This window comes from Mesoplodon densirostris, chromosome 7 (genome assembly GCF_025265405.1).
Source record: "Mesoplodon densirostris isolate mMesDen1 chromosome 7, mMesDen1 primary haplotype, whole genome shotgun sequence".
Classification (NCBI taxonomy): domain Eukaryota; kingdom Metazoa; phylum Chordata; class Mammalia; order Artiodactyla; family Ziphiidae; genus Mesoplodon; species Mesoplodon densirostris.
Genome location: NC_082667.1, coordinates 58,424,061 through 58,496,149, shown reverse-complemented (window position 1 = coordinate 58,496,149; position 72,089 = coordinate 58,424,061). Strand labels below are relative to the sequence as shown.

The 72,089-nt window shown below is 41.3% G+C and overlaps 1 protein-coding gene across 1 annotated transcript; it reads left to right on the top strand.

Annotated features, from left to right (window-relative positions):
• Positions 1–31,038: 31,038 nt before the first annotated feature.
• Positions 31,039–70,887, top strand: POLD3 (DNA polymerase delta 3, accessory subunit). Its single transcript, XM_060105016.1, has 12 exons — positions 31,039–31,215; positions 32,585–32,640; positions 40,903–41,005; positions 45,173–45,212; positions 46,743–46,875; positions 51,694–51,958; positions 53,272–53,344; positions 56,209–56,374; positions 58,693–58,805; positions 64,515–64,627; positions 65,748–65,826; positions 70,132–70,887. The coding sequence occupies exons 1-12, from the start codon at positions 31,156–31,158 to the stop codon at positions 70,332–70,334; spliced, it is 1,404 nt and encodes a 467-aa protein (XP_059960999.1). The 5' UTR covers positions 31,039–31,155; the 3' UTR covers positions 70,335–70,887.
• The last annotated feature ends 1,202 nt before the right edge of the window (positions 70,888–72,089 follow it).

The window sequence follows — 72,089 nt, the reverse complement described above, 5'->3', positions numbered from 1 at the left end:
TCTCATCAATGCCCTGGGGCATAAACTGCCCTGAAGCCTAATTTAACATTAGAGATACGCTGCCTCAGATCTCACTTCAAGGAGAATTTGTGTTTTTTTTGTTTTTTAAAAAAATATTTTTATTTACTTATTTATTTGGTTGCACTGGGTCTTAGTGGTGGCAGGCAGGATCCTTGGTTGTAGCACGTGAACTCTTAGTTGTGGCATGCATGTGGGATCTAGTTCCCTGACCAGGGATTGAACCTGGGCCCCCTGCACTGGGAGTGCAGTCTTATCCACTGTACCACCAGGGAAGTCCCCAAGGAGAATTTGTTGCCCCCATTGCTAGGAGTGCTGCTCCAAGACAACCTCCAGCTGTCAGTTCATTCAGGATTTGCCTCAGCTATCTAGAGACCTACCTTACGCAAGGTCTTGTCCTTCCCGGGGCAGCCCATGCTAGGTGATGGAGTGAGGCAGGGATATAAAGGCTTGGCCGTTTTGGCCCACCATGGGACAACTCTGATGGGTTATAAATGTTTCAGAGACCTCATGGGTTGGCTGAAGCTTTGTCAGACCTGCATGGCATTTGGGCTTTTCCCTCTGCCCAGTTTTGTTTTGTTTTCCTTTCCCTCCTTTGCACAGATATGGATCCCTGATAAATATTCTGCAGGCTGAACTCCTACAGTTATCAGCGTCTGCATCTGGAGAATGCAACCTGTGGAAATTTGTGCCAGGAGAGGTCCAAAAAAGCAGTTGGTAAGATGAGATTTTTTTTTTTTTTTTTTTTTTTGCTGTACGCGGGCCTCTCACTGCTGTGGCTTCTCCCGTTGCGGAGCACAGGCTCCGGACACACAGGCTCCGCGGCCATGGCTTGCGGGCCCAGCCGCTCTGCGACATGTGGGATCTTCCGGGATCGGGGCATGAACCCGTGTCCCCTGCATCGGCAGGCGGACTCTCAACCACTGCGCCACCAGGGAAGCCCTGGTAAGATGAGATTTTAAAGCTAGATCACTAACCACCTGGTTGGCAATGAGGAGCTCATCACTGGTAATAGGTAGAGCTTAAAAGGTTGTGATCCAGTTCTCACTGGTAATGAATTAGGGTGGTATGTCCGTGGAGAGGAATGCACTAGCTGGTGTGATGTACTAAGCATTTGAGAAATATAGGAGAAATGGTAACTATAAGGGTAATAGACTTGAGTGATGATTGCAAAGTCCATGGATATTCTAGAAAAAGATAATAACAAGCTGCAGGCCATTAACAGGCAATGAAAGCCAAGTGAGAAAGCTTACAAAGAGGTTCTCATCTCCTGCAGCAGGAGGGCAGAGAAAGCTGAAGACCTGGACTGGGACTTAATAAAGTAGTCAAGTTCCAGAGATGGTAAATGACTAACCAAGGCAGGTCTGATATACCAAGGTTAATGGGACTCTGACACTTAGGATGGGGATGTCTGTGTATATTTTGAACTCCCAGACTCCTCTAAATCCTCTGAGCATGCAGAAGTACCCCTCTTCTCCTTTTAAGAGTTAGCACACCCTGCTTGTTTGAAGGCAATGCAGAGAACTCAGACCCTTAAGACAAAGTATGCCTCCCTCAGGAACTGCCCCCACCTATACCCCTGGCCACTAGGCCTACACTTAGGGTTAAGTCATGGCATAATCCAGCCGGGGATGTGCTGGGCCTATTAAAGGAAGAAAAGGACTATTCACCAAAGGAGCTGCAAAGGAACGACAAGGCCCAGCCATCATTTACTAGCATGAGCCAGGGTGTACACATGAGACTGGACTCTGAGGAGGCTTGGTCAAGGGAACCAGAACATAAGACTGGATAGAGGAGAGTCTGATTTAGTAGACAGACAAACTTGCTATTAGGATGGCTCCTGGAAGCATGGGAAAAGTGATGGCTCACACTAAGTGAAGTTAAAATGTCACAAGGGTCAGTGCAGCTGGTGGAGGAAAGGATTAAAAGGTTCAGGGAAGTGGATACACTATGTAAGGCCAGAAGACTCACCAGATAACTATGCTCCAAAGGAACTTTACTCCATTTACCAAAGCTACAAGCAATGTGCTGCTAAGAGGGGCCCCAGCATTACTGAAAAATTCAGCGGTGGCTCTCCTGCATACACCAGCGCTGGTCGTAGGAGAAACTGTTATAGAACTAGGCACACTAAGCAGCAATGAGGATGGTAGAACCGCAAAATGATAGAAGCCAGGTGGCAGTGCTTAACCACTGGATTACAGAGGTAACTAGCAACCAGGTAGATACAATTATGCTAATGAGCCATTGAAAGTTATGGCCCCAATTAAAATTTGATGATCCTGAGCCACTTCTCAGACCAGAACCCACTGAATGAAGAAGAGGCTAGGTCCCCAGAAGGAAAAACTCTATGACATTCTAGCAAGTATACACGGTAATGATTTCCCTCTCAGTCCTCCCACTACCGTGGAAATGAGAATACCAAAATATTTTGGGGAGTGTTGATTATAGGGTCCTGACTTCCAAAATACATTCCTAGCATGCAGCACATAGCACTACAAGTACAGAGTTGGGATGGGACGGTTAATCTACCCTTTCCGTCTGATCATCCATCTCCAAGCACTATTTGTTACATTACATAAGTACCTAATAAAACTCTACCCAGAATTTCTATTTGGTAGGTCAGTGTTAATTTTCTTATTTTTCTTCACTGCCTCTACCACATTTAATGTCTTTTTGAGCCAATTATCAAGTTTCCTTGCCCTATTAGTAGCCAGCGGGTTTTCCCCCCGCCTCTTTTAAAATAAATGAGGTATATATGGAATTCAAGAGAACTCAGCTCGTTTCCTTTGAGAAGCCTCCTTACCCTTGTACCACCAACCAACAAACCAGTACAGTGCAACCAGTCAATTTCACTTCAGAACAAAAAGTTGGTACGTTACTCAAGTATTGAACCCTTGCTTTCTCATCTTATTAGTTAATTATTCTTACAGTTACGGCTTCCTCAGGAGTTGAAGTGGTATTTTATCTTTCTTCTGGATCTCCATTGTAGAACTTGGCCCATAATGGGCCCTTAATAAATCTTAATTGACGTTTGATAACTCGATTGATCCAAAATATCAAACTCTTTAATGCCAAGGTGCAGTTTTAACCTAAATGTAATAATAATAAACCCCAAACTTAGCCTCAGAGTCATCAAAAATCTAACATTTTTGAAAACCCATTTTTAGTTTATTAATCTTAAAAAAAAATAAAAAATAGAGCCATGACTCATTTTGTTCATAGCTAGGCAAAATTATAGAATGCTGGAATTGTGAGGAATTTTAGGGATGATGTAGCCTAAAATTCTTGTTTTATACCAGAGGAAACTGAGGACCCAAAGACATAAAATGACCTGCTGGTGATCTGACCTAGAGTAAGGGGCAGGCAGCTGCTCCAGTTTATAAGACTCCAGAGGTGGAGGTGCCCAAACATCTCTGGGTACCAAAACACTGCAGGAAATTTAACAAGGTAGGAAAATTTGTGTATGTCTATGAGAGCCCTTCTGGGGCAGTGAACTCCAGTTGTTGTAAGAGAGACTTTGATTAGTAATTTAAGGTGAGAATGAATAACAATGAACTCTCACTCAACAGCTTCCTAAGGAGTCTGGAATGGACAAACAAAGGGCTTTTGTTTCGTGGAATGGAGTAAGCAAATTTGGCTCACAGCTGGATTGCCCTGGAAAATAAAGGTGCGGATTAGCCTACCACCTCTGGTCCTCCCTTCCACCCTTCCTCTATCTAACTGTAGAACAAAAGTTAAAGAAACATGGTTTGAAGGAAGTGTGCTAGTAGCTCTTAGCCTCCAACCTACCCTTCCAAACCCTGAGCTGGGTGGGGCTCTGCAAACCACATTTCTCCTTTGCCTGCCTGGTCCTCTGTTAAGCTCTCCCTGCAAAGGGCACTGGAGGAAGACTGGAACACTGCAGGAGGCAGATGGGACTTGGTTCTTTCGCTCTATTTCCTGTTCCTGTCAGTGTCACCCTAGCAAAGGCCACTGACCTTGACAGCAGCAGTTGGTGCCAGTTTCCAGATTTGGGGGTGGTGGGGAGGTGCCCTCTCAGAACAAGCCTGAACTCCAAACTTCTAGATTTTGATAACCCCATCCTCTTCCCTCTCTATTCCCCCAGGCCTGGGGGAGGTCGCCACTAATGCAATTATTCTCTCTTCTCTGCTTTTTCTCTTCTTTCAGTCCTCTAACGCCCATTTAACTAAGTCTCTATATTAAAATTCTACTAACATGACTAGTGTGAATTTTGTTTTCCTGAAGGGATAAAACTGCTGAAAGCTGCCAGAGCATTAACCTGCTCAGAGTTCCTATAAGTCAATCCAATCTTGAGTGGGGCTAATTATAGCTACAGTTTATTAAAATACCTGCTATGGGGACTTCCCTGGTGTTCCAGTGGGTAAGACTCCATGCTCCCAGTGCAGGGGGCCCAAGTTTGATCCCTGGTTGGGGAACTAATGCCCACATGCATGCCACAACTAAGAGTTCGCATGCCACAACTAAGAAGCCCGCATGCCGCAGCTATGAGCCTACATGCCACAACTAAAGATCTCTCGTGCCGCAACTAAGACCTGGCACAGCCTAAATAAATAAATAAATATTTAAAATGACTGCTATGTACTCAGCACTTAAATACATGATCTCCTTTAATTCTCACAACTCTAGGGGCTGGGTATCATGCCCATCTTAACAGATAAGAAGACAGAGGCTCAGAGAGGTTTGAGTAAGTTGTTCATGGTTACCCAGCTAGTGAAAGATAGAATTTGGATTCAAACTTAGGTTTTTTGAACTGCCAAACCTATGCTTTTACTCTCTTTTCTTTTAATTTTTTTTAAAGATTTTTTTGATGTAGACCATTTTCAAAGCCTTTGTGGAATTTGTTACAATATTGCTTCTGTTTTATGTTTTGATTTTTTTAGCTACAAGGCACATGGGATCTTAGCTCCCCAACCAGGGATCAAACCCACACCTCCTGCACCCGAAGGAGAAGTTTCAACCACTGGACCTCCAGGGAAGTCCCTCTTTTCTTTTTTTTTTTTTTTTTTTTTTTTTTTTTTTTTTTTTTTTTTTGCTGTACGCGGGCCTCTCACTGCTGTGGCCTCTCCCGTTGCGGAGCACAGGCTCCGGACACACAGGCCCCGCGGCCATGGCTCGCGGGCCCAGCCGCTCCGCGGCATGTGGGATCCTCCGGGATCGGGGCACGAACCCGTGTCCCCTGCATCGGCAGGCGGACTCTCAACCACTGCGCCACCAGGGAGGCCCCCTCTTTTCTTCTAATTTTTAAACATGCTTTTTTTAAAAATTAGAGTAATTCATATACTTTATAGTAGGTCAAACAGTGGAAAAATTAACATATAAAAGCACATGTTAATAATTTCCCATTTCTTCCCTCTAATGCCTTCACCACTCCCTTACCACCATCCTCCACCCCACCTCAATCAACCAACATTAACACTGTGTTGTGTAACTTCCCATGACTTTCTTTTTGCTGGTACAAATATATAAACATAAAAAGTGGGTGCTTTTCTCCTTTTTTTTCCTTAACAAAAATAGGGACATGCAACACACATTACTGTGCAACTTGCTTTTTCACTTAACAATATTTCATACTCATTCCTCCTGGTTGGTACAGATAGATTTAACTCATGTTTTTAATAGCTAGATCATATTCCATAATATAACGTAAATGCATAAAAATGTATTCAGTTATTTCTCTCCTGTTGGACATTCAGGTTACTTCCAGTTTTCTTTTTTTTTCTTTTTTTGCCACTATAAGCAATGTACCCACAAATATTCTTTTTTTTTTTTTTTGCGGTACGCGGGCCTCTCACTGTTGTGGCCTCTCCCGTTGCGGAGCACAGGCTCTGGACGCGCAGGCTTAGCGGCCAGGGCTCACGGGCTCAGTCGCTCCGCGGCATGTGGGATCTTCCCGGACCGGGGCACGAACCCGTGTCCCCTGCATCGGCAGGCGGACTCTCAACCACTGCGCCACCAGGGAAGCCCCCCACAAATATTCTTGCACATATATCATTAGGTACTGATACTTTTACTCTAATAGCATAGAGCCTTACAAGAGATTTCTGGACCAAAGGGTATCTACATTTTAAATTTTAATAGATTCTTCCAGAATATTTTCCAAACAGATTATGGTACAGTGTTATACCTCTACCAACAATGTGAAATGTGTCCGTTTCCTTACTCTTTAACAGGGGCTGGATGTTCTCCATCTTTTATTTTTTTGTTAGACATATTGTTGAAAAGCTATATTCTGTTTTTTTATATGTGCACTTCCCTGACAAATAGTAGGTTTGAGTATCCTTTCATATGTTTATTGTCCATTTCATTTCCTCTTCTATTAATTGCCTGTTCATATTATAATCATTTGTCTGTTCTTCTCTGTGGATTGTCTTGTATACATTCCCCACGTGCAACTTAAGTGGTCAGTGAAAGAATCAGGACTACAGTCCAATCTCTCAGCTTCCAGTCTGGGAATTTCTCCACTTGGGCCACTTCCTGAAGCATTATGTGTTTGTGTTGCTATGCTGTGTATTTGTTTTACTGTATTTATGCCTCTTCCTTTATAAGTGTAACTAGTTTGTTGAACAAACTGGACTCATACTGCTGCAGTTAGAATACCTTATTTTTTCCCACCAGTTTCCCTAAAATTCAGTTTACTATATAGGTCTTTCCTTGCTGCTTGATGAAATTCATAGGTAGTTTTTGGTCCTTGGGTAATGAAATTTCTCCAATTCCTTTTAATTATTGACATTAGAAAGAAGATGAAGTCAGAGGGATGTACTCTGTCTGGTCTGGAAAGCAAACATCCGTGTCGTGATCTGCGTTGGGTGGGGGTGGGGAGGCATGTATTAGTCAGCTCAGGCTGCCTTAACAAAATACCACAGAATGAGTGGCTTAAACAACAGATTTATTTCCTCATAGATCTGAAGGCTGGAAGTCTGAGATCAGGGTGTCAGCATGGTCAGTTTCTGGTGAGAGCTTTCTTCATGGCTCGTAGATGGCCGCTTTCTCTATAGGTGCTCACATGGCACACAGAGCCTGCTCCTATGTCTCTTCTTGAAAGGACACTAATCCTGTCGGATACCTCACTTAACCTTAATTTTAACTTCCAAAGGTCCCATTTCCAAATACCATTCACACTGGGGTTTAGGGCTTCAACGTACGAATTTGGGGAAGAGGGAACACAAACTTCTCAGTTCATAACCAGGGGCCACATGGCAAAGTATTGGGAGTGGACTATAGGAGCTGACAGTGATCCCCAGCTGATAGCCAGTAGGGAAATAGGGATCTCAGTCCTACAACCGTAAGGAACTGAATTCTGCCAATAACCAGTGAGCTTCAAAGAGGACCCTGAGCCCCAGACCCGACCAATACCTTGTTCAGCCTGGTGAGACCCTGAGCAGAGAATTGATTCATACATGCATGCTATGCCCAGACTTCCAGCGTATAGAAGGGAGATAATAAATTTATGTTGCTTTAAGTTGCTAAGTTTGTGGTAGTGTGTTACACATCAACAGAAAACTAATACACTCTTGAAGAGAAAGAATAAACATTATAAATATAAAGTTTATGGGCCTAAGGGGGCCCATGCACGTGAGAGGCCCTGAAATATAAGCTTTGTTAGTTTCAAAGAACATCATCTCTGCCTCCAAGGAAGAGAGAATTTGAGGAACACAGGGCACCAATTGCAATATGATGCTGCTGTCTGGAGAGGGTCAGATGTCCAAAACCAATTTTTTCTCTTTAGAAGGCTTTAGAAGTTCCTTTGGACATCCTACCCTGGAGCTCCACCTGCACTTCCCTTGATAAGGCAAGACCTCTCCTCCAGGTTAGCTCCTGGGCTCCTAGCAGTCCATCCTCTTTGTTGGGGTCACAGTGCCCTCCATGCAATTGTTTTGAGGGCAAGTCATTTTTAAGAAGATCCAGGTAATCTCCCCTCTTCTAGGTCCACATCAGTCCCCAGGACACACCTCTCTTTGCCCCATGGCCAATGAGAGGACCGTCGCTGTCAGCATAACCACCTCTCTCCTTGTCCTACAAGTTCATCAGTCTCTCATCTTTAGGTTTTTCAAGCCTGTGTCAAACTCTGTGTCTTATGATCACTGAACTTTAGGGTTACATCAAGCTCTCTGAGCAGTTTTCTTGAAATCCCCTGTCTTCCTCAACGTAGAGAAGGAGGAGAAAACCCCTCCCCTCCTCTATGCACTAATTGTCACCCAGTAGAAAGAACGTTGGTCTGGGATTCAGGAATTCTGAGCTCTAGTCTGGGTTCTGATACTAACTCACTGTGTGTCCTTGGGAAACTTTCTTTTCCATTCTGGGCCTTGCTTCTCTGGGTCAGTTAAAGAAAGATGTTGGACTAGATTCACTCATTTATGCAGGAAATGCCAGCTGAACCCCTATTGTGTGCCAGGAACTGTCTGGGTACTGGGAGTCAGCAGAGAACAGACTAGATGACCTCTGGAGGCCCTTTCAGCCGTCACATTCTCTGATGATCCCCCCAGCCCAGTTTCCATACACCCCCAACCCCCACTGTAGGCAGTCAGCCCTGGCCTTTCCCATGACCACGTTTTCTACCCCAGCAGTGCATAGCCCCCTCTTGCTGGGACCTTTGATGGAACTAGGAGTGAGTTTCCTCTGCAGGCAGCATTGCTGTCTCCCTCTGTAATTGCCCATCAACCTGATCTGTCTGGCCTGGAAGTACTGCCTGGCCAACCACAACGGAAAGGTTTATTTGTAGAGGTCAGGAAGTCCCCCGCGACCCCTCTCCATCCACCTCTGGGACAGGAAGCCCCAGGAGGAAAAAACAAAAGATGAAACGCTGGCTGACTTCCCAGCTTCCAAGTGTTCAACAACACTTTGGTCTGGAGGATCCCTTCTGCCCAAAGGACAGTGACCTCCCTCAGCTACTCCTTCCTTGTCGTTGGGCCCCAGGACCTCAGTTCCTTTCCAGGGGGTCCAGAAGGACTTAGGTGACGTAAAAGAGGTAAAAGAAATGAAGATTGACTCCCTGGGAAAGGATGCATGTTGTCTTATCCTAAGCTAAGCCTCCGTGTCTGGGAGGGAAGGAGGCCGAATTCACAGAGTGGGAAAAACATTCCCAGTGGTTAAGAAAGCAAGTGACTCACGTGCTCTGACCTTCATCTATGCCTTCCCATGGCCAGGGTGGCTTCAGGGAGGGGGTGGGGATGGAAGAGATCTCCTAGCCTCAATTTTTGCTTCCTGAGTTACTTGGGGACCCTTACTTATGACATCCCCTTCCATCCATCACTCTTCTCCCAACATCTTAGCTAACCTGCCTGGAAGAAAGTTAATATCAAGAGGATATGACTGTGTAGATGCCTAGGGCCCTGTGCTTAGAAGGACCTTGTGCTTGGTTTAATGCTCTGTTCTTGCCATCTTGAAATTCTTGGTAATTTCTGAATAAGAACCCCACATTTTCTTTTTACCCTAGGACCTGCAAATTACACAGCTTGGACTGATTTAGATGTCCCATGTATTTCGTTCTAAGCCAGGTACCTGAGTACTCCTTCCATTCCAGTCTCTATGCTGAGTTAGGGACTGTTAGCTCCTTGTCACCACTGATGAAATTCAGGCTTAGGTAAATAACTTGCTAAGGTCACATAGCAATTACAGGGTGGAGCCAGGATTCAAGCCCAAGTCTAACTCCAGCATTAGTGCTCATTCCTGTCCACAATGCTGTCTCATGAAGAGAAATGCTTTTACTTCCCACTTTATAGGAGAGCTGAGTCTGGAAAAGCAATTCAGGAGAGTCAGGCAGGGGTGGGTGAAGGGCTTTCACCAGATCTGGAAGTTCATGCAAGCCCCGAGTATATCTTTTTTGAGAATGATCTGCATGCACACTCACACACTCACACTCAAACATTCATGCACACACACTTGCACACATTCACATCCACCCACACACACCACCTAGCCCAGAACCTTCCTTCAGAAGCAATTCACCTGGGGAAAAGCAAGATTCAAGTGTACATTCCCTAGCAGTGGTTCAATAACTAATTTTAAAACTGGATCCAGGGCTTCCCTGGTGGTGCAGTGGTTGCGAGTCCGCCTGCCGATGCAGGGGACACGGGTTCGTGCCCCGGTCCGGGAGGATCCCATATGCCGTGGAACAGCTGGGCCCGTGAGCCATGGCCGCTGAGCCTGCGCGTCCGGAGCCTGTGCTCCTCAACGGGAGAGGTCACAACAGTGAGAGGCCCGCGTACCGCAAAAAAAAAAAAAAAAAAAAAAAAAAAAAAAAAAAAAAACTGGATCCAGCCCAAAGTTTATCTTTTCTAAATTCTTTCCTTGATATATATATTTTTTCATTTCTAGCATTTATAATTTTATTAGATTGAGCTGTTTTTTTCATATCTGCCTATTTTTTTTCCATAATCCCCTATGTTTTGTAATTGAAACATTTTCTTCTTTTATCAGTTTGAAGATATTAAAATGCTTATTAAAAAAAAAAAAGCAGTTCAATTACGTGAACCATTATAGTATCCTAAAGTGTCAACACCACAGGGACCCTATAGGGAAGCACCTAATCTGATCATCAGATTCCTTTGTTTGACGGATGAGAAAACCTAGTCTCCAAGAGAAAAGAGAGTCGTCTAGGGCACACACTTTACTAGCGGCAGAGCTAGGGGCCACATGCCAGCCTCCGGACTCTCAGTTCAACAGTACAGAATGAGGGTGAATTGACAAGAGGTAAGATGGGGCCACTACAGGTGTATCTGAACAGAAAGGAAGCTTGATCTAGAGGTTAACCAGACTTTCTTTCTCTCCTGACCACCCTTCCTCTGCACCCTGAGCAAAACTTACCCATCAGCATCTGAGAAATGCTTTGCTTCTGACACTGTCTGGGCACAGAATCCCTTTACCTCTGTATACATATTTATAGTAATGCTGTAGCTCAAGACCCCGAACACCTGCTTTAAGGGGTTAAGCAGTTTGGATTAGGAAGGTTGAATTGTTCTTTCATTCATAAGCAAAACAAAAGACAAAGGCAGAATATAAACAGGATGAGGCATGAGGGTTTAATTACCCTACAGAAACAGGAGAATTTCTATGAAGTAAAAAACAAAACAAAGTACCATGATCTGCCAGGAACTGCCCTAGGGGAGCAGATAACCTGTGGCTGGGCCCAGTTTATGACCTTCTCTAAACAGTTTCCCAGCACCAGCCCCTGGGGCCAAACTGGGCTAGAGTCATATGGTTAAAAATGCAGGGCTTTGATACCTTCCACCTTTCATTCTAAAAAGGCTTCTCCTTTTATATTTCCTCTTTGATAGCTCTGGGTTCAAGTTTTGACTCTGTCACTTAAGAAATGTGATTTTAGGCATGTTGCATAATCTCTCTAAGCCTCAGTTTTCTCATCTGTAAAATGGGCATGATCCTCAAACCTATGTTCAGATCTCAGGGGATTCCCAGAATGTGTGACTTTCAGGGGAGTCCTGGCGAACTGGAAAGGTTGTTCACCTTAGTCTGTTAGGAAGTTCATTTTAGTAAAGCACTCATCATGGTGGCTGGCACACAGTACTAGCTTTAAAAAAAATAATAATTTTTTCTTCTTACTTCAGATATTTAAAAAGCACCTCTGCCTGCCACACTGTGTGCTTGGCCCTGTTAGAGTAAATTACAAACATTTGTAGAGCTCACTTTATAATTTACAAAGTATTTTTGTACCTATTATTTCATTTAATCTTTACAATAGCCCTATGAAGGAGGTAAAACTCAACATCCCCATTTTACAGGTAAGATAGCTGGAATTCAGAAAGATGAATGACTTGTTCAAAGTCACTCAGTGAATAGGTTGCTAGGACTAAATGGCCACCGCCAGCCATTCATATGTTGAAGTCCTAATCCCAATTGTGATGATATTTGGAGGTGGGGCCTTTGGGAAGTAATTCAGTTTAGAGGAGAGCGTAAAGGTGGAGCCCCTTATAAAGGACTGGTGCCCCTATAAGAAGAAGAGACCAGAGCAACTCTCTCTCTCTGCCATGTGAGGATACCGCAAGAGGGTGACACTGCAAACCAGGAAGAGGGCTCTCACCAGGAGCTGAATCGGCTGGCACTTGATTTTGGACTTCTCAGCCTTTAGAACCATAAGGAGTAGATTTCTGCTGTTTAACCCACCTAGTCCATGGTATTTTATTATAGCGACCTGAGCCAACTAGACATAGGTGAAGGGCTAGGATATGAACATGAGTCTCTTTGCTCCAGAGCTTAATAACTTTCACATCATACTGCGCTCTCTCTCTCTTGCTACCCTTCTCCCTTCTAGTCCACTAAAGCTGCTGGTAGCTCCTGTTCCATTTCCCCTTTATCAAGCAAGAGTCCTTGCTGCAAGCAGGGAACATATTTGGCTTATATAAGCAGAAAAGCAATTATTGAAAGGATATTAGGTAGCTCACAGAATCTCCTGGAGGGTGGAGAGCTGGGCTTGGACCTTTCCCCCAGGATCAACTCCCAAGTTCACCATGTAGAACTGGCCCAGTGAACACAATGACATTCACTGTTCTGGGGATTGGGACTACTCAGGCACGATCAACATGACCACTCCAAGATCCTGCAGTCTGCCACTACAGCTGCTGCCTCTGCTGCCAGCCATGGCTCACACTGACTCTGTACACCCCTGCTTCTTTGCCTCACTAGCTTCCAATTCAAAGTCTGTCTAAGGCAGGTGTATCTGATTGGCAGGGCCTACCTAGGTCATGTGCCTTGTCTTAGTTGCAGGGGATGCTGGGAAAGTGAGGTGGCATTCTCAGTTTCTGTAATGGGAAGCCAGCTCTGCCCGTCTCATAAGATGAGGAACTCTCCAAACACGAAAAGGTCCTAAAGCTTGGCAGCCCCAAGTAATTACAGTTGACATAGGTTTGAACTTTGTGAGTTCACTTATATGCAGAAATTTTTCAATAGTAAATACTACAGGACAACACCATCCGTGGTTGGGTGAATCCGTGGATGTGAAACTGTGGATAGCAAAGAACCCTGGATAAGAAAGAACTGTGGGTATTGAAGGCCAACTGTAAAGTTATACTTGGATTTTTGACTGTGCAGGGTTGGCATCCCTAATTGTTGCATTGTCCAAGGGTCAAATGTACAACTATTTGCTCTCTCCTACCTTCTCCACTCTCTCTACACCTCTAGGTCATCTACCTCCAAACTTCAGATTTTATTTTGTCTGATTGTATTAGGTTGGCCAAAAAGTTTGTTTGGGTTTTTATAAGATCTTACAGAAAAACCCGAGCGAACTTTTTGGCCAAGCCAATACTTTACTAAAAGTATCTCAGGTCTTGTGAATTAGTCCGCAGTAAAGTCCGAAGTCCTTAAATAATGTATACTTTTACACAGGTATGTTACTCTGGGTCCTTCTAGAAGCAAAGTCAAGCAAGGTTTAAGCGTGCAAGATTTTACAAAAATTGGAAAGGAGAGTTTGGTTGAACGATAAATCCTCCATTCAAGTCTGACCCTGAGTAAGCAGAAGGGAAAGGAGGGTTGGGTGGAAGTGTCCGATTCTGCTGTATGGTCTAAGGAAGGTTGGGTTATCCTGAAGCCACAAAGTTGGCTGTCAGAGGTCAGAGGAATCCCTTGCCTCTCAGGAATACACCTGCCTTAATCTCCCTGCTGTGCCCAGTTCTCAGCTGACAGCAGCTCATGGGAGGTTATGTCTCAGCGCAGACTGGATGCTGGACTCGAGAGATTAGCGTCTGGGGCCTTTGGTCTATTTCACTCCTATAAGTTGGCGGACTGAAAGATACCGTTTCATGGCCACATAACATGCTCTTCTCTCTGACCCCAGTGCCTCCTTCCCAGCATTTTCTTCTTGACCAATTCCTCTTGATCTTTTTTTTTTTTTTGCAGTACATGGGCCTCTCACTGTTGCAGCCTCTCCCGTTGCGGAGCACAGGCTCTGGATGCGCAGGCTCAGTGGTCATGGCTCACGGGCGTAGCCGCTCCGCGGCATGTGGGATCTTTCCTAGACTGGGGCACGAACCCGCATCCCCTGCATCGGCAGGCGGACTCTCAACCACTGCGCCAGCAGGGAAGCCCCGCTCTTGATCTTTTAAAACAGGTCTCCAATCTTCTCTGGGAAGTCCTCCTTGAACTCCCCAGTTAAAGTGCTCCCACAGCCCCCTCCATCCAGCAGTCTCCTAGCAGCCATCGTACTCTTTATAACTGTTTAGATGCCTGTCTCCTCTCCAGTCAGGGCTCCTCTAAGGTGGGAACAATTTCTGTATCCCCAGCACTTACACATTAGTAAGTGTTGGGGCAGGAGTGAGTGAGTGTATAGATGGGAGAGATGGGTGAATGGGTTGATACCATGTTATCAGTGTCCTGCTCGCCCTTAAGCAGTTCTGACAAGATAAGGTGAACAAAATTTTTCCTTATGTATTATCTCATATCCGTCTCTGTCCCTCTCATTGCCACTGCTACCACCCTGGTCCAGATCCTCTTCTGCCATCTAATGTCTGGACTATGGCAGCAGCCCGCTACATGACCTCTTTGCCCGATCTCTCCTCCAGTTCATCCTCTACACAACATCAAAGCAACGTTTTGACATGGAGGGGAGGGATAAATCAGGAGCTTGAGATGAACATACACACACTACTATATGAAAGGTAGATAAACAACAAGGACCTACTGTACAGCACAGGGAACTCTAATCAGTATTCTGTGATAACCTATATGAGAAAAGAATTTAAAACAGAATGATTGTATGTACATGTATAACTGAATCACTTTGCTGTACACCTGAAACTAACACAACATTGTAAATCAACTGTACTCCAATAAAATTTTTAAAAATATATATTTTAAAAATATATATTTATTTATTTATATATTTGGCTGTGCTGGGTCTTAGTTGCGGCACATAGGACCTTTTAGTTGCGGCATGTGGGATCTAGTTCCCTGGCCAGGGATCGAACCCAGACCCCCTGCACTGGGAGCGTGGAGTCTTAGGCACTGGACCACCAAGGAAGTCCCTAAAATATTTTTTAAAAATTATGTTTTGAAAACAAAATATCCTTCAATAGCTCCCTGTTGAAAAGAGGGAAGACCAAACTATTTAGTCTGAGCTTTATGACCCCTTATGATCTGGCTCCAGTGACCTCTCCAGCCCCTCTTGCTGTGCCTCGTGTCACACCCCAAGCTTCTAGCACAGTGTTTCTCCCTGTCTCCCCACTGCACTTGGCTGCTCCAGGCCCCTATTTCCTCCCTTCTGCCTAGCAAGGCACCAACCCACCTTTTAAGATTCTCCTCATAGTCATCTGGGCGTTCTAACCTTCTCCTCAAGGAGAGTTGATCAGTCCCTCTTTGAGCCCCCGTTTTACTCCGTGTACTTTTTAGCCTGCAACCCGTAACACTCCATTTTTCCTCCTGCTCACTGGGATCGCCTTGAGGGCCAGGTTTATTTGTTTCTGATTCTGTGGGGCTTAGCACAGAGCCAGCAAAGAGTTTTTAGGTACTTCGTAAAGGCTCATGGTGATTGCAGGCATACATGAATGAATGAGCGTTTAAAGGACAGGTGAATCTGGAATATTTGCATTTTAACTGGGGTTGTATATATGTATAGAGGTCAGGATGTTTGTTTTTGTTTGTTGTTTGGTTGGTTTGCTCATTTGTCCAACATTGAAACCCCTTTCATATATCTGGAGAATTCTCTACCATATGCATCTTGCAGGGGGTCAGATCTTATCTCCCATTATAGAAGTGATGATAGCCAGATATTTGCTTTCCCACTCCCCCCTTTCAGCTAGGGTATGCACATATGATCCAGACTCAATCAATCAGGTACATTCTCCCAGAACTTAGAATAAGACATTTGGGTTGAAAGGAAGCAGGGACAATGGAGAATTCATTTTGGTAGTGTTGGGGGCAGTGGCCTTAACATCTAGATTTTGGGGTAGGAATACCAGCAGAGCAAGTAGTGGCCTCTGGGTCCAGTGTTCAGGGCAGGCGTAGGGGTGGAAGAGGTGTTCTTATTGAATTGCTTCTGTAGCATGATTTGGGCTGAGGTTGTACCTGTCTTGGCTCCCTTTGTTTTTGCCAATGTTTTAACAGCTTTATTGAGGTATAATCCACATACCACACAATTCACCCATTTAAACTATACAGTTCACTTTTTAATATATGCATAAGTATGTGCAATCATCGCCACAGTCTAGTTTAGAATATTTCTATCTTCTCAAAAAGGAACATTATACCAGGGACTTCCCTGGTGGCACAGTGGTTAAGAATCCACCTGCCAGGGCAGGGGGACATGGGTTCGATCCCTGGTCTGGGAAGATCCCAAGTGCCACGGAGCGACTAAGCCCATGTGCCACAATTACTGAAGCCCGCGCTCCACAACAAGAGAAGCCACCGCAATGAGAAGCCCGCGCACCACAATGAAGAGTAACCCCGGCTCGCCGCAACTAGAGAAAGCCCGCGCGCAGCAATGAAAACCAAACCCAGCCAAAAATAAATAAATAAATTTATATATAAAAAAAGAAAGAAACACTATACCATGTAACTATCACTCCCCTACTCCTTGTCCCTCCCCCATCCACAGAAACCCCTAATCTACTTTCTGTCTCTAGATTTCCCTATTCTGGGCTTTCATACTAGTCATATGGTATGTAGTCATTTGTGACTGGCTTACTTCATTTAGCGTAATGTTTTCGAGGTTCATCCATGCTGTAGCATGTATCAGTACTTCATTCCACTTTTACAGCTGAATAATATTCTACTGTATACCAGATTTTGTTTATCCATTTGTCTGTGAATGGACATTTGGGTCTGTTAAAAAGAAATAAGCCCAAAATGGAGTCACTTCTCCTAAACCTCACCAAGACTTAATACCTAACCTAAATGCAGTTTCAGCCACTCCCAGGAGTGGAACTGTAAACCGATCAGTCTGGAATTTCCTGTCAGCACTAGTGAGGTAATAAGCGAGATAAGACCCCCCCACCCCCATCCCCCGTTTGCTGCTTACTTAGGGAAGGTGACCTAGCCTGAAACAATTCTTTCTTTTCTTTTGCAAATAACTTCCTTGTCCTGCCCCGTTTTCTGCCTATAAAAACCTTCCGTTTTGTACAATTCCTTGGAGTGCATCCCATCTGTAAATACATTATTTACTAGATGGGATGCTGTCGGTTTCATGAATCATTGAATAAAGCCAATTCGATCTTCAAATTTACTCTGTTGAATTTTGTTTCTTAAAGGTCTTTTCCATAGTTTGGCCATTATGAACAAAGCTGCTATAGACATTTGTATACAGGTGTCTGTGTGCATATATGCTTTCATTTTTCTCCCCCCTTTTTTGTTTTGTTTTTGTTTTTTTTGCGGTACGCGGGCCTCTCACTGTTGTGGCCTCTCCCGTTGCGGAGCACAGGCTCCGGACGCGCAGGCTCAGCGGCCACGGCTCATGGGCCCAGCCGCTCCGCGGTATGTGGTATCTTCCCGGACCGGGGCACCAACCCGTGTCCCCTGCATCGGCAGGCGGACTCCCAACCACTGCGCCACCAGGGAAGCCCTTCTGCCCATTTTTTGAGCCTAATTCTCCAGGCTTTCTGGTAACTCCACGAGCTATAGAAGATTATCTTAATAAATTTATTTCTCATTCTAATCAGTCAGAGTTGATTTCTTCTCTTTAAGTGAGGTCTTTACTCCTTTCCCTTGGGGCTAAATTCTTAGCCCCAGGACAAAAAGGCTATAATTGGCTAATATGACACACTTCCCAACTAACTTTCAAGTCTTGAGTTTAGCTTTCTCTGTACTTTGATGTGAAGAATAAGGTCCAGAGAGGGAAAGTGACTTGCCCAAGGTCACACAGTCAGTCATTGGTATAGCTAGGACTAGAATCTAGGGTTCTCCATCCCGATTTAATGTTCTTTCCACTACACTATGCTGCCCTTCATCAACCCAACAAATGTTGTCAAGCTCTGTGGCCATAAAATATATGGAAGAAGCAGAGAGTATAGAGTCCAAAGATGTGATTCCTATCCCTGGCTTTGCCACTTCCTAGCTTAGTGACCTTGGACAAGTTACAGTTTCTCTGGGCCTCAGCTATCTTATCCATAAAAGCTGGGGACTGTGGGGAGGGGTTGGGTTAGAGGGTGCAATCTCAAATGCCTACAGCCTCCTGTGGGTGTTACTGTTTCACTTATTGAATTATATTTTATACACTTATAATTTATTCCCTTAATTCCATTTGATAGCAGAAACATTTATTTGCATTCAAAAGAATAAAATCTGTTGAAATTTGAGTCCTTTCTTCCATGGTTGCTTTTTCATCTCACATCTTTTCTATATTCCTTTTGGTTCTTATTGTGCTTTATTTTTAAGTTTTATTTATTTTTTATAAATTTATTTATTTATTTTATTTTTGGCTGTGTTGGGTCTTCGTTGCTGCGCGTGGGCTTTCTCTTGCTGTGGTGAGCCGGGGCTACTCTTCGTTGCGGTGCGTGGGTTTCTCATTGCAGTGCTCTAGGCACCCAGGCTTCAGTAGTTGTGGCATGTGGGCTCAGTAGTTGTGGCTTGCGGGCTCTAGAGCGCAGGCTCAGTAATTGTGGCGCAGGGGCTTAGTTGCTCCACGGCGTGTGGGATCTTCCCGGACCAGGGCTCAAACTTGTGTCCCCTGCATTGGCAAGAGGATTCTCAACCACTGCACCACCAGGGAAGTCCCGTTATTGTGCTTTATTTTTGTAATGTCACCTTAAGTTGTGTTATTTCAACACAGACATACTGCTTACTTCATTTTCACAAAGAAATGGGTTCTTCCCTTCCCCCATTTTTTGGAACTTGTGGTTCTCTTAATCTAGGTCTTATTTTCTTCCTTTTGTTGAAGACATGGTTAAGAAAGATTTCACTTATAAGAAAAAGGTTTAAGAAAAATGACAATACAAGTACTTTGATCAATGGCAAAAGACATTTGGCCTAAATGTTGGGAAGATCATAGGGAGTGGCAAGGACCAAGGCCCACGGGAGAGCACAGCCTGGACAAAGGATGGCAGCCAGATGTTTGGATTAATAATTAAAGCCTGAAATCCTATTTTAATATAAAATCCCCTATTCTTTCAATTCAGGCAATTAATTCAATTAAAGTCTGGCCCACAGAGCGTTTTCTAATTGATTGTTGAGGTCCTATCTTCATTGTTCTTCTTCCTGTGTGAAGGAGCACCAGCAGCTCCTGATGGGAGATGACAAAGGAGGAGCTGGTGCTGCCCTCTGCTGCTCAGTGATGGTACGTACCTGCCAGTTCTTTATTAGGGTTTGGGCACTGCCTGCAGAACTGATCAGATCTGGAAGGCCCTCCCGTGGGCCCTTCGTTCTATGGATGGGATGTCTGAGGCACTTGGAGGTCTTTCATTTCAGGACCTGGAAGCCACCTAGCCAGCCCCTAGGTAAAACCCACAAGCAGAATCTCTCCTCTGGTGAGCATCAGGGATGTGCTGGCACAGAGCACAAAGTGTAGAAGATGCAGGGAGAGGAGAAAGGATTAGAACAGAAGACACCAAAGGAAGCTGGAAGCTCCAGAAAGGGGCACAGTTTAAGGAAAGAAAATGGAGAGAAAAGAGTGGATTTGAGAAACAGGACAAACAGAAAACCAGACCTGGGGAGACATGGGATCCCGAGAATAAAGGGGTAGGACTACCAATGCCTCCCAATGACTTGTACTTTGTGCTACCAAATTAATCTTCATAAAAGTTCAGTTTGATCATTCATTAACTTTAGCCTATTTTGGCTTTCATACTGCAAGGCAATCTGCAAAGTGGACAATGAATGCTCCTACTCACCCCAATCAATCTCCCCCATGAAATTGAATGAATCTGTCATGAATCCTAAAGTTGGTGGGGGGTCAAGAAGTCCCAGTGTGAGTGCCAAGTTCAGTCGCTTTCTGGCTGTGTGATCTTGGAGAAAGACACTAAACATCTGGGAGTTTAGTCTTCTCATCTTTAGTTTACTCATCTGAACAATGGCTCCCTCTATTAGGCAGTTATGTCGAGCCCAGTGGCACATGAGATAATGTCTGACATCTATCATCTTATTGAATCTTCACAACGCCAGGGAATGGGCACTACCATTATCCCCTTTGTTCAGATGAGGACACTGAAGCTCAGAAAGGTGGAGTAGCTTGCCCACGGCTACAATGCTAGTAAGTGACGGAGCTAGAATTCAAACCCAGGCTGCTTAGCTCTAAAGCTTTATTGCACTGAATCTCTGTATTGGTTAGCTTTTGCTATAAAATGACTCACCCTGAAACACAGTGGCTTAAAACAATGATCACTTTATTTAACTCGTATTCTATAGGTCATCTGGTCTTGGGCAGCTCAGCAGATCTATGCTGGGCTCCCCCTCGGGTCTGTAGTCAACTGGCAAGTGGGGTGGTGGCCGCACTCACATATTGGGAGCACCTTTTTTCTCCTCCAATGTGGCCTCTTGTCCTCCAGCAGCCTAGCCTAGGCTCATTCACATGGTGGTCTCTCGACTCCATGTGTGACAAGAGAAGGGAAGCCCCTGTACTCAAGCACGTTTCTAGTCAAAGTGAACAACAAAGCCAAACCAGAGTCAGTGTGGAAGGACACTTTTAAAAGATGTAGATAAAAGTGAATAATTCCTGGCCATTTTTACAATCTGCTATAGCTGCTAAACTATAATCCTTATGTGACAGAGTTGATCAAAGGAGATAAAGGATATGAATAAGCTTTGTAAATTTTTATAAAGCACTGTCTAGATGAGAGGTACTGTCTATTAGATTATATTCCACTAACATCTGAGACTCAATATGTCTGATTATTATCTCCATTTTACAGATGAGGAAACGAAAGTCCAGAGAGGACACAGCATATGTAAAGACTTGTAAGTGAGAAATAGCATAGTATATGCAGTCTACTTATGAGCAATCTCTGGTGCTGAAGCAAAGGTAAGAAGCAATAAAGGGTGAGAAATGAGGTTGAAGAAGTAAGAAACTTAAACTTGATTTTAAAAGCTCTGGGATCTACCCAAGAGAAATGAAAACGTATGTTCATGTGAAGACTTGTATGAAAATTTTTTAGCAGGAGTTTTAGCACCAAAACTGGAAACAATCCAAATGTCTATCAACTGTGAATAAATAAATAAACAAAATATGGTACGTCCATGGAATACTACCGGCAACAAAAAGTAAAGAACTACTAATATTTACAATATTATGAAAGAATCTCAAAAACATCATGCTACATGAAAGAAGCTATATTAGTTTGCTAGGGCTACCATAAGAAAGTACCACAAACTGGGTGGCTTAAACAATAGAAATTTATTTTTTCATGATTCTGGAGGCTAGAAGTCTGAGATCAAGGTGTTATCAGGGTTGACTTCTTCTGAGGCCTCTCTCCTTGGCTTGTCGATGGCCCTCTTCTCCCTGTGTCTTCACATGGTCTTCGATCTGCAGTGTACACGTGTCTTAATTTCCTCTTCTTATATGGACTCCAGTCATATTAGATTAGGTCCCACCCCAATAACCTCATTTTAACTTAATTATCTCTTTAAAGACCATATCTCCAAATATAGTCACATTCTGAGCTACTGGGGGTTAGAATTTCAACATATGAATTTGGGGTGGGGACACAATTCAGCCCATAACAGAAGCCTAACCCAGAAAACTACATAGTCTATAGTTCCATTTATATCAAATTTCTAGAAGAGACAAAATTATAGCGACAGAAAGATCAGTGGTCGCCTGGTGTTGGGGGTGGGAATAAGGATTGATTGTGTAAGCAGGGAATGAGGGCACAAGGGAACTTTTGGGGGGCAATGGAAGTGTTCTAAAATAGGACAGTGGTTCTTAAGCAGGGAGTAATATCATCAGTTCTGTGTTTTAGAAATGTCATCGTGGAACTGGTGTTAAAGATGGACCGGGGGGAGCAGGGGCAGATTGGAACAGAGATCAGGCTAGAGAAGATGTAGATGAGCATGATTTCCTTTATAAGCCGAAAAACAAGTTAAAAAAAAAAAAAAAAGACTGATGATAAGGAGGGTATGAAATAGGGCAGGTCCAGGGAGATCAGAAGGGTGATGGAGGCATTTCCTCATCAGACAGAGAAAGGGGAAATGAGGAGAATTAGTTTGGGGGGAGTCTACCATCTGATTTTGTCTCTTACTCTATAGAGTCTTGGAAGAAAATATTGAAAGGTAAGATACTTCAAATTAGTCACCCCAAAATGTATGGAGTGTTTACTAGATAAAATCCTGTCTATAAAGATTGTACATATAGGAATGCATGGAGCCTCCCTTCGGGGTCTTCAACAGCAGTGCTCTTTGCAGCTCTCAAGCTTGTTTAGGATCTAGACTTGGTCCTGACTTTTGTCCATAAAAGGTCACCCCTCTCCCCCTATTTCTGATCACTGGCCTTTGAAGGCAGCTGAATCTCCCCAGTTAACTTATCAGTAAAGGTCCCCATGATAACAAGACTATGTAACAATTTCAGTGGTGGAGGGAAAGGAAAGACAACACCTTCCACAAACAATGTTCTGTAAATCAACAAAAGGGATTATAGAGCAGAACAATATTTAATTCAATTCCATTCAGCCATCCATCTACTTATTCTGCCATTCAGTTATCAGTCAACAAATATTTGCTAACGGCCTACACCATGCCAGCTATGACCACGCTGGGTGCTGGGAATGCAGGGATGAAAAGACTTGAAAAATTCCCATTCCACGGGAACCGAGGATCTACCACATGCTCTCCTTCTGCAGATTCAGACCTGCAGTTTCTGAGGCACCCCTGACTGAGGACCTTCTACATAGAAAAGACCCCAGAATGCCTATCATACTTCCTTCTCAGCCAAACACCCACCACCACCTCCCACCCCTGTAGCTTAGTCAGACGTGTTGTGAAATTCATGACCACCCTCACCCCCACCCACCTCTCTGTTTCACAGAGTTAGTTGGCCAACGTTGTCACTACCCTGTATCTTCAGTTCCTTTTTTCACTCTTTCTCACTCCTTAACTCACTGCGATCTGGCTTTTGCGCCGCTCACTCCTCTGGCCAATGTCACCAGAGGCCCCCTAATTGCCAAATCCAATGCCTTCCTCTCAATCCCTACCTAGCACTACTTTGGGGAAGCGTTTGACACTGTCAAAAATTCCTCCTTCAAACTCACTTCTCCTCTTGTTTCCACTTTGAACCCTCTAAGTGCTCCTTCTCCCTCTCAGTCTCTTTTTAGGCCTTTTCTCCTTCGCGTGTCCCTTAACTGCTGATGTTCCCTGGGGTTCTGCCTTTGGCTCTGTCCCTGGTTCATCTGATCCCCTCCAGTGGCTTCAGGTGTGGATCCCCACTCTAATTCTGCATCTGGGCACAGGCATACCCCACAGTCTGCTGGACATCTCTGATGGGTGCACAGTGTTTGTTTCCTCTCATAACATGATCTCGTAACTTTTCGTTAACTTCTCTGTTTCCATCCAGGGCCACGTGTCTCTTGTATTCTATCGTATCTCGCAGACATAGTCAGCTCATAGAAGGAACTCAATCAACAACTGGAGAATGAATGAAGAAGCAATTATCCCAGAGGAATCTTTCCACTGGCTGCTCAGTATCCTGAGAAAGATATTGCTCATCTGAGATTTAAAAGAAACAAAAGCCTGAGATAAGCTAAGCATATCAGGTTCAACAATTTAGGAATTACATAATGGGGAATTGTTGAGAAAATCTGTAGTGACGGACAAAAACTGGAGGCCGTGGGAGAGAGGAGCCATGGCAACCTATGGCTGTGTTTAAACGGAAATTCTGAGGAAGTAGAGACAGTGGTTAAGCCAAACAAGAAAACAGAATAGTCATAGAGAGAGAAGCAGTGATGTCAGGAGACAGACTGAGCAAAGAGAGCAGCCCACTCCATCAGGACTGTGTCTAGAATGGCCTCTGCCCCATGTTCACCGGAAACTAAAGCTGAAGCCACACAGTGTTTCCTCAGGAAGTATTCCCACCCAGCAGGGTTTGGGAGCCAGAGAGCAATGGTCTGTAAGAGAAGGATCATATGCTTCTTTTCAGCCCTGAAAGCCAATGCCCCCTGCCCCCAATTTTAATAATTCAGAAATGATATGCTTGAGACAAAACTTCTCATAGCCAATTTCCAATTAACTTTCACCTTCAGCATCCCCTCCACCCCCAGCCCCCTTCCAGCCCCCAAGGGAATGGACAAAGGAAAACAATGTACAAAGCAACTGCAAGATGGGGCGGGGGTGAGGTCCTCCTGCTCTTCTTCTGAATGTCTGTGGCAACAAAGATGACACGGTGAGCCTCCGGTGGCTGAGCTGAGGGATGAATGGGCTGGGGTGTGAGTGTGGGCTGGGGGGAGGTGTGGTTCGGTGCCGTGGGTATGAAACAAGAGAACCAGTGTCTGAGTGTCCTCTTGCCTCATCCACCTTGTTTTGATAACTGAGGGGTTTTACATTGATTTTTACAGAACTGATAAAGTGTTTTAAAACAGCACCTGGAGCCTTATCTCACCGTCCCCTGGGCTCCTGCCTCCCCAGCTGTCAGGAAGGTTGATGTGTCCTGGCCTTGGTGGCTGTACATTCGACAGGACAGTCCGCACAAGGTATATGTATTCTCATAAAACAGCTTTTTTAAAGAGGAAATACAGGTGTGTTTTGCGTTGTTAAAAACTATAAAAATGGCAGCACCCTGAGTTCATTTCTTTTATATTTTGCCTAAAGTGAGAGGAGGGATTACACATCTAATCCTGGAAACACAAGTCCACTTTTCCCCGCATTTCTTCTGATCCTCAGGATGGGTTGGTTGCCTCCTGTGGGTTTGCATGGCACCCTGTGCTTCCCTTGCACTGTATTGCTGTTTGTTCCCCCCCAATTCTAAAATCCCCAGGGATGAAGACCATGCTGTGTTCCCATTGGTCACACGGGGTCTAGTAGGTAAGAGACCTTTAGTAACACTTGATGAATGAATGTACGAATGATCTAATGCTAAATACCTTGGTGTTAATAAGTCCTGGGCCTCTGGGACTCTGGAATGGCCCTTGGACAGTTATGTGGCCTCCGAGTCATAATTCTTAATCTTATACTCCTTTGTTCTAACCCGTTACTCTGACTAGAATGCTATCCCCCAGAGACCTATGGCAGCCCTGAAGCCCAGCCAGCTGGTGGGGCTCCTGAGTTGCTCTTACAGGCCCTCTTCCCCTGCTTGAGGTCTGGGGATCCTGCCCACATACAGGTTGACAGCTCCTCATTCCCTCCCAATACTGAGCCCCGCCTAGATTTCCCACCCCATGCCCTGTCAGAATGATTAGACTCTCCGAAGCCAATCATTTCTGGGGTAAAGTGGGATGAAGAGGAGGAAAGAGGAGGGTCAGCCTTCTATTTCTAACGTCAGCCTTAGGTTCTGTTTTGAGACATGGAGCCTTGATGCTATGGCTCCCACTGCTGGTATCACCTGACACTGCCATCTCCAGAACTGCTCGTGTTCTTACAACTAATCTTAAGCCTCATCCTTAAGGAATAGGGAGTGAGTTGTCTTATTTAAAGAAGCAGTATTTGAGGTGAAGGAAGGAATGGTGGTACTTTTCCTTTTTGGAGATTTGCCTTTTACATTTCAAATAGGGAAAACACCATGCCTGGAGTAGGAAGTTGAGTTAATTTTACGTTGCTAAATGCACTTTTTCTTCAAAATGAAAATATGTTCATTTTTTTTCTAACAATAAAAATGATACTTGTAAAAATGACTTGTAAAAATTCAAAGATGCACAAAAAACAATAAAATAAGGAAAAGAATAAAAATCAGTCCAATGCTCTCCTCCAAAGACAACCACAGTGTTTGAGCATGGGCTCTGGGCACACCTGGGTGGAAACCTATCTCCACCACTTACTACCTGGATGGTTTGGGGCAAGTTACTTAACTTCTCTGAGCTCCAGTTTCTTCATCTGAAAAACAGGGATAATAGTAGGTAAGTAATAATATTTATTTACTTTATAGAATTATTTTGAAGATTAAATGAGAATATTAAAGTAAAAGGCCTAGCATGGTGCCTGTACACTTTCCACACTCCCAGAATGATAAGTAAGAGTGAACACTGTCTCAGATCACCTTGTTTCTTAATCCAGTGTTTTTCCCCCTCAAATCTCACTTCCTTCAGTGTAATTGAATTTAAGTCAATAAACGTCACTGAGAACCTATTAGATGCTGGTGAGGTTGTTGTTATTATATTAGAAGGAGGCCAATTCTAAAATCCTACTTAGTTATTAGTTTAAGCAAAACTTGTCTTGGAACTTATATGAAATCATTTCCCATTCATTCTTCCTACCAACAACATAAAATTGATTTCAAATTTGGGTTCTCTTTTGGTGAAGGGATAGTCGAATTTAACAGGGTTGTTTGAGGATTAAATGAGTCACTCTCTGCAAGGTCCCCACAGCATGGTAGGTGCTCAATAAATGATAGTTATTAACATTCCAGTGATGCACATGAGCTGAAGGAGTTTCATACCTATGATTTATGGGCGTGGAAGTGCAGAGCACTCCTTTCTTTTCTGATTTAGTTTCGACCCCAGAACTAAGCTTTTAGGCATTAGTTAGAAAAACACTAATCTCCTGGCCACAGTCCTAGGCTTGTACACTGGCATTTGTTAGCTGTGGTTTCCTCCATAAACCTAATCAAAGATCCATTCCTCCCACCACCAACTTTCCTCCCTCAACCTTGTTCCCCCCCTGCAACAATTGCCTTGAAAACTTCTAATTAACTCCTGTTTACCTGGACTCTATATTCCCACATCCTTTAGATACTCAACATATATCATTTGTTACTTGGCTTCCACTGAAAGCAATTCTCACTTGACTGATGTGCACAGGGATTCCATAATTCTGCAATAAAGTGTGTTAGACTTTCACAGTACTTATTATTTTCCGCTATGCAGTTGTAAACTAATAATGAGGCAGCAAAATACAATGTTTAAGATCATGGATGTTGGAGCCAGACTACCTGGGTTATAATTCTGGCTTTGCCACTTACTCTGTGATCTTGGGCGAGTTACTTAACCTCTCTGTGCCAATGTTTACTTATCTGGAAAAAGGGGCTAATAACACACCTTACTTTCTAGGACTTTTATGGAGGTTAGATGGGTTACTATTTGTGAAGCACTTGTAACAGAGTCTGGCATATAGTTAGTTGTATGCAAGTGTTAGTTATATAATAATAGTTACCATTTTTAGAGCACTTAGCTATCTGCCAGGCACAGAACATGTTTCCTTCAATCCCCTCAATCATGCAAGTTAAATTATATTTATAGTAGTGTGCTGGAGCTGGCCCATACTTGCTTATGAGAGCTGAATGTTAAAGTTTCAGAAAGTTTGCAAGTCACTTGCTAAACAGAGCTGTTACTAAAAATTAAATTACATAACTTACTATTAAATAAATTATATTAAAAACAAAGATAATATTCAAATCTTATTTCTCAATTATATTACTACATTTTACTATCAACTATGCTCTTGAGGTTATTTGCTTATTGTATCTGTACAGTGGATATATATATTGGTGTGATAGTGTGCATCTCTTCCTGACTGCATTCTGTGACGTCACTATCTGTAGTTTGGAATCTGCTATGGTGGGAATATTTACACCACAGAAGCTGGCAATGACTACAAATCAGGGCTTTTTTTATTTGGTAAATTGGTTCTTTTTTTTTTTTTTTTTTTTTTTGCGGTACACGGGTCTCTCACTGTTGTGGCCTCTCCCGCTGCAGAGCACAGGCTCCGGACACGCAGGCTCAGCAGCCATGGCTCACGGGCCCAGCCGCTCCACGGCATGTAGGATCTTCCAGGACCGGGGCACGAACCCATGTCCCCTGCATCGGCAGGCAGACTCTCAACGCGCCACCAGGGAAGCCCGGTAAATTGGTTCTTAAAATCATTTATCAGAACATCACTGCACATCATTGTCCCTTCTTTTTTTTTTTCTTTCGCGGGACGCGGGCCTCTCACTGTTGTGGCCTCTCCCGTTGCGGAGCACAGGCTCCAGACGCGCAGGCCCAGTGGCCATGGCTCACAGGCCCAGCTGCTCCATGGCATGTGGGATCTTCCCGGACCGGGACACGAACCCGTGTCCCCTGCATCGGCAGGCGGACTCTCAACCACTGCGCCACCAGGGAAGCCCTGTCCCTTCTTTAAAGATGATGAAAATGAGGACTAGAGAGGGTAAATGATTTGCCCAAGGCCACACAGCTAGGAAGTGGTGAAGCTGGGATTCAAGCCTAGGTTTTTGTTTGTTTGCTTTGCTTGCTTTTTAAAAGAAAAATGTACTTCCAAAGCCCACATGCTTTCCAGTCAGCTACGCTCCCCTGAGGTAGGAATGTTCAAGGCTGGGTAGGCCTCAGACATAAGCAGAAGAGCTTTCCCTTCTGCCTCCAGCTCCCTGCCCTTAATGTACAAGCCCAACTCCAAACCTGCCCCCTCCCGGGCATAGCGGTGGTCATTCCATTCTAGTCTCATTATTCCAACCCAGTCTTGGAGATGCCTTTGATCATTTATCTTAACTTGATAATTCCATTACTGTCTTGCCTGGGGTCCATTTGTCCATTATCCCTTCTTCCCAGAATCTCTTTTCTTTTTTCCAAGGTTAAGACTAAACCTATCCTTTCCAATACCCGTCCTTACCTGTACCTATTTTCTGTTTTACTGATTTGAGAAGACCTGGCACCGTAGTTAAAGATTTCCTGAATAATCATGTAAACTTTTTATAGATGTAAACATACATATAGAAAACCATATATATCAAAAGTGTACAGTTCAAATTTTCACAGACTTGACACACCCATGGGATTAGCACACAGATCCAGAACCAGAACATTACCTTTTTCTCAGAAGCCTCCTCCTACTCCCTTTCATTTTCTATCTTCCCAAAGACAAACACGAATCTGGCTTCTAAAAGACATGCAACTCTTTTAATATTGGCAGATCTAGGACCATGTTGGGCCAGGTGGTCTGTAAGTATTATCATCTGCTCCCTTTAGGCGGGGAGGTAGTATCGAGACTCTTCTTTGGTCAATTTTGACTTCTTTTCCCATCCTGTGGAGCAATGACTAGAAACGAGTTCCAGTTCCAGTACTACCACTTAACCCTGTGACCTGGAAAATCCGTGTCTCCTCCCTTGAGCCTCAGCAATCTAGTCTATAAAATATGGACAAACACAATCCATTTGCAGGGATCCTATGAGAATCAAATGAAATCTCACTCTCAAAGCCTGGTACAGTGTGCCTGGTATATAGTAATGTAATAACTGTTTTGTTGTTGTTGTTGTTTTTGTTTTCTAACTTTAGTCATTTTATTATTTGCCAATGCCAAGTACAGATACTAATTGTTGATTTCATTGTGTGCAGGCATGGCATGAGGGGTATATGTATATTACCCCATTTATAACTCTGGCCAAATAAAATTCTTAAATTTTCTCACCTGCTCCTTCTCTCAGTCTTCATATCTCAGTAGTCAAAGGCATCACCATTAACCTAAAGATTTAGGTTCCAAATCTAGGCATTTTCCTTGATTACTGTCTTTCTCATACTCCACTCATCTAATTCATTAGCAGTTTTTGCTGACTCAAAGAAAATCCAAGTTACTCAGTTCTCAATTTCCAGTACGTACGATCCTATTTTAAGCTGCTACGGTCCCTCACTTAAAAATCTCCAAGAAAGGGCTTCCCTGGTGGCGCAGTGGTTGAGAGTCCGCCTGCCGATGCAGGGGACAGGGGTTTGTGCCCCGGTCCGGGAGGATCCCACGTGCCGCGGAGCGGCTGGGCCCGTGAGCCATGGCCGCTGAGCCTGCGCATCCGGAGCCTGTGCTCCGCAGCGGGAGAGGCCACAACAGTGAGAGGCCCACGTACTGCAAAAAAAAAAAAAAAAAAAAAAAAAAAAAAATCTCCAAGAAAATGTCAGCTACATGTGAACAAGCTCTGTGTGTTATTGATCACAGCTGTATCCCCAGGGCCCCAGTACCCAGAACAGTGCCTGGCCCTTAGTAGGCTTTTGCTAACTATGTCTTGAATGAATGCGTGTTGCAACAAACATTTGAAATGGGTGCTATTGCTACTTCCATCTTTTTTTTTTTTTTTTAATGTTTTGGCCGGGCCTTGCGGCATGTGGGATCTTAGTTCCCTGACCAGAGATTGAACCCGTGCCCCCTGCACTGGAAGGGCAGAGTCTTAACCACTGGATTGCCAGGGAAGTCCCACTATTTCCATTTTGTAGGTGGGGAAACAGGCTTGCAGTGTTTAAATAACTTACCTAAGTTCACACACAAATATCAAAACCAGGATTCAAATCCAGGGTCTAACTCTAGAGCCTGCTCCATTATCCACTATGCTGCCCTACTGAAATACACTGGCTTCTGCTGAATGGTTTTTTAGCTGATGTTAGGAGAAATTTTAGTTGAAATTCCCCAATTCGAAAACTTTTCTTGAGAATAAAGTGCACGTGCCCCTTCACACAACCTTGCAGGCGTAGCATGATTTGGCTTCTTCGGTCTCATCCCTCCTCATCGTCCTTTTCTCCCGGCATTCCAACCATAATGAAAACTATTCTCTTCCCAGCAAATACTCCCCCTCTCTCATCCTCTCTGGAAAACATTCCCTGATTTCTCAATTCTGAGAGATTATAACAGGCAGTACTTTATCCCAGCTGGCAGGACTTTACTAAAATACTTGTTTATTTCTGTCTTTATTGTTCACTGCTATGTCCCAGTGCCTAAGAAGTGCCTGGAATAGACTGGGTACTTAATAAATATTTGTTGAATAAATGTATGAAAAGGTAAGGATTATTTTATCAATTTAGAGTTGGAAAGACTGTGGTTCCTAGAGGTGAGGTATTTTGCCCTGGGTCAGTCACTAAGAGGCAGAGCTGGGATTTGAAACTAGGGCTCTACACTCAGCCCCTGCAGAGCACGCCTGCGCTGCTAGGACCTCACTTCCGTCCGCTCCTATTAGCTCCGCTTCGTTCAGCCTGCGCTGTCTCCGAGACTAGTTTGACCCATGGGCGGCCGCCGTAGCGCGTCGCCTCCGTTGCTGTGGGAAACGACCCGGGACCTGCGAGGGAGGAAAAACGTTTCCCGCCGGCGGGAGCTGCAGTTGTAGTGGCCAGGGGAGCTCGGAGGCGAAGGCCCGGCGCAGGCACCATGGCGGACCAGTTTTATCTGGAAAATATAGACGAGTTCGTCACGGACCAGAACAAGATCGTGAGGAGCTAGGATTTGGGGAATGCGGGCGTGCGACTGGGGCCCTGGGCCCAGCGAGGGTGGCGGGGGCCTTGATGCCTCTGCGTGTGCCGCGTGGGGACTGGCCCAGGGGAGACGGTCCCCACACCTGGTGCCCCAGGGCGAGCGAGGACTCGCCGGGGAGGACCTGTGGCTCGCGCGCAAATCCGCGTCCTTCGGGTGGGCGTGCTGGGTTCTGTGCACAGGCCCGGGGCCCCGGAAGTCGGGGACGGGGGTGGTGGGGGGGAGGAACATTGGTTGATAATGTTTCTAAGGCGTCTCTACACCTGTCTGACGACGTGGTTGGCGTTTGAAGTCTCAAGTTTACAGTTGAGGAAATTGTGTTTTGACCGGGTTAAGTGACATGTTGTTTAACCTTCCGGCCGTCAGTTGGTTTCCTCCTCCTGGAAGTTTGGTATTGATACAGGCTTGGCCTGCCTCACAGGGTTGGAGTAAAGATCAAGTGGATATGAGAGTGCGTCGCAAATCGTGATGACTGAGTGCCTACTGTGAGCTTTGGATGCACATTATTGCGTTTAGTCTCTACAGTGACCCACCTAGGGGTCGGTGGCAGTATCCCTAGAAAAGGCAGTTGAAGCAGAGGGACCAAATAAGTTATTTGTGGTTAGTAAGGGATAATCAGTTTTCCAGCCTAGGTCTGTCTCTTTTGCTAGTGCTTTCCTCTACATCACACTGCCTTTGCCTAACCTATATAAGTCTTCTAATGATTGGAAACTCAGCGTTTAGAGTTGGAAGACTTTGAGAGGAGGGTGACAGGTTATTAGGAAGTGGCAAATGACAGGAGAGTTCAACGAGGGATGGAAGAAGGTCAGAGCTTGATGCCAGTAGTTCCCAGTCTAACCTCTTGATACAGTATTCAACAACTTCACTCATTCCCTGACCCCTGCGCCACCTGTGCCCTTTAATGTTTGTATGGCTGCAACTTTGCTCAGAAGTTTCTGAGTTATACACTCCAAAGTAACCTAGCTTCTGGGTGAGTTTGAGGATAGTTTTTGGTGGTGGCCCCAAAAAAGGACAGAATGTGAAAAAAAAAAAAAAAGGCCTTAGTAAAACTAGGAGTGTGAGAAAAATGAGATTTTTTTCTATGTATATTCAGCCTTTCTTTTTAGATTCTTGCATTAATCTGTGATACAAACTTCTTAGTACTTGTAAGATAAATATCTGAGTCCTGCCTGCCTAGGTGGATGGTTCTTGGCAAAACTGGGGTGGCATCTAATGTAATTTGTAAGGCTTAATCATCTAAGAGTAAGAATCTTTAGGAGTCCTTGCGACTGACCTGCACTCTGGAGTCATCTAATAAAACATTAAAAAAAACTCCTTCTTCTTGCAGGTGACATACAAATGGCTGAGCTATACACTAGGAGTTCATGTTAATCAGGCCAAACAGTAAGTACAATTTATTACTAATTTTAATCTGATTGGAATTTTTGGTTTTATTTGTTTGTTTTCTTTTGCTCTGTTAGCTTTACAGATAGTCTCTAGGTTAGAACCCACACCCCACCCACCCTGAGGGGGAATGGGAAAGAATACCTTTTACTACCTTTAATGCTTTTGTCTATTATTTAGGAGATAGGTGGACTTGTATACAAATGTGTGGTGATATGTTTACTAGATTTATTTGTAGCCTTGCCCTCTGGTTAACATCACTTTGTTATTTCTGATTTATTAAATGGGCTAGCCAATTCTGTTTACATCTCAGATTTATATGTCTGCTATCTTAAACATCTTCATTACATTTTCACATGTGCTCCTTAGGCCCATCTCTGGGTGTTATTGAAATAACTTCCATAATGAGGTCAACAGGTGTTTGACACAGGCTGTGTAACAATATAAGACAGGGTAGAACTATTTAAGTGAAACTAAAAAGGGAGTGTTCAGGATGACACAGAGCATTGCCCTTCTTGAATTTTGCCCTGTCACCTTTCCTTGCTGAAACTTGTAGTCCAACTTGGGGCCAAAATGGAAGGCACAGGCTTTTGAATTAACTTCGGAATTTCTTCACCTGAAAATGTGCAGGTGTTGTCTATGTCCAATGGGTAGGAATTGGTGAACAGGCTGAGAGCACATATATTGAGTTAAATACTCATTTTGTTTGCTTTATTCCTAAAGGTGGTTTGGTTTTTCCCTATTCCTTGAGTCATAGTAACATTCTGTGAGTCTTAAAAAAAATCCCTGATCTCTAGAATGGGTTGATTTGGGTTGCTGTTTGGCAGATCTAGGAGTTTAATTTTGACTCTGATGTTTATGCCTTCAAGACCTGAAACTCTTGGCCAAGGGATGGGTTCGGACTGATTTTGACTATTTGAGATTGCCATTGCTGAGACCAGTCCTGGCCCAAACCTAACAGGTTTAGGTAACTTTAGGATTAGACACCCATAAGAGTAATTATTTGTTATGGTTATAGATGTTTAAATATGAAATGAGGTAACTGTTACTATATAAGCCTATTGAGATTAAAGATGCATATTGAGGACTGGAGATGAAATAAAGTTGCCTGCAATTGTACTGTAGCTATAATTTTTATGGAATTATTTCCTATAATTTTTATGGAATTAATACACTGTCTAGCCCCTGCCTGTCTACCAGTTTCATCCCATACCACTCTCTACGTCACTTATACTCTAGCCATATTTGCCTTTCTGTTCCTCAGATGTGCCAAGCCCATTCTCACTCAAGGAAATTTGTACCATTCCCTCTGCCTGGAATGCTCTTCTCACAGCTGTCCTCATTGTTCAGGTTTCAGCTCAAATTTCACACATTACTTCATATAGCAACTTCCCTAATGCTCTATTTCACGTGTCCCTACTCCTCTCTCTCTGACATGCATCCTGTTACTTTCTTTCATAATTATTATTTTTTTAAAAACAGCTTTATTTACATATATTTCATATACCATACAATTCACCCATTTAAAATGTACAATTCAGTTATTTTTAATATATTTACAGAGTTGTGCAGTTAGCACTATAATTAATTTCAGAACATTTTAATCACCCCTCAAAAGAAACCCTGTATCCATTAGTAGTCCCTCATCACTCTTCTCCCCCCACCCCCCAAGCACTAGGCAACCACTAATACACTCTCCATCTATAGATTTGCCTATCCTGGACATTTCATATAAATGGAATCATAAGTAATTATTAATACTTATTAATACTTAAAATTACTTACTAATAATAAGTAATCTTGTGTGTCTGGTTTCCTTCACTGAGCATAATATTTTCAAGGTTTGTCCATGTTGTAGCATGTATCAGTAGTTCATTCCTTTTTATGGTTGAATAATATTCCATTATATAGTATATTAGTTCTCTAGGGCTGCCATAACAGAATACTACAAACTGGGTGGCTTAAAACAACAGAAATTTATTGTGTCAGTTCTGGAGGCTAGAAGTCTAAAATTAAGATGTTGGCAGGGCCATGCTCCTTCTGAAACCTGTAGAGAAAAATTCCTCTTTGATTCTTCCTAGCTTCTGGTGGTTTGCTAGCAATGTTTGGCATTCTTTGGCTTGTAGCTGCATAACCCCAGTATCTGCCTTCATAGCACATGGCATTCTCCTTGTGTGTCTGTATCTTCACATAGACATCTTATAAGGATACCAGTCAGGCTAGACTGGGAGACAGATGAGACACCAGGCTTGGTGGCTCCTGTTTGGAAGGCCTAACCCTTAGAGGGCTCATCCTGGCTCCCTCTAGCCAATGCCAGCAGAGCAGAGTTCAAGGCACAGGAGCCTTAGGATTACAAACACTGGCTTTGGAGGCCATGCATCCAGAATCAGAATCCACTCATTTAGCTGAGTTACCCACTTGAGTCACCGCTCTTAGGTTCTGAGCTTCTGTCTCTGTTTGAAAAATGGGAATAATAAAAAAACATGTAGCTTCTAAGGTCAGGGTGCAGATTGAATTTTATGGAAAGTACTTAATATGTGCTCAATAAAAAGCAGTTGATATCATTAAAAAAAAAAACAAGGATACCAGTCATAGTAGATGAGGAGTCCACTCTACTCCAGTATGACTTCATGTTAACTTATTACATCTGCAAAGACCCTATTTCCAAATAAGGTCATACTCTGAAGTACTGGTGGTTAGGACTTCAACATATCTTTTTGGGGGGGACACAATTCAACCTATAACATGGATATATAGCATTTCGTTTATCCATTCATCAGCTGATGGACATTTAGGTTGCTTCCACATTTGGCGTGTTATGAATAATGCTACTATGAACATTTGTGTACAAGTTTTTGTGTGGACATGTGTTTTCAGTTCTCTTAGTATACACCTAAGATTGGAATTTCTGGGTCATATGTAACATTTTGAGGAGCTGAGGAACTATTTTTCAAAGTGGCTACACTATTTTACAATCCCACCACCAAGGTATGAGGGTTCTGATTTCTCAGCATTCTTGTCAACTCTTTCTGTTATCTGTCTTTTTAAATTTTAGCCATGTTGGTGGGTGTGAAGCAGTATCATTATGGTTTTGATTTGCATTTTTGTAATGGCTACTGACACTGATCATCTTTTCATGTGCTTATTAGTCATTTGTGTATCTTCTTTGGAGAAATACCTATTCAGATCCTTTGCCCATTTTTTCCATTGTGTTTGTCTTTCTATTATTGAGTTGTAAGAGTTCATTATATATTCTAGAGACAAGTCCCTGATCAGATAATGATTTCTTTGCACTTTCTTGATGGTGCTCTTTGAAGCGCAAGAGTTCTTATTATTGATGATGGAGTCCAGTTTTTTTTTCTTTTGTTACCTTTGCTTTTTATATAGTATCTAAGAAGGCTTTGCCTAACCCAAGTAAATCATGAAGATGTACTTCTGTGTCTTCTTCTGAGAGTTCTGTAGTTTTAGCTCTTAAATCAATAATTATCACTTTATTTAACATTTCTACGTATCTTGTGTTTGTTATACTAAAAATGCTTCGGTCCTCACAATAAGAATACACTGTGTTGGTTCAAGCTTATTTATAAGTGAAGCCCTAAAATGTGTATAGGCTTACCTCAGTTTGTTGTGCTTCACTTTACTGCACTTTGCAGATACTGCATTTTTTTGTTTGTTTTTGTTTTTACAAATTGAAGGTTTGTGGCAACCCTGTGTTGACAAAGTCTGGGTGCCAGTTTTTCAATAGCATTTGCTTATTTGTTGTCTCTGTGTCACATTTTGGTAATTCTCATCATGTTTCAAACCCTCCACCAACAAAAAGATTATGACTTGCTGAAGGCTCAGATGATAGTTAGCATTTTTGAGCAATAAATTATTTACTATTTTTAAATTTATTTTATTTATTTATTTTTGGCTGCATTGGGTCTTCATTGCTGCACGTGGGCTTTCTCTAGCTGTTGCGAGCGGGGACTGCTCTTCGTTGCGGTGCGCAGGCTTCTCATTGTGGTGGCTTCTCTTGTTGCTGAGCATGGGCTGTAGGTGTGCAGGCTTCAGTAGTTGTGGCTCGTTGGCTTTAGAGCGCAGGCTCAGTAGTTGTGGCGCACGAGCTTAGTTGCTCCGTGGCATGTGGGATCTTCCCGGACCGGGGCTTGAACCCATGTCCCCTGCATTGGCAGGTGGATTCTTAACCACTGCGCCACCAGGGAGGTACCTATCAACCATTTTTAACGGATGAGAAAACTGAGGCTTAGAGTGTCCTGTCACCCTTTTTTCTTTTAACTATAGTGAGAGCATTTAAAGTTTCACTGTTGGCACTGAGGGCAGTGACTGGGCATGGTTGTTACTATTTGCTTGGATGCAATAAAGAAATATTTTTTCAGTTTTTAGCATTATTTTAGGCTCTGTCATAAAACAGCAAACTTGACAGACAAGACCCTTCCCATCATTGACTGAAACAAGATAATTTCAGGTTATAAAAATGCTGTGAAGGAATTAGATTAGGGAAGACAATATAGGTATACACTGTATTCATCCTATGGGAAAATTATGAGTGGAACTGATCAGGAGGGATGAGAAGATGCGAAGGTATAGTTAATCATGTGTGTAGGAAGTGCATCTTGTCAGAAGTCATATGCATTGTTACTCATATTTAAGAATACTTTGCATGTTTTGTTGGTAAGGTGTTTGGCATAATCAAATTAGATAAACATGTCTTAGAGATTCAAGAGGTATGCAGAAAATTTTTAAGCGTTTGTGCAGTTTTGACCATCTTGTTAATATAAAAGAGAACTGGGCCTGATTTAGGGGAGATAAGTGCACAGAGGACAATGACTATGATGATACAAGCAAGACTGAATTGTTGATAAAAGACAGCGTGTTTCACCAGCAAGCTCAAAGCATCTTGGGCAGGCTTCCCTGGTGGCGCAGTGGTTGGGAGTTCACCCGCTGATGCAGGGGACACGGGTTCGTGCCCCGGTCTGGGAAGATCCCACATGCCGCGGAGCGGCTGGGCCCGTGAGCCATGGCCACTGAGCCTGTGCGTCTGGAGCCTGTGCTCCGCAACAGGAGAGGCCGCAACAGTGAGAGGCTGCATACCGCAAAAAAAAAAAAGCATCTTGGTCATGGTCCCTTCCTACCATTTCTTCTGCTAGCATGGTCCTAACTAGCATAAATAGACCAAAATGTTCATGACTCTGTCTTCCTCATCTTTCCTAACATAATTGCTGCATGGAAGGACACACTAAAGAGAACAAGATAGAGGAATCAACAAAAATGTTGCTTTTTTTCCTCAAGATGTGTATAGTCTAGTGGGGATGTCAGATACATAAACTAAGTAATTGGAATACGGTGTGGTAACTATAATAACAGATATGGGATAGGTCCTCTTAGAACTTAGACGGCAAGGGTGCCCTGCTGGCCTAGTGGTGTTAGGGAAGGCTTCACATAGGAGGTGATAACTGAGCTGCTATCTTGATGAGGAATTAGGTGGATGAGGTCTGAGAAGAGCATTCTAGGCAGAAGGAGGGGCGTACAGAAGAGCCAGGGGAGCTGCAGAATGTTCCATAAGGCTGAAAATTGTGTGCGTGTGGGAGAATGGTGAGAGATACAGGGGTCGGAACAAGAAAGGTCTTACATGTCACTGATAGACCTGTGGAGTTGCTCCTTAGGGGATGGGGTGCTACTGAAAACTTTTGAACAAGGAATAATACTTCAGCTAAGAATAATCAGCTACTTTTTAACAGCACTTAATGACTTACAGGTATCTCAGATTTAACATGCCCCCAAACTTAACTCCTCATTTCTCCCACATCGCCTCCTTCTCCTGCTTTTCTCTATCTCAGTGAATGACAGCTTTGTTCTTTGAGTTACTTAATCAGTCATCCTTGATTTCTTTTTCTCTCATACCCCACAGTCAGTCCGTCAGCAAATCCTGTTGTTTCTCCCTTTAAGGTGTCCCCAGAATTCATCCACTGATTACTGGCTCCATTGCTACCACTGTAGTCTGAGCCACCATCGTCTCTAGCCTAGATGATTGCAATAGCCTTGTAAGTGGTCTTCCTTGCCCCTTAACAGTATATTCTCCACACAGCAGTCAGGAATCCTCCTAAAAGGTGAGATCATGTTGTTTCTGCTCTAAACCATCTGAGAACTTCCTTCCTACATAGAGCCACAAGGCCCTACATGTCTGGTGCTTGGCTCTCTTGTTCCCTTCTTCCTTATTCAGCACACTCACCTCTTTTCCGTTCCTTGCACCTTGCTTACATTCTTGCCTCAGAACCTTTGGATTTGCTGTACTTTCTGCCTGGAACATTCTTCCTTGAGATATTCACATTGGCGGCTCTGTAACTTCCTGCAGGGAAGGAGTCCTTCCCTAATCATCTTATATAAAATAGCAAAACTTCTCAGGCACTCTCTATTCTCCTAATCTTTTTCTCCCCCCATAGATTTACTACCATCTGACATATATTTACTTGCTTGTTTATTGTATCTCTCTTTTCTGCAGTGCAAACTCTGAATGGGTAGAAACTTTGATTGCTTTGTTCTCTGCTCTATCCCCAAGGCATAGAGCATGAAGTAGCCACTTATTAAGGTTTTGCTGACCGAATGACTTAATTTGCATTTTTAAAACTTCACCTTGGCAGCCTTGTGGATAATGAATGGGAAGGTGGTGTGAGGAAGGCATTGACACTTGGAATTGAAATAGTCCAGTCAAGAGATTTGGAGGGCATGGAGTCAAGAATTACTTGGGATGGAAAACTGACAAGATTTGGCAACTCACTGGACTGGGAAAAGTGAGGGATAACGACTCCCAGATTTCTGGCTTAGGTGGTTTGAGCAGATGATGTTGTTGTTGGGAATAAATGAAACCATGGGAATGAATGAAATGGATCAAGGAGAAGATTTAGTAAGGTGACCAATCATCCTGGTGTGCCCTGGACTGTTGGTTTTAGAACTAAAAGTCCATGTCAGGAAACCCCTCAGATCCAGGCAAACCCAGATCATTGGTTACTCTAATATATATAGAGAAAAGATAGCTGAAGACAGCCCCAGCAGTACAGAAAAGGAGTAGGTAGTCAAGTCTGTGCAGGAAATGGATCAGAGGCAGTTAGAGAGGTGGCAGGAAACTCAGTGAGGCATTGGATCAAGGAAGCTAAGAGAGTAGTCAACAGTGTAGGTTGAGTTTCCCTTATTCTTGCCAGAAGTATGACATGTCATAGAGGCTCGGTAAATGTTTCTTGAAATAAACGACACAAGTGATGTCTCTTGGTTGATGTTTTTGTTAAACTGTAAGTTATTGAGGGGGATCAGCTTCTGATACTAAGTGGATCATAAGGATAAGAATGAATTTAGGGAATGTTATAAATGCAACGTTATTTCTATATTGAGTGTTTGGCAGTCTCAGGTTAATGAATACTGGACAGTGAGTAAGCTGTTACATTTGCAGTTTTGAAACAGCATTGATTCTGAATGATCATAAAATTGGAACTTCAGAGCTATACGCTTACGATCATCTACATAATGGTTCTTAATGTTCTGGAGTAATCCTTTTGCAAATCTGTTGAAAACCTTGAACCATCTCCACCCTCTCCCCTCTTTCCCTGCAAAAAAAACACCTACATTTTGCTTACAGTTTTGAGGGATGGAGGCTTATGTTCTTTTTTTTTCTTTCTATCTTTTTTCTTTTTTTTTTGGCCGTGCCGCAAGGCATGTGGGACCTTAGTTCCCCGACCAGGGATTGAACCTGCACCCCCTGCATTGGAAGCACGAAGTCTTAACTGCTGGACCACCATGGAAGTCTGGGATGGAGGGTTATGGATGGCCACAGGAATCCCAGATTAACCGAGAATTGCCAATCTTGTACAGCCCTCCCAAATTATACCTCAGGATAGAAAGAGGCCTAGAAAAACTAATTAATTTATCCAGGATCAAATGGCTAGATAGTGACTGAACTTATCCTTGATTGATTATTCTGTCCATTATATGTCTTTGCCTCTTTTAGTGCAGGCTCAGTCCCACTTGACCAATTATTAGATTTCTTTTATTTCAGTTGCTTGGTCACTGTGCCAGCTCAATACAAGTTGACCCCAACCCCTATGTTCCATTCATCTTTTTTTAACTCTCTGTCCGTGGACAGAGCAAAAATATTCTGCAGAATATTTGATGGACTGTCAGATTTAATATATCTAACTTTTAAGTCATGAATTAAGAGTTGATGAGGTAAACTTTTACTAATGACTTACTTGTGCCTTTTGTTTGTAACAGGATGCTGTATGATTATGTTGAAAGGAAGCGAAAGGAAAATTCAGGAGCCCAACTGCATGTCACTTATTTAGTGTCTGGCAATCTCATTCAGAATGGACATTCCGTAAGTTCTCAGAATCTTATTATGAGTTTAAAGGTGTTTGAGCTATAAATAGTGTTATATAACACAACACAGGGCAAAACCAACAAGATTCAGTATTATGGAAATTTTAAAAAGCTACTTGAAGATGGTGATTATTTTGGATTTTTAGACTAAACCTAAAACTCTTGAGGAGTTTGGGTAATATCTCGGCTGTGATACAGAGACTGTCATTATTGTGCAATTTTCCTAGGCAACAAGACATTCGGAACTGCTTCTCTTATTCCTCTTTCTTCCATTTGAAGGTATATTGGGGACAATGGTGGTTAATTTTCAGCCCATTCAAATGTCAAGCCACAAACTCTGGTGTTCAGCAAGTACAATTTTTTTTTTTTAAGTGAACTTGATTTTAATCTGAGCTTTCGTCCCAGAAGCTCTGCTGAGATAACTCCATGCCTTCTCCCGTACTAGACTGATCCTTGGAACTTTGATAATTCCTCCTCTTTTGCTTCCTCCCCAAATGAGGCACACCTCCTCTGTTCTTACTTCCCAAACCTCTTACCTGAAGGTTCTTTTGCTCCCATAGCCACCAGCCCTAGAGAATTTAGCCCAAGGATCAAGACTCCTTCTCAGAGATCCACTGATACATGTTTTCCTCTTCCCTTTTGACTTTCCCTAAGATTCATAAATTCAGAAGCCAGATTTATCAAAATACTGACTGGATTTGTCTTGTATCAATAGAGTCCCAAGCATGTGAGATTCAAAACTGGAATGGTGATTTAGTAATTTACAAGGAGAAACAAAACTGCTAGGGGTATCAGATCCTTATATTCTCTGACTACCATATTCTGTTCTTGTTGGTAAGCTGTTTGGCAAGCCAGATGTTAAGATATTTGCAAGTGTAGATGGAATCAGATGTCATTATATATCTGAAACCAGGTTAAGCACACCTGATTCATTTGCTCTCAGAAATAAACCTGACCAGAATCCTCTCCCTGTATGGCCCTTGAATGGATTCTGCCAAAGTTTGCATCTGAATGTCTTCTTTTGTTTCCAGGGTTAATCAGCTCCCTCTGTCTCTTTCTTGAGTTTAGTCAAAGCCTTCCATTTAGTCATAGTCAATTCTTTACCTGGGAATCACTGTGTACCTTTAAAGCAGTGGTTTCTGTTCTTTTTTTGGTCACTGATTCCTTGAGAATCTGAAAGAAAAATGCATATGTTGACATATTCATGAAATTTTCAGTGTTCACAGATCTTTTGAACAAGGGTCCAAGGTTAAGAATTTATGTTTTAAGATAAAGTTGTATATTTTTATTTTAACTCATATGACAGAGGTTCTTAATTTCAGATTCTTGCATGGTCTTTAGGGTTCAAGGAATTCTTGGGTGAACCCTTGAAAATACATTCAAATTGTGTTCCTCAGTGCATGTTTTTGAGACCATTTTTCAAAAAGATGTGTAACCCAAGATCAATTAAAAACTTCTGTGCTGTGGTTTGCTTGTATAAAGCCTTCTGTTTCTAAGTTTAAGAGAGCATTTAAATTCTGCCCAGCTTTTTTTTTTTTTTTTTTTTGCCTACCTTTTTTTAAAGCAGCAGAACACTTTATCAAATGAAATCTTGGAATCCTAAAATATAAAATATATTAAGAGTAGGGTTCCTGTGGTTGAAGTGGTTGTGAGAATTTTAGAGCCCTGCCCTGTGGAACCCTGTAGAATTAATTACTGACCAAGTGTGGATGCTTATCCATGCTTTTTTCTTTTAAGAGAGCCAGGCTAGAAAAGGCAGATTATTAAGCATAATATCAGGTTTTGTTCTTATTCTTTCTCATTTCTTTTTTAAGTTTTTTTTTTTTTGCGGTACTTGGGCCTCTCACTGTTGTGGCCTCTCCCGTTGCGGAGCACAGGCTGGGACGCACAGGCTCAGTGGCCATGGCTCACGGGCCCAGCCGCTCTGTGGCATGTGGGATCTTCCCGGACCGGGGTACAAACCCGTGTCCCCTGCATCGGCAGGAGGACTCTCAACCACTGAGCCACGAGGGAAGCCCAATTTAAGTGTTTCTAGAAAGAAAAAAAGATACATAGGCTTTGTATGGGTTTTTAAACATACGAATAATTTCTATTTTTCCAACGATCATTATTGTAAAAAATGCTTGATAATACATAGAAAGTAAAAGCCTCCTTCTAATCTCATCTTGGAGAGTCTTCCAGAGAATTTTTGAAAATTTCAAGGAAATGTTTGGTTGATTCTTTTAGAGGTTATTAGCTTGATCCATTCTTTATTAGGTCCCCCATTAGCTCTTCATCTAATGATTTTAGCTGAGATTGATTTTTATCATTGCCTAGATCATTAATTCACTAGGAGTTACAAAATAGTGATGTTCTAATTCTGTCATTGCTTCTGGATTTATTGGCTGGAATGTTTCTATAAAGAAGACCTTTCTCTCATCAACTAGCTATGTTTTCCCTTTTTCTTTAACTGATAAAAAGCTCAAGGGGCTTGCCCCCAGCCAGGCTCTGGGTTTATGGATGCTGAACTCAACTCCTGTGTCCCCCTTAATAGGATCCCCCTGAACCATAGCTCTACTCTGGTCTACGTTATTTTAGCACTGGCGTTTCCACTGCGTTGTTTTTATGTATTTCTAATATCCCCTAAGGCAGTGTTTAGTCACACTGAACTGTCTGGGCTGCGATATTTTCTCCTGAGGGTACCAATTATTGTTTTTAGGGCTCCTATTACATAGGTTTGAGTGATTAGTTCCTAATGCTCTTTTTCTCATAAGCTCTGTAATTTTTATTGTACAATTTTGCAGAACATGACATTTTCAAGAATGCTTTTTTTAAGAGAAAATGCATTATGAAGACACGCCAAATGCCCAGTTCAAATTTACAATTACATTTTTTAAAAACTTACTTGATTTTATATTGTTCTTTTTTCTTATGTTGTGAATTTTGGTTGTTCCTAACATTAAAATAAATATTTATTTGCTTTAGCCAAATATATGAGATTTAGAAAAGCAGACCCAACAATTTACTAACCATATGATGACTGAAAACAGTTTAAGGTTTCTAAGTTATCCCGAGCATCACTCTGTTGCAGTTATAGAAATGTTTCTTGTTCCTTATTACAGCCACATGATCCTACATTGATAGATATACCTTAGTTTATTCAGCAGTCCCTTATTAATAGTTATTTGAGTTATTTACAATCTTTGGCTATCACATATAGTGCTGCAGTGAATAGCTCACTGTATGTGTTTTGTATATTTTTGCCAGTGTGTTTTAGGGTTACATTCCTAGAAGTAGGATATATATATAAGCTTTGTTGGGTATTGCCAAATACCTCTCCATTTTTCATTCCTACCAGCAATGTAGGAGAGCATCTGTTTCTACACAGCACATGTAGTCCTGTTTCAGGGTCATCTGCATTTCTCTTCTGTGAACTGTTTCTTCATACCTCTTGCCGATTTTCAAAAGGATAGTTAGTCTTTATTTTCTCTATTTTAGAAGCTGTATATTAACCCTTTGTGATGTAAGTTGCAGATATTTTCCCCACTTTACCATTTGTCTTTTTATATTGCTTAAAGTTTTTTTTTTCATCATCCAAAAATGATTTTTTAGCTTTTATGGATTATTTCAGTTACTTCTGGATTTTGAATTATAGTCAAGAAACTTTTCCTCATTCTCAGGTTATATTAGTTTATAGAAGAATTCACCCATATTTTCTTCCTGTGCATATTTTATATATATATATATATATATATATATATATATATATATATATGTTTCATTCTTTACATTTAGATCTCTGATCCATTTAGAATTTATTTTTTTTGTATGGTGTGAGAGATCCAGTTTTTATCTGGTTCCATATGATTATACAGTAATTCTCATTACATTACTTAGTAAAAAGTCCTCTTTTCCTCACACTAGTTTGAGCTGCTGTGTTTTTTTGAGTTTTGGGGGTTTTTTTGGTACTGATATCTACACTCTCTCACTTTCCTTAACCTGATTGAGAAGTTTCAAAGTAAGCAAGTTAAAAATGAGTCTGACTTTATTAAACTGTAACATACATTTTCAGGGGTACCTAATGTTGCTGATTTCATATCCAAGTGCAAATGAATTTTTGGCAAGGAAACGTTAAAATTGCAAGTTGTACTACTTTAAATACCAATGAAGTGTTATTTTGTTACAGTGCCACAAGGTTGCAGTAGTGAGAGAAGATAAATTGGAAGGTAAGTATTATAGCGATTTAGCAAGTTTTTCCTCTTTTTAAAAAAAAAAAATTATTTATTTATTTTTGGCTGTGTTGGGTCTTAGTTTCTGTGCATGGGCTTTCTCTAATTGCGGCGAGCGGGGGCCACTCTTCATCGCGGTGCGTGGGCCTCTCACTGTCGCGGCCTCTCTTGTTGTGGAGCACAAGCTCCAGAAGCGCAGGCTCAGTAGTTGTGGCTCACGGGCCTAGTTGCTCTGCGGCATGTGGGATTTCCCAGACCAGGGCTCGAACCCGTGTCCCCTGCATTGGCAGGCAGATTCTCAACCACTGCGCCACCAGGGAAGCCCAAGTTTCTTCTCTTATGGCATCAGTGTCATTAACATCTCATATATGTTTAGCTGTTTTACTGGAGAGCCATGTATTCTTTTTATTAGTAATTTCTGAAACATGTTAAAATCTGATACTACACTAATTTCCCATTTTTAAGGCCAATGGCTGCTGACATTTATAAAGCGCTTTTATCACGGGATTTCAAAACTGTGACAGACATGTAAAAAACTGTTATGAATACCATATGGAACACCTCATCAACTGTCAAAACACAATGGTCTCTAAATATTGTGTTGTATTCCATAACAGTTTTTTTAGGAAGAAAATTAAAGAATGCTTTTCTGAAGTCAGAAGAACTTAGTATAACTTCTAAATTAAATTCGTCTACCCATTTCAAAACTATTAATGCTACTGTTCTATTTTTTAATACCCAGTTCAAAGGAATTTTTTAATAGTCAGCCACATGATCTTGGATTATGTTTCAAGACAAAACCTGCACTGTTGTACTTTGTATATAAAGATGCCTACCAGTGGAGTTGTTTTCTTATAAATTAACTTTGAGGTATTCAGAATGGTGGAAATGTCCAATATTTTCTTTCTGAATTCCCACAGTGGTAGATTTATTCATTCAGTAGATACATAGTGAGTATCTACTCTGTGTCAAGCTCTGTGCTAGGCACTAGAGACTTGGAACAAGTTAGGCATGGTCCCTTCCTTCATGGAACCTAAAATTTGTTCTTGTGATGTTCTTTTCTGTATTTCCTCTGCAGACTCATCTGGTTAGTAGTATTTTTGTTATATAGAGTTTCTTTTTGTAAACTAAAATTGAATTATATAAGCGAGACTTCTCAGAAATTACTTATTCCTCAGTTGCTATGTTTATATGCTAGAGTATAAGATTCTTCCCTGACTGGGGAGAAAAAAAACCCACATAGTAGTATCATCAATTATTCATTAATATTTACTGAGTGTCCACTGGATGAGTGATACCTTCACAGTACTGTACTTAAAACTGACTCACCACCACCTACCTTTCGTAATGTCCTTGTCACAGACAGAAGAGTTGATATCATACTGTGTATAAGACTGTTTGGCCTTTTAGAGCTTTTTGGACCACCATAGATTACAAATGGTTTTAATGCAGAAGGGTTTCTTGTTAAACTCCCCACATGCTATGAAGTTTGTGTATTAACAGACTGCTTTTCCTGTTGACTTGTAGCAGTGAAGTCCAAGCTAGCTGTGACTGCCAGTGTACATGTGTACAGCATCCAGAAAGCCATGCTAAAGGACAGTGGGCCTCTGTTCAATACCGACTATGACATCCTTAAAAGCAACTTGCAGAACTGCAGCAAGTGAGCTCCTTAATGTTTCTTGTGGGCTTCTTTACGAATTGATTTTGTAAGATGTTTACACAGTGGCTGCCTCTTAAGAGTGAATGCCAAGTCTAGTAAAACCCCATTTATCTTGCAGTAAGACACATGCCTGGTTTTATTAGTACATCATAAGGTGAAAAATAGCAGCCACAACCCATACTGAAAACCTCAGTAGACTCCCCATAAATCTATTTCTCATGTATTTATCCTGTCACTACTACCAGAAATGTTGTTTGTTGGGCCCCCTCATTAATCTTTTACCCCAGTCTCTGCTTGTCTAAATCCTACCCATCTGTCAAGAGCCAGTTCAAATGTTATCCTTCAAAAAACGATTCCTAATTTAATATTCCTCTACCTTCCATCCAAAATCAGTTGATCTTCCACAGCCAGGATCAGATCTTGTTCATCTTTTGTATCTTTCACAGCACAGGGAGGAGGTGGACTATAATGCACATATGTTTTGGAAATTGATGGTCATGGGCTTGATTTTTGGCTTTGTTGCTCATGGCCCAGTAGCTTTGGACAAGTTACTTAAACTCTTTTGAGCTTTGGTCAAATGCCTACTTTGTATCGAAGGTTCAGGCCAGATCCCCAGACATATAGTGAACACCTACTACTTTGATAGGTACTAAGCAGGATAATTTGAATTAATCCAACAAAGATCTGATGAGTACGTGTGACATGCCACATACTATAGAGTGAATATGGCCCAGTACCTGCTTATGGAACTGATGATCCTATGGGAGGCAATTACAGTATAGTGTGACAGTGCCACAATATGAATAAGAGTGTGGGAGGATGTTGGGGGACATTCATCCCCCCTTTTTGGTTGGGGTGGAGTGAGGAGGTAAGACAGAGGTGGCTTCTTGAAGGGTACGGCATTGAAGTTGAGGCCTGAAGGCCTAGTAGAAGTAGCCAGTCAGAGGAAAGTGGGAGAGTAAGGACAAGGCTGAGAGAACACGTGGTGCTTGTGCAGAACCACAGTAGTTTTCTATGGCTGGAAATTAGAGTGAGAGGCAGAAAATAATGATGCAAGGAATCAGACTCTATGCTTGACTACTAGGATAAAGAGTTTAGGCTTTATTCCAAGGGCACAGGTGAGCCACTGAAGATTTTGAAGCAGATGATTGAAATGATCAGAATTGCATCATAAAAATATCACTCTGACTGTGATGGTGAAAATGGATCTGAAGGGAATAATCTGAAGGCAAGTCATCAGGAAGGAGAAATGTTGCAGTGATTCAGGGTGGAGATGACAGTTATCTGAAGTATAGTAGTGGTGTTGGAAATGGAGAGGTACAGAGGTTAAAGGGTCATACCATCAAAACCTGGATGGTGTGGTCGTGGTTAGGGACCAGGAGAGTGTGTGTGGTGGGGATGGGGGTGGAGTTCATGGTGTTAAGGATGATGGCCGTGTTTCTGGCTTGAATTGCTGGATGGATAATGGTACCATCACTAAGGAGAGGAATATATGAGGAGGAGCAGGCTTTGGGAGAAGGGAAAAATGATGAATTGGCTTTGGACATGTTGAGTTTTAGTACTCTGTGGGGAGTCCAAGTGGATGTGTCCTTTGCAATACATAGGGGAGTCTAGAGCTAAGGAGAGAAATCTGAGGGTAAAGATAGAGATTTTGGAATCAGAGAAAATAGATAATTAATTGGGCTACAGCAGTAGATACAGTCATGCAGAGAGAATGCATAGACTGAAAGAAGGGCAGAAGGTTATTAAACTCCAGCCACAATTACTAGCTGTGTAACCCCTTGGGCAAATTATTTAACCTCTCTGCTTGAGTTTCCTCATCAGTGAAATGAAACTAATAAAATTAGTATCAGCCTCAGGGTTGTAGAGGATTAAATGAGTTAATATATGTAAAACACTTAGAACAGTGCTTGGCACACAGTAAGCACTATTTAAGTGACAGCTGTTTTTTAAGGGGTGGGCAGAAAAGAGAGACCTAAGAGGGAGCAGCCAGAGATAAGAGGAAAATCATGAGAGTGTCTGGAGTTCTAAAAACTAAGAAGAGAGTTTCAAGAAGGAGGGACTGGTTGACAATATCAAACCTTGCTGAGAGGCTGAGTAAAACAGGAACTGAAAAGTGATGGCCTTGGTAAGAGCAGTTTCAGTGGAGCAACCAGCTTCTGGTCAGCTGGGTAGATCGGGATATAAAGAAGTGAGACAGCAGATAGGGACAACTTTCCAGGAAATTTGACAGTAAGATGAAGGAGAAAGAGAGGTAACCTGCTACAGAGGAACTGAGGCTCAGGGAGGATATATATACATTTTTAAAGTTGAGAACGCCTTGAACTTGTATTATTAGGAAAGAGCTATAAAAAGGAGAAATGGTTGAAGATACTGGGGGGGATGGGATAACTGATAACGTTGGGTCCTTGAGAAATAGGTATAGGATTGCCAAAAACAATTTCTGTAAGTTCCATGAGCATAGGGATCATGTCTATTTTGTTAACCACTGTATACCCAAAATGGTGCCTGGCAAATGGTAAGCATTCAGTAACTAATTGTTGAGTGAATTAATGCTAGACATTGGTTCTTTTTTTTTCTTCAGTTCAAAACCTTGAGTATAATAGGCATACAAATATTTATTAGATAAATGATGAATATACAGCTAAAGAGTAATTTATGTCTGGTATCTTTTTTTTTTTTTTTTTTTTTTTTGCGGTATGCGGGCCTCTCACTGTTGTGGCCTCCCCCATTGCGGAGCACAGGCTCCGGACGCGCAGGCTCCGGACGCGCAGGCTCAGCGGCCATGGCTCACGGGCCCAGCCGCTCCGCGGCATATGGGATCCTCCCAGACCGGGGCACGAACCTGTATCCCCTGCATCGGCAGGCAGACTCTCAACCACTTGCGCCACCAGGGAGGCCCTATGTCTGGTATCTTTTAGGGAAGGATTATAAGAAAACATTAACACCCAGATATGTTTATGTAAGTTGTATTATTAGGTTTCAAAAATAATCTGTATTAAAATCTAGTGGTATGTCAAGCTCTAAAAATCAATTCTGTTGTATCTAGTAAGTAGTAAGCAAACAAGAATAAAAGTGACTCAGAAGTCCAAAATGAAATTTGCATAGGGACCGCTAAAATAAACATGACAAGTAGAAATGTGATAGTAGGAAGCACTTTAATGAAACTTTACTTAAATACTTAAAGTATCCTCGGTAGAAATGAGAGGAATTTATCTCCAGTAAAGAAGTTTGTATTTGGTCCTGAGAATCATGGGCCAACTGAGATCTGACACATTGTTTCATGTGTTTTAAGAAGTGTTGTGACAGGAAGAAAGTTGAAATTTTAGATTGAGCAGATTCTTCTCTGTTCGGACATGTTCCCAGCCTAACCTGGTCTCTTCCTCATTGCCAATTCCTGGTCCTGACCCTAAGGTGTGGAATGTAGACCGAATGGAGAAAGAGTTGTCTCGGGGCCAACTTTAGATGTTGACAATGAAATAAAACATTGCTCTCTTTCCCTGTACATGGAAGCACTGCAGGGCCAGAGAGGAAGAGTGGTGAGTGAAAGGAAATGATTTCCGTCTGTTCTTAACTCTGATGCACAAAATATTTGTGTTAATGTGGGGTTTTCTATGTGGACTGTAATAAATCAATGGAAGGTTTTTGGAGCTGTGGACTCTAGCTCAGGGCTGTTCACCCTAAAGTTACTTCAGAAATTAAGTGATATTATCCGGGATTTTTTATCTTAGGCCAGTTAATCTCAGAGTTGTGCCTAGTTGATCTGTAAGATAATTGCTATCACCACATAGTTTCTTAACCTCCATCTTCTCCCACCCCAAGTTGAGATGATACACTAAAGAAAGGAGAGAAGCCAGAAGCCTCACTTTCAGTGACTTAAATAATCTTTCTTTCAACCTGTATTTCTCTGTGCCAGGTCTTGTACTGGGTGCCTGAAATACAAAAGGTGAATAATATACTTACCTTCAAGGAGCTCTTACCTACCCTCAATAAGCAAAAGACTGAGGGAAATAAAATATTCTTCTTTGTTAGGAAATGTTGGAAAACTTTGCTTTAAGTACAACTGTTTGACAAGGCTGGATCAGTTCCCCATTCACAATGTAGGACATTACATTATGGATTTTTGTGAAACAGGCACATCTACAATGATTAGAGAAGAAGAGATGAATGTTCCCTTTAATACATCATGCAAATTGTTCCAAATTTCTTCACTTGGCTATGGGCATACTTGTCTGGTGCTCTTAGTTGGGATTATTATAAATTATTAAATAAGTGACTTTAAAGGACCACAGGTTATAGAAGCCAGTGGCTCTGTTCCCAGCTTATTCCATGTTTTAAAGCATGATCCATTCTGACCAGGAGAGTTGCCAGGAAATTTGTTAATATTTAAAGCTCTTAATTTTGATTCAGTCAGTATTTATGGAATTGCTAGCCCTATATGTTGAAGGTCTTTAAAAACAAGAGATAACCATTTGGTTTACCAAAGATGGTGAAATTACTAATGTTTTATTATTGTTTGGTGTATTCTTACTATTTTGAATGAGGATGCTTTTTTCAAAAAAGCAAGAATACCCATATGGCTTGGTAGAAGACACCTTCCAATCTTAGTTTTATTACTAACGAGATGTATAATCTAGGACTTCACTCACTCCTCTCCAGTACTTGTTGCACAAACTAATTTCTAAAATCCATTCTAGTTCTAAAATTTTCTAATTTTATAGTATTAGGGTTAGAAAGTATTGTGGGGAAGAAGCAAGAGATTAAAAATAAGGTTTGATGTTGACATCAATTAATTTAATGTAACATTTCTGTCCTCAGGTTTAGTGCCATCCAGTGTGCAGCTGCCATCGCTAGAGCTCCTGCTGAATCCTCATCTTCTGAAAAGTTTGAGCAGTCAGATCTTCCGGTATCACCTGAGACACAAGCCAGTAATGAGTTGACCACCAATGGTCATGGCCCACCTATCCCCAAACGGAGTTCCCAGCAGCCCAAAGGAATCATGGGCATGTTTGCTTCTAAAGCTGCTTCTAAAGCCCAAGATGCCAACAAGGAAACCAAAACAGAGGCTAAAGAAGTAACGAATGTAAGTCTTCTTTAAAAATATGCTTTTAGGGCCTCCCTGGTGGCGCAAGTGGTTAAGAGTCCGTCTGCCGATGCAGGGGATGCGGGTTCGTGCCCCGGTCTGGGAGGATCCCATGTGCCGTGGAGCGGCTGGGCCCGTGAGCCATGGCCGCTGGGCCTGCGCATCCGGAGCCTGTGCTCCGCAACGGGAGAGGCCACAGCAGTGAGAGGCCCGCATACTGCAAAAAAAAAAAAAAAAAAAAAATGCTTTTATAGCTCAGAATGGGTAACTAGAAAAGCATTTAATAATTCCAGTGGTAGTAGTTTAATTATTTAAGGTTCTGATATTTAGTTCTGTTTTTTCTGCTTTAGTGTAAATCCTTTAATTCTTGATATTCTCACCTGAAGTAGTCCTTTTTCTTTCGATAATGCTTCTCACCAAGCCTCAGATTCTCCTGTAAAATGTAATGCCTGCCCTGTACACATCACAAGATTATTGTGAGACCCAGTTGAAATAATGCAAAGAATTGTATATTAGCAGTATGTTATTTGGGAACATCTATATTTTGGGCTTTGCCAGTGTATTTAACATTCTCATTCTATTTAATGAATTTTTCTTGTTTTTTTCTTTCATCCCTTTCCTTAGTTTTTTATTGTTCAGTCATCTGAACTAACTTAAGTGAGTTGACTTAAGAAAAGTCTCATAAGATACTATTAAAAATAATCTAGAAAAGCGTAATTATTGCCATTATTATTATTACCATTATTGTCATTTTAAAGCTTCCACTTTGGGAAAGGAGAGGAGAGGGAGAGGGAAAGCACTGACAATTATAGGACTCCTACTGAGTGCCAATAGTTTGGTCTTTGCTTAAATCCTCTTATCGCTTCTGTGAGGGAGATATTATCATCTTGTTAAGTAATTTGGATGTCATATTGCTATCACGTGGTGGAACCAGCATTCAGTTCTGCTTAGGATGATTACAAATGTAAAGTTTTGGAGGTTTTTCCCCATTTTGTACCATGTTGCCTCTGATGTGTTTTAATTCTGTCAAACTAAGTAGTTTCTAAATGTACTCTAAAAAAGTTTAGACATATTCATGGGTAATAATTTTATAAAAACCGGGGGAAACTAAGCTTTGGCAATTAACACCAAATACTATCTGGTCTGGATTTGTTCTTATATCTAGTGCCTACACGTTTTGGCCTGATAATATAGAGACTGTATGATCATGAGAGTGTGCTCTGCTATTGAAGAGATTTTTTGACTGCTACTTGAAGAACGGCCTAAACACTAGAAAAAAAAATCATGTGTGTTTTCTTTTTCTATGCTTTTAGGCATCTTCGGTAGGCAACAAGGCACCAGGGAAAGGGAATGCGATAAGCAATTTTTTTGGAAAAGCTGCTATGAGTAAGCATGTTCTTACCTTCCTTTGACTAATATATGAATGTTAATATAATAACATTATATCTGAGGTGAAAGCCGCCTTGTCCAGTTTTTACCCATCTAACACACTACCATGTGGCATTCCCACATCCTAACATAAACTTGTAGTATACAGACCTATATGTTGATGAATATAACCAACTGGAACGGTAGATTTTATGGGTGAGCTGGGTTCAGTCGAGATATCCTGGAGGGTAGTTTACTTATTTCTATTTTTACTTCCTGCCTTGAAAAGAGAATTAAATATTTGTTTCATAGTGTTCTTGAAAATGGGTGTTTAAAATAAAAGGGAAGGGCCTCCCTGGTGGCGCAGTGGTTGAGAGTCCGCCTGCTGATGCAGGGGACACGGGTTCGTTCCCCGGTCCGGGAAGATCCCACATGCCGCAGAGCGGCTGGGCCCGTGAGCCATGGCCGCTGAGCCTGCGCGTCCGGAGCCTGTGCTCCGCAACGGGAGAGGCCACAACAGTGAGAGGCCCTCGTAACGCAGAAAAAAAAAATAAAATAAAATAAAATAAAAGGGAAGTTTATTTATAATGGCCATTTATAAATATTTACTTTTTGAGAAAGCAAGTCTCCTTTATTTAAAAAAATATATTTAGATGAGGATTTTTTCATATAGAAAGAACCAATAACCACATATTTTTGTACTTCTCATATCAAGTACACATCCCTTGGGGGGGTGTGGCCAGAATACCAGGAAGAATGCAGGAGTTGCAGGATAATTATGGCACACTTCTTGGAGCATAGCACTTTACAAAGATTTTGTGGGAAGCAGTTTTGTTACATGCCTATGCAAGCAAAATTAGTCAGAAATCTGCTTTTCTGTGATGGTCAAAATGGTAGTTAGGGGACAGATTGGGGTAATAGTTTTTTTATTTGCCATAAAAGCTATCAGAGAACATTTTTATGTTCTGAAACAATATTGAAAATTTGCTACTCTCAGGTTATTGGGAGGCATGATTGTGTTACTGCAGGCACAGTGCATAAGGAGGGCTCCCTACTTCTGTGAAAATATGTCATGCTAATGTCACTGGCCTGCACGGCTGGTGCTAGTCCATTATACCCAATCAGATTGTGTGGTTTCTTGGCAACTTTGATGAGGCCCACATCTTTATTTGTTGTTGTTGTTTTTAATATGTTTGTAACCTTAAAAGCCAGTGAATTTTAAAATTACTATTATTTCTAAAATACATAAAACATGACTGCAAGTTGTAAAAGTCAAACAGAAGTATACATTTATTTATTCATGTATTTATTTAGCAAATATTTATTGAGCACCTACTACATGCTTGGCACTATTATGCACTAGTGATACAATGCAGAAAATGTCCTCATGGCCCTTATATTCTACTGGAATAGAAAGACAAATACAGAAAAAATAAAATACTTAATGATTATAATAGCTAGGCAGAGAGTAACAGGATATTATGATAGAATGTAATAGAGGGAGGGGGGAAACCTGGATAAAATAAAGGAATGAAATATTCACTTAATTAAAAGAATGGCTTACAAAGCTGATTTATTTAACAGATGTTTTTTTCAAGGCTTAATGTTTAGAGTAAAATTATGAATGTTTTTATTGTATTTGACACATGACAAGATCAGTGCAATGAAAATGAAGCTTGAGAGCTGGATGAAGAGTTGATTGTTGGTATTTGAACCATTTAAAACTTGATGCCAGACAATAACAAGTGTTAGCAAGAATGTGGAGAAATTGAACCCTCATACATTGCTGTAGGGAATGTAAAATGATGTGCTCACTTTGAAAACAGTGTGGCAGTGCTTCAAAAAATTAAACATATTTACCCAGCACTTCCACTCCTAGGTATCTCCTCAAGTGAATTAAAACTGTGTGTCCACACAAAAACTTGTACAAATGTTCATAGCAGCATTATTCATAATAACCAAAAAGGTCTATCATGTGATGAATGGTTAAATGATATGTGATATATCCATATGATGGAATATTTTTCAGCCATGAAAAGGAATGAAATACTGATACATGCTACAACATGGATGAACCTTGAAATGTTATGCAAAATAAATGAAGCCAAACACAGAAGGCCACATGTTACATGATTCCATTTACACAAAGTGTTCAGAATAGGCAAATCTATAGAGACAGAAAGTATATTAGTGGTTGTTAAGGAATGGGTTGGAGAGTGATGGCTAATGGGTACAGGGTTTCTTTTAGGGGTGATGAAATGTTCTAAAATTGGATGGTGGTGTTGTTGCAATTAAAAACCACGGAATTGTACACTTGAAAAGGGTAAATTTTATGATATGAATTCTGTTTCAGTAACAAAAACCTTAATGCTTTATATATTTCAAAAAATTACAGCATTGGTGACAAAATTAAAAAGTCATCATCTGTTATTCTTTGCTTAAAAAGGTGTTTCATATTTTTTTGCGTATACAAAGGAGACGCTTTTCTGTTTTCAGAATTCATAAGCTGCATACTCTTGGGAAACATCTTTTAATCCCTCTGACTCTTAATTTCCTCATCTAACAAATGAGAATGTTGGTACTTCATAAAGTTGTATTCATTTTTTTCCTAAGTGCTACGTTTACTATCATTTGGCTTGGGGGCTGTGATATAATGAGGGATTAGCAGCAGGCAGAAATGAAAACAGTTATAGCTAGAGTGGTAGTTGGAATGGAGAAATGTTCTCTGACTAGACCATGAGCTCTGTTAGGACAGGGACTGTTTTTTATCCCTTTAGCCCCTGTTCCTAATATATTACCTGGCACTTAGTAAACTGTCAAAGGAATGATAGATTAATATTGCACGATGGGGTTATATGTCGTCTGCTATACTTTATTTACAGATAAAATTAAAGTCAATTTGGATTCAGAACAAGCAGTGAAAGAAGAAAAAAAAGTGGAGCAACCTCCACTGTCTGTCACTGAACCAAAGCTGGCAGCCCCTGTGGGCCTGAAGAAATCTAGCAAAAAAGCAGAGCCTGTTAAGATGCAGCAAAAGGAAAAAAAAAGGTAGGAAAATTTTGTTACTTGTGGGGGAAGAGTGTCTCTGCTGGGGGTGAGAGGGTCTTTTTGGGCTTATTGACAAGCAGGCAGTTTTCAGCTGAGCACTAAATCCTACTAGGGATAGCCTTAGGGATACAGCTGTATAACCAAAATGAAGAGAGAAGCTCCATAGCTTGTCTAGTGAAGCAGAACTTGAATCAGCCAGTTCAGATGATTTAGAGCCCAAGGCCAGTTTTTTGGGCCCCATTGATTTAAATTGATTGTCTTCTCCTTTACTTCATTTTATATTTGTGGACATGGCATAAGTGTGCCTGATTGTATGTCTCTGTGTCTGTTTTTCACCTCAGATTGCCAAATGAGGGGTTACTGTTTCCAGTGAAATTTAAGAGAAAAAGTTTTGTTTTCTTTTTATATCAATGAGTTTATTTTTCAAGTGGTAAAATGTAATTAGAAAAGAAAATAAAAAGCACACAAGCTGCTAAAAATGAATCCAGGAATTTGAGACACTACCTCATAGTTGGTAGGAGCTAGTCTGTTGAAAGAAATTCTAAAGGACACTGTCAGCACTGATAGGCCCAGACATACTTGACTTTTGTGGCAAGGTTGGGGCTACGCTATTAGAAAACATCAACAAAATGCTGACGTTGCAGAGGGTCAGAGCTCTCTGTCCAGTGGGCCTCACCTCCTAGGAACATGTGATAGGGATGGATTAAAATGTTTCTAACCATGGGTACGACACTCGCTGTTGATGGTTATTGCCAGGAATACATTCAGGATCTCACCACCAAGTAGGACATTAACTGTATGTTTTTAGTAGATGCCCTTTACCAGATTCAGGAAGTCTTTTCTATTCCTAGTTTGCGGAAATGTTTTATGAATGGGTGTTGAATTTTGACAGATACTTTTTCTGCATTTATTGAGGCGATCGTATGGTGTTTCTGTTAATGTGGTGAATTACACTGACTGGTTTTCAAATGTTAAACCAGACTTGCATTCTTGAGATAAACCCCACTTGGTCATGATGTATTATCCTTTTTATATATTGCTAGGTTCGATTTGTTAATGTTATGTTAAGAATTCTTTGCATCTATATTTCTGGGGGCTATAATCAGTTAATTTCTTTGCTGGTAATGTCTTTGTCAGATTTCAGTATCAAAGTTATGCCCATTTCATACAATCAGTTGAGAGGAGTTTCCTCCTCCTCTGTTTTCCAAAAAAGTTTGTGTAAGGTATGTATTGTTTCTTTCTTAAAAGTTTGATAAAATTCACCAGTGGATCCAGGCTTGGAGTTTTCTTTGTGGGGAAATTTTTATTATGAATTTGATTTCTTTAAATAGAGCTATTCAAATATTCTTATTCTTTTGGGGTCAATTTTGAATGTGTTTTTAAAGGAATTTATTTCATCTGAGTTGTTGAGTTTATTGGCATAAAATTGTTTATAACATATATAGCCTTATTCTTTGAGTATCTATGGAATCTGTAGGTATCACTATAGATTTCTTCATTCATTCCTAACATTGGTAATGTATACTTTTCTCTTTATCAGTCTTGTAAAAGTCTTACTAATTTTATTAATCTTTTCTTGAAAAATAACTTTCACCTTTTAAAATTTTCTATTTCATTGATTTCTGCTCTTTATTATTTCCTTCTACTTATTTTGTGTTTAATTTGTTATTTTTCTAGCTTAAGGTAGAAAAATAAGTTGATATTTAGTTACATAAGAAATAAGATTGAAGGTAAAAACTATGTCTTGTACTTATTTTTGTCTATAACACACACTAGGCCCTTGATAAATTATTGCTGATTGAATGAATAGTGTGGTGGAGTATCCAGACAGAGGAGCTAAATAATGTCAAGATGGATCTAGGTTATTTGTCCAGTAAAATTTATCACATTGTATTTTATAGTTAGTGGTATTTATACCCATTTTTCCTGCCAGAGCTTCTTGAGAACAACGGTATTTTCTTGATCTTTGCATCTGAGTGTTTAGCAAAAAGCCTTTATGTAGGTAGTAGCTGCTTATTTAATGCTTGTTGAATGATTGAAAGGCCAGTAGGGGAAGTAAGAAGGAATTTGGAAAAATTTTCAATAACCTGGTAAGTAGCTTACAGTGGTCTTTAGAGAGCTAGAGAAAGTTTTTATTCTGGTTACCCCATGAAGTGACCTAGTTGTGGTCAATTAGCAGAGTATCCTTATGGGTCTATTATGACTTTTACTTTCTACCCTCTGGAATTAAGATCATGAGTTATGAAGCAAGGCTGACAGTAGCACATGAATACTTATATTTTTATTTTGTGTAACATGCTTAAATTATTCCCAAACAGCAACAGGAGGAAGCAAGTGGAGTTATCTGATGATGAGACAAAAGAAACTGAAAACATGAAGAAAAAGAGGAGAAGAATCAAACTTCCTGAGTCTGATAGCAGTGAAGATGAAGGTGGGCATTGCTAATTTTTTAAATTTTAATTTTTAATGTTAATTTTAATTTTTGGCTAGTGAGATTGTCTCAGTCAATTTGGGCTGCTATAACAAAAATACCATAGACTGAGAGGCTTAAACAACAGGAATTTATTCCTCTCAGTTCTGAAGGCTAAGAAGTCCAAAATCAAGGTGCCTGCTGATTCAGTTCCCGGTGAGAGCTCTCTTCCTCATTTGTAGACGGACACCTTCTTGCTGTATCCTCCATGGCAAAGAGAGAAATCATCTTTCTTGTGTCTCTAATCTCATTCATGAGGGCCCTATCCTCGAGACTTAATTATCTCCCAAAGGTCCGCCTCCTACTTCTATCATATTGGGGATTAGGGCTTCAACATATAAATTTTGAGGGAACACAAACATTCGGTCCATAGAAGGGTCAGTTCTTATTATGATGATTTTAGGTTCAAGGAGCTAAAAAGTTACTTATTATGGGTCACAGTGACAATGGTAATCCTAGCACTGAGAGACACAGTGTACCTATTTCTGTTTAAAACCTACTTTAACCTTTTGACAAGAACCATAATCTTATGATAATTTGTCAAAGTAGCAAACACAAAGGGAAAGCGAATAAGGATTATTACATTTATTATCAAAGACGTTTTCTTTTTTAAAAAATAAAATGGAGCTCTTCCTTTGGGTACCTTCATGTGAATCTTATAAAATGGGTAATATTGTAGGCATCAGGGGTATTGGTGGTATTTTGTACCACATAAGTAAAACCATGCTAAGATGAAGAATCTGTATGGTCATTGTTGAGAGGGAATGACACTGTGAACCCTTCCAGTTTTAAGTTGTAGACACTGTTGTACAATAAGCGAACAGAGTAAGGACAAGAGTCTTGCCTGAAAAATTAATGTGCCTTTTAAAAGAATATCAATTATTCTAAGAGCCAGTATCAAGTATCCTTCCTAAAATGTGTAAATGAAAGTGTACAGAAAAAGGAGGAGACCAAAGAGAACCATACCTGGGTTGGACTGATATGCCAGATGACTTCAATCCTGAAAAGCCTGGTTTGAGAACCAGTGGTGAAAAGCTTGAGCTGCTGTGATTGATTCTCCATGAATTCATGGCCTAAATTGTATAAAACATTTTTGGTAATGGCCAGGGGAACTCTCGTCCAAAGGGATTCAGCATCATATAAAGGTAGACAAAAGTAAACAAACTGACACTAAAAAGAGATTAAAGAAAAATGAATGCAAAAAAAGGAACCTGCTATGCTGTTGAAGGACAAAGCTAAACTTGTTAGACTCTACTCTTACCAGAAACTACTGTAAGAAGCACTGAAAATGGTAACAGAGGTTCCCCAAAAGTGGGGGGATATTAGCTCAAGTGAGTGAAAAAGCAAATTATATATACAGGTGACAGTAATGCAAAGGACATGAATATATGTAAGAAATTGTACAAGAAAGCTGAATATGTCTATGGCAGAGGTACATCTTTGACTCTTCCATGGATTTAGGGTTTCCATTGACTGTGGAATGGATAGGGATAGGGTATTGTGAGCATCCCAGTGGGGCAGTTGCTATATACTCATTCCATGTCATTTATCAAAATGCTTTAACCAAGACTACAGAAAGGAAGATTCCCAAGTGTGTGATGAAACAACCATCAAGGAACATTCTGACTGGTTAAGAGTTGAAGGAAATAGAGGCAAATCTATGCAGACACACAGGAAAATAACTAAGCAAGTAACTTAGGAATATGTGCTAATTAGAACAGTTTTCCCTAAACTCCAACCAGGAAAAGAACTTGAGGAAGATTCTAAAAAATTCTTTGAAGCCATCATCCTAATGTACATTAAAAAAGTAAACTAGATACTCTAGTATTAGTGAAGGAGTCAGCTCTAAGTCAAGGAATTACTGTGGTTGATTGAACACTCTTTACATACTTCTGAAATATTCTCTGTAGTTCTGAGCCTTAGCTCACAAAAATAATACCCGTAAGTGATTAGAAATATGAGTGGGGTTATTTAGTTTGGAAGGGAGAAGAAATGTGAAAGAGGTGGACAACCTATAACAGCAGATGATATAAAGCAGAGGCTCTCAGATTTTTTTTTCTGGCAAAGATAATTTTTGGCATCTGACTAAATTTATAAACCTTTGCCATTTTATTCCTAAATTTCTTCTTTGTCTCAAAGCCAGTGGGATTTCATTTTAAACCTTCATACAGTCTCTAACCTATTATTGTTTTATTTCTGTTACACTATTAGTTCAATATGCTGTTTTCAGCTAGAAGTTAGTACATGAGCAGCAGGAGTGGAGGAAATGGCAGAGACTTTGCAGTTAGACAGACCTAGGTTTAAATCTTAACCTTTACCACTGACCATGTGACTTTAGACAGATTACTTAACTTAATCAATTCCTGTTTTCTCATCTCTAATATAGGGATGTTATCACAAACTGTGCCGGCCTTTTATGAACATTAAATAAGATGCCGCGTCAAAAGTGCCGGGACAGTGCTTAACATATAGTCAGTTTTCTTATTATTCACCCCACTTTTCCTATTGAAATTCAGTAAGCATTTAATGGTAATAAACACACTTGAAAGTACCTTCTCTCAGAAAATTCCCGTCAACTTCATATCCTTAACTCTCTACCCAAGGGACTGTTCCTTTCTCTTTCTCCCTGGCAGAGTCATAAGCACCTTTAGCAGTTCTATTGTACGTACTCCCTTTGTAAAGCAAGAAAAGGCCAGACCCAGAGAGAAACAACATTAAGAGTAATATCTATATTGCTAGGAAAAAGTAGTTTTAAATGGTATGTTTCAGTCCTTGTTACCATTTTCAGTCCTTGCAAATTGCTTAGAGAGAATGTTAAGCAAATGACCCACTGCCCCTTTTTTAAAGGTTAAGATAAGTAGTTTAAAAAATTTCCTAGGAAGCTATGAATGATTTTCAAGAATTCTAGTTACGCATCTCTTCCAGAAAACTCTCTGATAAACAGATGTTACATTACTGGATTCCTGCAATTAGTTTTACCACAGCTCTTATGCTGCCCCAACAAAGGTTGCTTTCCTGGGGTGAGTGATATTTCACTACTTGAGAACATTTCATCTGAAGAGCTGCAAATCCGTTACAAATATATTTAAAATACACCAATGCATCCATCATTCCTTATGCTTATGTCACTAAAAATATATTGAGGGAGAATGCTTGGCTTGGTAATAGAGACTAAGGCAGGCAGACATGGATTCTAGCATATGAATGTGGGCAAGTTTTAAAAAAATCTCTTTGAACCTCAGTTGTATCAATATAAAACAGAAATAGTAATAGTGATTTTGTAGGGTTGTTGTGCAAATGAATGATTAATGTTTGTAAAGCCCAGAAAATTCTAGTAGTTTTCCCTGTCCTTCCTTTCTTAAAATATTTTGTTTAAAAAAATTTTTTTAAACAAAGTAATACATGTACACAATTTCAAAAATCAGATAAAATACAAGTTTTATAATATATAGTAACCTCTCCTATCAGACTCACCTAATTAACTGATGCTTCCCTTGTCAACTTTTTCCCATCTGCCTTCCATCTTCCAGGGATTTGTTGAAATTTCTTATTCATTAAGAGCTCTTGGCTCCTCTGGTGTTCTCTTCCCTATTATGAGAGGGTTACAACATTTCTTTCCTTTGTTATCATTATAATGTTTCTCTTTGGGGGTGTGTGGAAGGGAGAAGGAGGTATATGCTGAATCTTCCTTGACCTAGAAGCCCATTGTCCCAAATTTAGTTCAGAAAATGATTCTTTTCCTTTATTTAAAAGAAATAGCTTCTGTATATTCAGTGCTAGGGAAATCACGATGCCTCTGCCTGTGTGGAGCTTAGAGTCTGAAGGGGGAGTGTAGATAAACAGTCCATACAGTGCAGTGAGAGGGGTCTTAGAGGGTGCCACTGGGATTGTGTTTTCCTTGGTTAAGTCAAGTCGTTACAGACCTGGAAATAGAGTAAGAACTCTTAAACTTATTACTGAGAGTACTCAAAATTCCTTTTTTTTTTTGCATCCTCACCGCATAAACTTCACTCCCACCACTGTAACACATTGTGACACAGCTTTCTTAATAGCTATACCTTCAGAAAAATGGGTGCTTCGTTCTGTGGTTTGACTGGACTTTTGCTTCCTTGAGCTCCCATCATGTTCTAGCTTTCCAGAGCTGGTTAATAGCTGGACCACTTTCCTTTTATGTTTTTATTTCCTAGAGTTCATAAAGTTTTGGGGCCCATTTCATACTTGAAGTGTATAATTTATTGTTTCTTTCTGGCTGTTGTTCTGCTTCACCTCTTTAGGTCATTTGGCCTTGAACCCTCCACTGTCATAATTTTAAACACTGACCTAATCGGTTGGGAGAATTTCAGATCCAAGACTTGTGCTAAGAATTTGAATACAGCCAGGAGATTCAGGGAGCAGGTGAGGCTAAGCAGCTTACCCAGACCCTTGACCAGCAATTTCTTTGTGGTAATTAAGCAATAGGTCAGCTGAGGATTTTCACTTCCTCTCTTATGGGCCTTATACTATTTCTGGAACTATTCAGAAATGATGGGATCCCTCTGGTGGTACTGTCTTTTCAGGTGGTACCACTTCCATAGCAATATTTCTCTCCTTAAAATATTCTTTCCTGCTAATCTCAGTGTAGCAAAATAAGCCTCATCAGTGAGGCAAGTGAGAAGTAGTTCCTAAACACTTATTAACAAGCAAGTCCTAGTTGTTAGAGCTGTAATTGTGATCATCGTGTCAAAGATGATTCCCCCACCCCACAGTTTATGCTCTTAATATCAGCTGGAAAATTTCAGTCTAACATACATCTCAAGTGATGGCAAGTAATCCTCAGACCACAGTCACAAAATCACTGTTACTATTATTTCTGTTTTATACAACTGAAGTTCAAAGAGATTTTTTTACAACTTGCCCACATTCATATGCTAGAATCCATGTCTGTCTGCCTTAGTCAAGCATTCTCCCTCAATATAATTTTAGTGACATATGCATAAGGAATGTGGATGCGTCGGTGTATTTTAAATATATTTGTAACGGATTTGTAGCTCTTGAGATGAAAGGTACTCACATTTGGTATAATCTGAGGATTATCTCCACTTACTTGATCTAAGAGAAAATGTCTGGCCCTGAGTGATAAGGTAGCATGGGAGAGTTGGAATAGTAAGGCTGTGGAATCAGACTGACTGGGGTCTAAAACTTGCTGCCTCAGTTGCAAGCTCTGTGCCCCTGACAAGTTAACTAACCTCTCTGAACCTCTGTTTACTCAACTCTAATGTATGAATAATAGTATTTGTCTCTTAGGTTTGTTGTGAGGATAAAGTAAAATAATGTAAGTGAAATACATGACACATGGTAGAAGATCAGTGGATTTTTTTTTGATCAGTGAATATTTATAAAACAACTTCATACTTTGACTTATCTATAAAATTAGAAGCTTAGCTAAGATGATCTCTAAGGTATATTCCAGCTCTAATAATTCTTGATTCTTTGATTCTCTTTGTATGAAAATTAATAAAATATGTATTTTAAAGATATTTATAGTTATATAATTGCAGAGTCCTTGGTTGTCATGAATTACTGCTTGCAAAATACCCTTTGTTGGACATGGAAGTTTAGAGAGCCAGTGGAGAAGGCATTGTACCAGACACTGCTGTAGTTCTCTTATCTAAGCTTGATTCCTTATTTCAGTCATACCAGACTCTCCTGGGGCTTATGAAGCTGAGTCACCATCCCCACCTCCTCCTGCTTCTCCATCTCCTGAACCAGTGCCGAAGACTGAGCCAGAGCCTCCTTCTGTCAAGGTACAACTTTACTGGGATGTGTCCTTTATCGCCCAAGGATAAAACTACTCTGCTATGTTAGTTCGCTGCTGTACACTTCACAGATGTCAGTAGCCGGCTCCTGTCTCGTCCTGCTCTCCTATGGGTAGTGCAGAATGGGCATTCCCTCTCTTCCCACCTGAAGAGGGAGTTCAGCCATAAGGTGTCATCTCAGGAATGTGGCCGAAGTCAATCCTGGGAGCTCTTTTGTTTTTCATTCCCTCCAGCTTTAGGCAGCTGTGCCACCCAACTCTTTTTGGCATTGTGCAAAGTGAAGTCTTGCAGCAGAGTATGTGAAAGACAGAGTAGAACAAACAACTTATGCAGGTTTGTTGCTCTTCCAGAAAAGGGCTGCAAATGGGGAAATACAGTTTTCAATGATCTTCATCTGGCTCTTGTCTGCCTCTGTTAGTGTAGGTAATGAAGGACTGAGAAGATGGGTGGTTTTTTTCCTTTATGACTACTAGTTTTCCTTAATTCATTGTGTTAAGACTGTCATTTAAATTTTGCACTGATTTCCTCATTAGCTGAAGAGAAAATGGGGTGGAAGACCAGTGGAGAGAAAGGGAAGTTGGTATAAGTAATACCTTTTGATACTAAATTAGACAGTTGTAACGTTGCAGTGTCAAGATTGAACTAGCAGGTATCCACAGCAAGGGTGGATGCCGTGGAGACCTCTGGTCTGGTTTAGAGGTCTTCCCTGAGCACTTCCATAGTATCTGCTGTGGCCTTCCATTAAAGCCCTTACCACAGTGGATTGCAATGGTCTGTTTTCTTTGTCTCTCTCCTCCAGTAAGGCCCTTGTCCTATTGGTCTTTTTAACCTTGACGCCTGCACTACCCAACAAAAGTTTGTTGACCGAATGAACACAGTTCTTTGCTCAACATGCTACTTTTCTTCTCAATGAAGTATCAATGAGCATAACTTGTCTGTGGTTGGGCTGGTCCCCTAAAGGGAAATTTGTAGATAACTTGTTTAACTTTTTATCGTCATAGAATATTGGAGGGTGATTGTTATAGAGTAAAAAGCTTTTATTATTTTTCTCTGTAGCTTGATTGGTCAACTTAATGTTGTATCCTCTGATCTTCCTATGATCTTTTAGGGCTCAAGTGGAGAAAACAAAAGAAAACGAAAACGTGTGCTAAAATCTAAAGCCTTTGTGGACGAGGAGGGCTGCATAGGTAAGAAAAATTTTTGACTCCAAATCCAGAGATAGAGATATTACTGTGGAGAGCACCTTAATCCCTTACAGAGCAGGGTGCCTCAGACTTTAATATGCATATGATTCATCCCCAGGTGGTGCTGGGCTGCTTTCCTGTGGCCCACACTTTGAGTAGTGGAATATAGGGAACACTACAACTAGAGTCAGAAGACCTGGGTTCCTGTTTGGGTAATATGCTTGAGATCTTGCATAAAAGTCACATCATCTCTGGTGGGGAGTTTCTTTATCTGTGGAGTGGAGGGAAAATACCATTTTGCCTACATGTGGGATTGTTGTGAAGATTCATGTGAAGTAATATATTTAAAAAACACTTTCAAGATGGAAACCACAATACCAATTTTAAATCATAGACATTGAGAAACATTTGGGGTTTTTTTGAATGTTTGTTTTATACGTTGAACAGTGGAAAAGAAGCTCCTATAGATGACTAGACTCTGAAGAGAGTGTCAAGAGTCTTCTTTGTGTTTTGTCCCATTTGTTCTATAGAGGGGTCTGACTCATCCAAATCACTTCCTTTATGTTTCCTGCTTGTAAGCCATGTTAGGTAAAAGCATGTGCTTTTTATGGAGGCCTAGAGGGAAATTAGAATTCATGCATCAAGTCATTGCTTGATTCTTCAGCCATGTTTTAGCTTGTTCTACCACGATTGACCGACTTCTGTGGGGCTTTTAGGATTTAGCACTTGAGGCCCGATGAGATGTTCAGATCCTGGTACTGTCTTTTGTGTTTGTAAAAAGTTGTGGGTTTAGGCTCTTCAACCGTTTGTTAGTGAGATAGCCGAGAATTGTCATTTCTCCTTTCCTGTGGCACCTGCCACACGCTGGCTCTCCTAGAGAGAAGTATTTTTTCCCTTTCTTGATTTTCTTTTTCTGGTTCAAATTTTTGTCTTAAAAAGATTGATAGACTCTGAAGAATCAACTTTCCCTAGGCAATGTGGTTGTTAAAACTAGTGAAGACCTTTCATCAGTCTTGAGCCCTCTCCCATTCCCCACCTCCCACTCATCTGAAAAGGCCTCTGCCATTTTAATTGTAGCATGTGATTGGGAATAAAATTTCTACACAGGAAATTTCTGTCTTTTCAGTGCTAACTTTCTTGTGCCTATGAATTCTGGATTTTGGTCTTTTTTTGTTGTATTTGTTTGTTTTTTGCTTTTAGTCTTCTAGTAATGAATTTCAAGCCTCTTGGTTTGACTGTTAATGGTAATTTACGTATTTACTGTTGAATTTTTTATTCTTTTAAACTTAAGAGGACTGAAGCATCATTGCCAGTTTTTCCCTCCTGCTACCCCAAAAGAAAAGTGTCAGGAATATCTTTATGGGAGTTCATTGGGAATTTGTGGCTAATTACCTATTGCTTTGTTCAAAACATAGTACTCAAGTTTTAGCCAGGTATGGGATGTGAACTTTTTTGTACTCCTGTCTCCAGACAGGACTATTAAGAGCCTTGGATGCAACAATGAAAACTGTGCTCACATAGCACATTTTTTTTTAAGGTTTTTAGTCCAAGCTCAACCTAATGAATCTTGGCTCCTGTAACCAACAAAGGAGTTCTGCTTTCCTCTCTCTGCTCAGACTGTTCCAAACGTACCAGCACAGGGGGCTTCTCCTGTCCTGTGCTGGATGGGAGTTGGTCTGTGGGTTTAAAAAGCTGATTTTTCCCTTTCTGTGAGTTTACTACAGGGACTGGGGAGTTGGGCCCCTGAGATAAATTTGGGGTGGACTTCTGGACAGGGTGGATTTCTAAGAGCAAGACAGTTGAGTGGAAAATAATTCTTTTACCCATGCAAACTGGGCCTGTTTTTATGGCAGCCCAGAAAAGTGGCGTGTTGTTCAGCTAAAATAAAGGTCCTGTATTTTTAAGTTGAAATCTCCTTTGTTCTGTAGTTGGAAGTAGCCACAGCTTTGAATATAGAAATGCTCCTTTTAGCTCTTAAGGTATATACAGAGTTTTCTGCTTAAGAAATTCTGTTGGTGCTGCCCTGACTGGTTTTTAACTCCCTCAAGCAGTGCGTTGCACAGAATCGGCAATGAGACAACCAGTGGTTAGTCATGAAATAATGAGCTAATTGATGCTGAAGTTTAATATTACAGACATGCCGCCATTTGAATACATAATATAGCTTATGGAGGAGCAAGTCTTGTCTTTTCTATATCTGTAGGTGGCTCTTTAGAATTCCCTAATTTGAGATATTGAGTAAATAACAGCTCATAATTTTGTTCTAAGATCCAGTTACGTAATTAATGCTTTTGAAGTTGCATCAGGATGGGGATGATGTTCTGGGATCATAATTGTTGAACTAACAGGTATACCATGGAAATTCCTGAAGTATCTTAGAGCAGCATTTCTTAAACTTTGTTGAGTAGATGCATTACTTGAAGATCTTGACAAAATTCAAATTCTGATTCAGTAGGCCTGGGTTAGGACTTGAGATTCTGTGTTTCTAATAAGCTCATGGGAGATGCTAATGCCTCTGGTCTGTGGAGCCTTAAGATCTTCAAGAACGCTTAGTATATATTTAAAGCTTACTGGTGTTTTTTTAGCCTCTTACTTGACAGGGGTCAGCCAAAGTGAATTCTAGGCTGTTGAAAGTAATGACAAATCCTAGGAACTCTTAGGGAGGGGACTGTTGATTATGCAACCTTAATAAGAATAGATGAATAAGGTGAAGGAATACTCCACTGGTTATAGCCAGTTGACCTCCAGCGTGGCCCATTGCAAGGGGAAAATATAGCACTGAAGAGTGCTTGCCAAAGATTACTGGGTGTATTTGTACATTTCGTAGGGCAGCATATCACCTTTTACAGGGGAGCAAAGAATGGTGATTCTCAAGGTGTGGTCCCCAGGCCAGCAGCATGTCAGCATCACCTGGGAACATGTTAGAAAAGCAAATTCTTGGGTTCACCCCAGACCTATTGAATCTAAAACTCTGGAAATAAAGCCCAGCCATACGTGTTTAAATGAGCCTTCAAGTAATTCTGATACACATTAAAATTTGAGATTATGTAAGTGACAGACTAGGTATTAGAACACAGGTGTATTTGATTCCAAAGCCTATGCCTCTAGAACAGTTCGGCGGATATATTTTATTAGAAAGAAATGATCAATAATCAAGAGTTTAAAACTATCATTGTTTGTTAATGGGAAAAAATACCTTTCACTTTACTCATTTGAGTATTATGCATATTAGGTTACTCTATTCAGCTAAGAAAAGGTGTTTTCCTTTTTCCATCATTTGCTGAGAAAGGATTTAGATGACGTTGACTGTACAGCTGCTGCATCTCTCTAAAGTCACAGGAGGGTGGCATTGTACTGTTTCTTGCGGTTGGTGTGTGCACTGCAGTAGTATTGAAGAGACCCTCATCAGTTCTGGGACATCATTGTTGGAAGCGATTGTCTGTGCCTGTGCCCTTTGGGGCTTCCTTATAGTGACTCCTCACTGGTATAATTTTTTTTAAAGTTTCCAGTGGGGAGGGATCAGTGAATTTTATTGGTAGGAGAAAAGGCAAAATACACCCTTGGCTGACAGGGAGTAAAAACACTGGGAACTTTTTCTCATTTTCTCATTGTCCTTCCTTAAAACTATCAAGTTTGTCATCTGACCAAGTTTGCTTGAGATAGTCATTCTTCATGATGTAGACCATTACGAAATCCTGGGTCACTGAGAACCAAGAACTGAATAGTTGAGTAGCTAATCTCCAGTTCACAGTGGGTGACATCAGGATAGGACTAGCCAGGAGGGTCCATGGCAATGAGTCTGGCTAGGCAGGATGGGGACTGGCTGGTAGAGCAGAGCTTAACACCAGGAAAACCAGTGATGGAAATGGCAGGCACTGTGGGTCAGGGAGGTGAGACTGAAGAAGTCAGTCAAAGCATGGAGGTAGAAGTAGGTGTTTGAGATGCAGATAGTTCTGATGTAGAGCTCAACAAGTTAGCTAAGCATAGACCAAGGCCCAAATGCAGGATTTGGGCAACCATATGATAAGGGCCCACTTAAAGGCATGGGGCATAGCAGTGACGGAGTTATAAGGGTGAATGTTGATTTTGAGCCCCAGCTAGAGGCTGTGTGAGCTCAAAATGCTGCTTCCTCCCTGAGGCGGGATCTGATCTCCCAGCAGGATTGAGCTGCGGTGGTTAGTGAGCACACCTCCCTTGGTCAGTGGGTCTGAGGGGATTGGAGTGAACCAGACATCTCATTCTCTCGAGAGAGCAGTGTTCTAAATGACTCAACGCACTCATATCCCAGTTTTTCCTTTGTTCTTCCAGTAACTGAAAAGGTCTACGAGAGTGAATCCTGCACAGATAGTGAAGAAGAGCTTAAGATGAAGACTTCCTCTGTACATAGGCCTCCCGCCATGACTCTGAAAAAGGAACCCAAAGAGGAACGAAAGGGCCCAAAGAAAGGAACTGCTGCTCTGGGCAAAGCCAATAGACAAGTGTCCATTACTGGCTTCTTCCAGAGAAAGTGAACTGCCATCTCTGTTAGGTCCAGAGATGTGGAGTGGTCAAGGGACAAGACCAAGACATACAGACTCTCACTTACTGTGTAAGTTCATCCAGTGCCTCACCTCATCTTTATCAAAAGACTGTTTTTCCATCCTGTCAGGTTTATACGGCTTCTGGTTTTCAACAAAAAGGAAATCACCTGGAAGCAAGAGGCAAAAGAATATTTCAAAAGCTGTTATCTTCCAACATTTTTTAAGCACAATTTTGACCTGTCCAGGAGAAGAATTCATTCCAAAAATAAATTGGAACAGGTTTCAGAATTATCACTGAAGCCGTTAGTGGCTAATCCACTGTGCCCTACCCACCCTGTGCCCTTATCCATCCATTTATGGCTCAGGAAGTGATCCTCCTTGTTCTTTTGTATTTTGTGGACTTGTGTGGGTATTCTTTCATGCCTGAATTTTACTGGATGTGTTTACCACTTCCCCATCCTCCCTTCCCCACTACCACACTTCTGTGTGAAGCATTTTCTGTAAGTCTTTTAAATCTTGGTTGGACTAAAGGCTGAAACAAAAATCTCCCGGTAATCCTCTTTTCCTCCATTATAAAGTACACTGACACCTGGCCACAGACCAGCACATTACTTGTTTTCTAGCCCTTTCACAAAAGCTCTTACTCTCGAGCTCTTTATTCGCAATTAGTGGTTAGGGAAAAGCCTCAGGCAGAGCACAAATAAAAATGTAATGATGTATTCAACCCCGCCAGAAATTACTTAGAGTCAACATTGATGACATTAGAGGACTTGTCATGTTGCTGACACAGGCTGTGCTTTATACTACACTTTGTGATTTTTGTCTCCTCCTCTCTCTCCCTTTCCCACTCTCAGTACCTAGAGAGGGAAACCCATACAGTAAATTGAAGGCTAAAAAGAGAAGTCCCTTCTTACCTGCAATGTACAACAGTTAAGTAAAATTTCTCCTTTTCAAGGAAACTGAATGTTAGGAACAACAATTTTCCAGGAAGGTAATGAGGAAGAGGTAAAGCACATTGTCTATTGATGCTGCTCCTCTGTATTTTTAACTTCCTCACATGTTTAGAAGTACAGGCTCCCCTAGAAGAGATGGAGAGACTGAGTCATTGGTAGATCTAAACATTTTCATTTGTTACTTATGGAAAATCATTTATTCCAGTGATAACTTGGAAGCACCTTCCTTTATGGCTGGACAGTGAGCTCAGGGGATGGAGGTGGTGTGGCGGTGACCTTGCACAGTGAGCTCTGGGGAAAGGAGCACAGGCTCAGCTGCTGGAGTGACTCATGACTTAACAGACGAGGGACATCTGACTTGCTTCTTGCTTCTTCTGCCTTCGCCTGGTGTGTGTCGTAAGTGATGCAGTCAGCCGTCTACTGTTTAAGGTTAGGATTGTGACTGACCTTAGATTAATAGGAGCTTCTTTAGCAACTGTCACCCAGGGCCCTCCAGCCAGGCACCCCGTGGACTTGATTAAAACCAGAGGTTTGGGAGATTAGTCCCAGCATTGCATTACGTCTACAACTTGAGAAGGCAGGGGCTTTGTGCAGCAAGCTGAGTAAAGGTTGACACATTCCAAACTCCTTTCTTTTTAAAATGTAAAAGGATGGAGAGAAGGGTGGAAAGGCTGGATTTAACTTTACAAAAAACTTCTGGAGAGGAATCCCTTTTAAATGGTTATTTTCGCCATTGCCTCTAGTCATTTTTCTAAGTAGAAATGGAAAATGAAAGAAAAAAAAGCAACAATCC

Excerpts from the sequence above, each read along its gene's own strand:
- POLD3 (XM_060105016.1), top strand. The coding sequence starts at position 31,156 with ATGGCGGACCAGTTTTATCTGGAAAATATAGACGAGTTCGTCACGGAC. Across the intron at positions 51,959-53,271 it reads AGGCTAAAGAAGTAACGAAT|GCATCTTCGGTAGGCAACAA; the intron begins GTAAGTCTTCTT and ends CTATGCTTTTAG. Across the intron at positions 53,345-56,208 it reads TTTTGGAAAAGCTGCTATGA|ATAAAATTAAAGTCAATTTG; the intron begins GTAAGCATGTTC and ends CTTTATTTACAG.